The 72,089-nt window shown below is 44.1% G+C and overlaps 1 protein-coding gene across 1 annotated transcript; it reads left to right on the top strand.

Annotated features, from left to right (window-relative positions):
• The first annotated feature begins 25,032 nt into the window (after positions 1-25,032).
• On the top strand, positions 25,033-57,329 carry SEMA4C (semaphorin 4C). The gene is made up of 15 exons (XM_069766635.1): positions 25,033-25,328; positions 42,235-42,364; positions 42,643-42,794; positions 42,887-42,949; positions 43,415-43,513; positions 47,601-47,697; positions 47,849-47,965; positions 48,718-48,869; positions 49,280-49,455; positions 52,328-52,472; positions 52,937-53,159; positions 53,245-53,360; positions 54,324-54,481; positions 54,897-54,964; positions 55,051-57,329. Exons 2-15 carry the CDS (start codon positions 42,271-42,273, stop codon positions 55,893-55,895), a joined length of 2,505 nt encoding a protein of 834 aa, XP_069622736.1. The 5' UTR covers positions 25,033-25,328; positions 42,235-42,270; the 3' UTR covers positions 55,896-57,329.
• Positions 57,330-72,089: the final 14,760 nt, after the last annotated feature.

Below are 72,089 nucleotides of genomic sequence, written 5' to 3'. Positions count from 1 at the left end.
GTGTGGGGTGCTTTGCTGGTGACACTGTTGGGATTTATTCAAAATTGAAGGCATTCAGTGGTCGCGGCCTCTGTCTGTCATGTGATCCAAGTCGCTGATTGGTCGTGGCAAAACGCCCACGACCATTGCCACGACCAATCAGCGACGGGCGCAGTCCGGCGGCAACATGGCCGCTCCTTCCTCCCCGCAGTCAGGGCCCGCTCCATACTCCCCTCCAGGCCCTTCCTGCTTCTTTTGCCATCCATAATGTGTTCCATAGGCTGTTCTTCAACTATATCAATAGTAAAAGAATAAAAACTGAAAATGTAGGCCCCTTAAAAAATAGTGAGGAAAGAATGGTTGTAGATGACGAGGAAAAAGCTAACATATTAAACACCTTCTTCTCCACGGTATTCACGGTGGAAAATGAAATGCTAGGTGAAATCCCAAGAAACAATGAAAACCCTATATTAAGGGTCACCAATCTAACCCAAGAAGAGGTGCGAAACCGGCTAAATAAGATTAAAATAGATAAATCTCCGGGTCCGGATGGCATACACCCACGAGTACTAAGAGAACTAAGTAATGTAATAGATAAACCATTATTTCTTATTTTTAGTGACTCTATAGCGACAGGGTCTGTTCCGCAGGACTGGCGCATAGCAAATGTGGTGCCAATATTCAAAAAGGGCTCTAAAAGTGAACCTGGAAATTATAGGCCAGTAAGTCTAACCTCTATTGTTGGTAAAATATTTGAAGGGTTTCTGAGGGATGTTATTCTGGATTATCTCAATGAGAATAACTGTTTAACTCCATATCAGCATGGGTTTATGAGAAATCGCTCCTGTCAAACCAATCTAATCAGTTTTTATGAAGAGGTAAGCTATAGACTGGACCACGGTGAGTCATTGGACGTGGTATATCTCGATTTTTCCAAAGCGTTTGATACCGTGCCGCACAAGAGGTTGGTACACAAAATGAGAATGCTTGGTCTGGGGGAAAATGTGTGTAAATGGGTTAGTAACTGGCTTAGTGATAGAAAGCAGAGGGTGGTTATAAATGGTATAGTCTCTAACTGGGTCGCTGTGACCAGTGGGGTACCGCAGGGGTCAGTATTGGGACCTGTTCTCTTCAACATATTCATTAATGATCTGGTAGAAGGTTTACACAGTAAAATATCGATATTTGCAGATGATATAAAACTATGTAAAGCAGTTAATACAAGAGAAGATAGTATTCTGCTACAGATGGATCTGGATAAGTTGGAAACTTGGGCTGAAAGGTGGCAGATGAGGTTTAACAATGATAAATGTAAGGTTATACACATGGGAAGAGGGAATCAATATCACCATTACACACTGAACGGGAAACCACTGGGTAAATCTGACAGGGAGAAGGACTTGGGGATCCTAGTTAATGATAAACTTACCTGGAGCAGCCAGTGCCAGGCAGCAGCTGCCAAGGCAAACAGGATCATGGGGTGCATTAAAAGAGGTCTGGATACACATGATGAGAGCATTATACTGCCTCTGTACAAATCCCTAGTTAGACCGCACATGGAGTACTGTGTCCAGTTTTGGGCACCGGTGCTCAGGAAGGATATAATGGAACTAGAGAGAGTACAAAGGAGGGCAACAAAATTAATAAAGGGGATGGGAGAACTACAATACCCAGATAGATTAGCGAAATTAGGATTATTTAGTCTAGAAAAAAGACGACTGAGGGGCGATCTAATAACCATGTATAAGTATATAAGGGGACAATACAAATATCTCGCTGAGGATCTGTTTATGCCAAGGAAGGTGACGGGCACAAGGGGGCATTCTTTGCGTCTGGAGGAGAGAAGGTTTTTCCACCAACATAGAAGAGGATTCTTTACTGTTAGGGCAGTGAGAATCTGGAATTGCTTGCCTGAGGAGGTGGTGATGGCGAACTCAGTCGAGGGGTTCAAGAGAGGCCTGGATGTCTTCCTGGAGCAGAACAATATTGTATCATACAATTATTAGGTTCTGTAGAAGGACGTAGATCTGGGTATTTATTATGATGGAATATAGGCTGAACTGGATGGACAAATGTCTTTTTTCGGCCTTACTAACTATGTTACTATGTTACTATGTTACTATAACTGTCTGGAAACTGCGGTTCAGTCAGGGGTCTACCAGTCGTCCAACACTCTACCTGAGAGTAGCCAGTCAAGCTACAAAAGGTCTTACATAATATAGAGGCAACCGATATGGCTGCTATAAGGGGGAATGGGTGGGGGAAGTCAGGCCCATTTTAATTCTTACCTTTTGTACTACTTCCCTTAATGTACGACCAAACAAATACAGTTTGGAGACAGCGTCTTCCTTTAGAGCAGTGGTCCCCAACTCCAGGCCTCGAGGGCTGCCAACAGTGCAGGTTTTCAGGATTTCCTTAGTATTGCACAGGGGTTGGAATCATCACCTGTGCAGAGGATCACATTACCACCGATGCAATACTAAAGAAATCCTGAAAACCTGCACTGTTGGCGGCCCTCGAGGCCTGGAGTTGGGGACCCCTGCTTTAGAGAATAGAGAACAATAGTCTTCCTCTATGCTTCACAGTCGGAACCAGTCCATCCGTTCACCTTTTCTGTGTCGCACAAAGACACGGTGGTTGGAACCAAAGATCTCAAATTAGGACTCATCAGACCAAAGCACAGATTTCCACTGGTCTAATGTTCATTCCTTGTGTTCTTTAGCCTAAACAAGTCTCTTCTGCTTGTTGCCTGTCCTTAGCAGTGGTTTCCTAGCAGCTATTTTACCATGATGGCCTACTGCACAAAGTCTCCTCTTAATAGTTGTTGTAGAGATGTGTCTGCTGCTAGAACTCTGTGTGGCATTGACCTGGTCTCTAATCTGAGCTGCTGTTAACCTGCGATTTCTGAGGCTGGTGACTCGGATAAACTTATCCTCAGAAGCAGAAGTGACTCTTGGTCTTCCTTTCCTGGGGCGGTCCTCATGTGAGCCAGTTTCTTTGTAGTGCTTGATGGTTTTTGCTACTGCACTTGGGGACACTTTCAAAGTTTTCCCAATTTTTCGGAATGACTGACCTTCTTTTCCTAAAGTAATGATGGCCACTTGTTTTTCATTACTTAGCTGCTTTTTTCTTGCCATAATACCACCAGACTTCTGCACCACACAACTGATGGTCCCAACCCCATTTATAACACAGATGGGTCTCTGGTTTGGCGGGTGAGAACTACTTTGCATATTATTTTTCTTATGGAGCATTGCCTTAAAATTAAGACTCCATACTGAGTTGAGTCTCTTCTATAAGAGGCAAGGCCACTCGGTTATTACATATTGATATAGATTAAAATAAGAGAATTTGTAGATCATTGATTCATTTTTTCAAGTATAAACTTTTGAGAAACATTTGTTTATTTCTTTAGGATAGAAAACAGGAAGAGCAAGTAAGCGGGATGATAAGGGACAGGATACTGTAAAATGGTCAGATCGGGCCTCCAAGCCATAGTAATGATTGGCAGCAGATGGAGCGCAGTCTGGGAAAATCACTCCCATCAAGTTCTGCATTTTATTTTCAAACAAAAAATGTAAATGTGAGAAAAAAAAAGTACACTGACTATTTCTGTCGTCTCTGGCTGTAGATTCCAGTAACCACAGTGGGATATTTCTGTAAATATTCTAGATGCAACGGCAATAGCCACAAGATCAAGCCGCGTCTTATGTGCTATCTCCTGAGAAATTGCTGTCATCCGAACTATTCTACTTATTGTTTACCTAAGGGATCGAGGACAAGCAACTGAGCATCCAAAACTGGTTCTAAGTGACAAGAACAGTGATCTGGGGAGTGCAAAACGTATTGGCTCGTTTCTCGGCAAATATATAAATGAGTGCACCCCCTTTGAAAAGTAAGATTTTAATCAATATCTAACTGAACACAAGAACACATTCCAAAATTTTTATAAGACTGAGTTTATAGAACATTTTTTTAACCCATAATATAATAATATAACTTTCATTACAAAATCTGAAGTATTTTGTATGACCTCCATGATTTTTAAGGACAGCACCAAGTCTTCTAGGAATGGCATGGACACATTGGCGACATATTGCAACATCTATCGATTTCCATTCTTCTTTCAGAGCCTGGATGATGGATGGAGAGTGATGATGGAGAGTGATGACAATTTTTCTCACCATAGGTGTTCAGGTGGGTTCTTATTAGGAGACATGCTTGGCCATGGAATCATTTTCACAATGTTCTTCTTCAGGAATGCAACAATGGTTTTAGATGTGTGGTTTGTATCATTGTCATGTTGGAAAAGTGCACGTCTACCAAGAGCATGGAATTATGGGAGCATCTTCTCTTTCTACATAGGGCAGTACATCTGTGAATTCATGATACCATCAAAGAAATGTAGCTGCCTGACACCAGCAGCACTTGTACTGCCCCACATAAGGCTACTGACACCACCATGTTTTACTGTAGGCCGTAATATCCCTCATATTGATAGACCAATGTGAGGTGGAAAGGTGATCATATAAATTAGATAAAAGATAATTGAAAGAGCTGATTTTGGGAGGACCAAAGAACAATCTAATGTGTTTGGGGTAGACTTAAGTCAAACAATTTTCATTGGTCACATCGTTACTCCATGGCAGACTAACCAGAGCACTGCAAACTTCCTACTACCTACCAACATCATGAGCTTTTCTTCCGATTAGTAGGCCACCCGAAGTCATGATTACATCGGGAGCAGGAAATTCACAGTGCACTGTGCGCAATGGTCCAGCAAATCACTTCGCTCAACTCTAGCATGGGGGTGCCCTGATGTCCCCCAAATGCCAGATGTCAATGGAGTGAATGATTTGGACTAGATTTCAACATGTTTGATCCTTTCTTCCCACAAAAGATAGGCTGCTGCCAAACGTGCTTGTAACCGCTCATTTCCCTCCTTCATTCGAAAGATATGGACACTTGGCCATGTACATGTGTATGGGGGAGTCAAAGGAATAGCTGTCAGCCACCAGCTATTGGAAGTGTATGAATTTCTTATGGCCTCATCAGCTCAGCAAAGCTTTCAGACCCATCTAGTCTAAGTGGCTTTGCTCTCCAGACCCCTAGACATATCTTTGCCACCATTTCTTGCCATGCTAAGAGGGAGTTTTTTGAAGTTGGAGAAATTCCACCAATTTGTCTGACGTCACCAGAGAACTTGTAAGGTGGCCTAAAATAAAGGGGAATGGCCTAGCGGTGCGTTTCTACTCATGTTCTGGTTCATCTGTCTTTATACTTTCCAGATCTGTCGATGGAGACATTTAATGGTTTTACTTCTTAGCTGCTGGTCTTGTTGTCCCTGGATATTCAGTTTTTGTTGAGACAGAGCAAGAATGACATACGAGGCACCTGAGTTATGCCGTTGTGTGAGGTTATTAAGTGAGGCGGGTCATCTCTCTGATGTGGTCATTTGTCACTTAATGAGCTGGTTTAAAAGATTTCCCTGGGATTACATACCACTGGATCTGTTAAAATCTTCGAGCCTTTGCCACTCCCTGGAGTTGACGGCATGCACATTATCTGGCTGGGGAATATGGACTTCACTGGCAGCTATACTCCAAGCCCCTCCATTATGGACCTAAATATAGAAAAGTACAATGCGACAGGAGATAAGAGGCACTTGACTCTGGCAGACTCTTTTCCTTTTACTTTACAGAAGATGTTCGGTCCTCAATTTTTTTTTTCCTAATTCTAGGTGTTATATTCATGAGCGCTCTATTCCAGTACAATGTTCTTTTAATGACTTATCTTTACTATTTTAGGAGACCTGGGATGGTTCCAGTGCATATAACTTCTGATCATTATGGATTTTCCCTACATTTCTTTCCACAAGTCCTTTTGTAAGTATAAAGGGCACCAAAAGTCCCCAGTACTGGTTCCAGGGACAAGTTAGACTACAGTAAACAGAATCTGCAGGAACTAGTTTTATAGACCATAATTATCCATAATCTAGGAGGCAGCATCAAAAGTCAATGACAGAGTTTTCCAAGACTTAGGGCCTATAGAGAAAGGCCGATAATACGAAAACGAACATTCATAAGAATGTTAAGCCTTCAGGAATACGTAGGAAAGGGGGCATACGGGATCATGTCACGCCCCATCCTCTATCCTGATTATAGGAAAGAATCACAAAAGAGAAAAACTAGAACTGCAAAACACTTCATGTAACGTTTTGGTCTAACACTCAGACCTTCATCAGACAGATCTCTATATAGGAAGTAGTATAGATGGTGGGACGTGATGCAGTGCAATGAAGAACAGGGATGGTTCCCCAATGGATGTGCGCTCCTCTAACCTGATCTACTACTCTTGCTTTAGTGTTTTTGTGTTACGCTTTATTCATTACTCCTTTATTGTTATTAATTATTATTTTGGTCACCCCTAAATAAGCGCCACCTCCTTTTAGGTTAGGTTCTGGTATCTGGCTTTTATTTTATTGTATGCAGTTTTCTTTAGTTGGGCGGCTGTTATCCAATGGACGTCCTCAATTAAAGTGCCATCTAAACAGTCCAACAAACACCGGACAAATGATCAAAACGCTCATTCAGCCTGTGCGAATTGGCAAAAAACATTGATCATGGCATGGAATAGGAGTTTGACCTTCAGGACCTGTGGCGATCTGCAAAATAAAAGCGGCCTTGCCGAGATTGTTTACACAGGCACAAGTGTGACTGTGCCCAGTACTGCAGCTCAGCTTCATTCACTTGTATGGGAGAGCGTATGCAGTACCATTCTCTGCCACTAAACAATGTATGGCGCTCTGCCACTTGTGGCCCCTTCAATCAGTTGATTGGTTAGAGTACTGGAAGTCAGACCCCTACTAATCTGATATTAATGATCAGATGATCTCTGACTGGTGTCAAGGTCAATATGATCTGGAGTTAACAGAAAATCTAAAATGCAAAAAAAAGTATAATCTCCATTGGCTGAAAGTTATGACCAAGTAATATAATACTTAAAGAGAAAAAATGATTTGCAACAACGTAGATCGATCAATGGATTACAAACTGTACATTAAAGAGTTAAGTTACCTTCACACATAACGATATCGTTAACGATATCGTTGCTTTTGGTGACGTCGCAACGATATCGTTAAAGAAATCGCTATGTGTGACAGCGACCAACGATCAGGCCCCTGCTGGGAGATCGTTGGTCGCTGAGGAAAGTCCAGAACTTTATTTCGTCGCTGGATCTCCCTGCTGACATTGCTGGATCGGCGTGTGTGACACCGATCCAGCGATGTCTTCACTGGTAACCAGGGTAAACATCAGGTAACTAAGCGCAGGGCCGCGCTTAGTAACCCGATGTTTACCCTGGTTACCAGCGTAAAAGTAAAAAAAACAAACACTACATACTTACCTACCGCTGTCTGTCCCCGACGCTCAGCTTCTCTGCACTCCTCCTGTACTGGCTGTGAGCGTCGGTCAGCCGGAAAGCAGAGCGGTGACGTCACCGCTCTGCTTTCCGGCCGCTGTGCTCACAGCCAGTGCAGGAGGAGTGCAGAGAAGCTGAGCGCCGGGGACAGACAGCGGTAGGTAAGTATGTAGTGTTTGTTTTTTTTACTTTTAGGATGGTAACCAGGGTAAACATCGGGTTACTAAGCGCGGCCCTGCGCTTAGTTACCCGATGTTTACCCTGGTTACCGGCATCGTTGGTCGCTGGAGAGCTGTCTGTGTGACAGCTCTCCAGCGACCAAACAGCGACGCTGCAGCGATCCGGATCGTTGTCGGTATCGCTGCAGCGTCGCTTAATGTGAAGGGGCCTTTATTCTCCATCCACTAGGACCTATCTCCGGCAGTCCCATAGAAAATGAATGGAGCTGTGAGGAACATGTGCGACACTTGACCATTTAAGGTTTTCATTCTTGGGATAAGTGGTTGAACCACCTTGTATCACCTATCCTCTCGCCTCTTAAGACATTTGGTGAATCTTTGAACAGAAAATAAAATCTATTCCTGCTGTGGTAAAGATTTGCACAAAAAATGTCTAAAATTTTGCCTTTCCACTCTGTAAATATGTGAACTACACTCACGTTTTTTTTACATTTTGCAGATCAATTTAGCGTTTTGTCACAAACAATGATTTGTGCCAATTCTAGGTACTACAAATTGATTGATAACTTCCCCTATGGCTCCTTTATTTTACTGATCCATCATAGTTTCATCTCTCAAATTCCCACCGATACCATCATTCAGTTATGTTGTATGGGTGCGACATGTGTCCGTTGTATGACATTGTAAAGGAAATATATAATTGTAAGGTAAACTATAATATCAGTAAATTAAGAAGTTAAGGCTGCATGCAAGTGACTGTCTCCACACATAACATCTGCCTACTCTTATGGCAGGAACTCAGAACCACAAGAGGGGTCTCCTTGGAGAATACTGAGAGGTGTCAAACATGGCAGCTCGGCTCCTGGACCCTAAGCTTCAAAGGGGTTAGCACATAGTCTGTACTAGGCAGAATTTTTTCTATTGACTGTATAGTTAGGAGAGGTGGGAGACACAGGATATTTGAAATGCAAAACCATAAATTAACGCTTCATCCAAGTCACGAACAGTAACTTTCAAATGGGCCATCTTGGGTCATCACAGAAATATGAGCCTGTGGTCAAGACTATAAAAAGCTAGATGACACAAAAAAGTTGTTCACCTGCAGGGGCTGTGTATGATGGTATGGTGCATAATTAATTTCTCCTTCCCTCAAGGAAGCAGAAGATAATTGTAGATGGAAATTTTTACGTATTATTGTTATTTTTCCCTTTTTATTTTATAATTATTTTGCATATTTGTGTGTCATTTTATTTTTATCTTTTATTGTAGGCACTGCATATTTTTATATTAAAGCTTTAATAAGTTTGATCCTTGTATGCTCTAAAGAATCAATAGCCTTTGGGAGAGTGTGGGACCTTTTGATCGTCAGACAGTAATATATTTGGGGGAATCATCACCCGTGTGTTTGAGTGGTGGCAGCAGCGTTACGAAATTGGGGTTGTGCTAAAAATGTCGGTGTGTGATTTATTTTCACTTTACAGCCTAAAACTGAGGTTGTGAGTTCGAATGGATGATGGGGGATAAATTAACCCTTGCAGGCGCACCCTACATCATGTGCTTAGAAGTGTGTAAGTGACAGACATATTTATTAATATTTTACCAAATATGTTGCATGCATTGCTCAAATTTGTGACAATCTTTAGATTGAACCAGGTCTCACGCATACGTGCAGCCTACCTAGCAGCATCTGGCTGAGGGTCTCATCACAGAAGATATTCTAAGTCTTCTAATTTTAGTATTCACAATAGGGCTTGTGATTTTCCTTCTGGTATTTCTTCTTTAGATTTATCTATGCGGTGTGACTGCTTTGTTAGGTTGGTGAAAATCTGTATATTTTCCTTACGCTGGTCCCAGGGCAAAGCAGGTTTTACTGGTGGGACATCCTGCAATCACTCGATTGCCTTATTACCACTTTGTAGCTGCTCATTTTTTTTCATAGGAATGACACAGTGACAACACAAAAAGTGATTATTGGTATATTGGTACTGATATATATAGTAGTTATGACTTCTGGACCACAGCAATGTAAAGGTCTATGATGCTGCAAACAATTAAAATGTGGGATATTTTTAGACTTTTAAAGGAGTTGTCCGGGCTTGGGGCTCAAGCCTGTCATCATTCTATGTGACTGTAGACTTGTGAATCTTCACAGCGCGCACAGTGAGAGCTGTCAAGATTCATCGATGCCATTGCATACTTTCGGCAACATGCCGACTAGACATGTCCTGCCTCACTTAATTCACTTGTATTGAGCGCGGCCATGAACGACTAGTTGGCATGTGACCACATGTATGTATCGCATACTCACAGTCACACGCCCACTGCTCCCGACACCGGGGAATCCTGACAGTGCGCAGTGTGAGCGCTGTGAGGATTCTCAAGTCTGTAGTCACAACCTAGACAACCCCTTTATCGTCCTGATAGTTCAGCTCTGTTTTGTTGTATTGCAGTTTTTAACACTTCTTGCAATGAATATTTATTTTCACAGCAGCCTTTATTTTCTATGTCCATTTATTGTCCCAATTAATCAGAAAAGCCCATCAGCCGGGTATCGGACAGCACATTGTTATTTGTGTCGCCATATTTTCCGAATGTCTGTTTACAACCCTATATTAATCTCAGTGTGAAGGATGGAAACGCCTTGTTTCCGTTGGAAAGAAAATGACATTTTCCGCTGCTGATTTTTATTGCAGTGATAGAGGCGTACGTATATGTCACGTCAGTGTCTGATTCTACAGCGTAAAATTAACATGACATTATACAGTATATCTGCATTACAAGGCAATTTATCTGGGATAAGCTTGAATTTCATATTGACATTCTGCTGGTCAGTGCCGCCACAACATGACATTAATGCCGCCATATGACTACGTTCACTGAGATGGAATCCGCGCCCATAACAAACGGCCATTAATGCACCCAGCAAAACTAAAGTGAAATACTGCCCTGCTCATTGATGCTTTATGCCTTTTTATACCGCAGCCTATAGAAGTGACAATATGCATTTTATGTATGGAATCAGGGAGTCGTTAGTAATAAACAAACATGTCTGCCTTCTTCCAAAAACAGCAGTGTCCTTGTCCCTAGCTGAAAAAGACGCAGCCCATGGACAAGAGATCCATTGTTTCTTAAAGACGACCCGTCACTTGCCATAAATATGTAATTTGTTTGTATCTGGTGTAAATGTCACCGTTCTCCTGAATCTGACGTTGTTTCCTTTTTGTCTCTGCGCCTCTCTGTTCCCGAGATATGGGATTCTCTTCCCTTCAGGGAAATTTCGGGGGTGTGGTATACAAGATGACTCCTATAGAAAAGAGTTGAGGGTCCGCCCACTTGGCTAAAAAAAAGACCAGATTTATATGCAAGAAATAGATGGTCATATTTCAGGAGTGGAGAGGCGCAGGAATAAATGAAAGACCATGTCGGATTCAGGAGAAAAGTGGCATTTACACCAGATACAAAAATTCTATGCTTAAGGCAAGCGATAGGTCCTCTAGAAAGCGACCTTTTTTAAAATCTCATAACATTTAAAAGGTTTTTTGGGGCTGATGTGAGTGGAATAAGCATTACATATACCCACTGCTCCAGAAAAAAGGTTGTCTGACACTTTACAAGGGATCTACTTCCAGATCGTTTATGGACACCTGTTAAATAGAAGAAAATGCCTGCCCAGACGATCGCTGGCCACAGCAGTTACCCGTCTCAATGTTCTAAGGGAACCAGGAATCAGAGATGTATGGGGACCGGGAAGCGTCGTAAAGGCAGGGAATCGGTGGAAGCTTCGCCTACCTTTAAGTATTTAAAAAAAAAAATTAAAAAAGAGTTGGTATGGTATCATGTGGAGAATCACTACCAGATATTTTGTTGTATAATCCTCGCGACTTTTGACAAATTCAGGACGCGCCGACGTGTTTTGTTCTCAAGCGTCTTTTTTGTTTTGCTTATTTTCAGTCACTTCTCAACCGTTTTTTTGCGACATCTTTATGTTTTTTATTATGTTGTATTAACTGAAGAAGGTCTTCTAAGCGGAAGCCCCAGAAGAACGGTCAGGTCACTTCTTTTCACCGCTCAAAAGCCTGAACATAGGAACATCAAGTTGTTTGGACGTTGCAGTGCATACGTTCATTCTTTTCCGTGTTTGGTTCGTGCCTTTTTAGCCAAATTACAGAGAATATCCCCTTGAATGAGACCTCTCCAAAGCCTAGGTGATGACCTGTGGATCGATGGCGGTCCAATGACGGGGACCCTCAAGAATTTGGAGAATCTGGTGCGGCTCCATTCATTCTCTGTGGTGTTACTGGACATGGACGAGTACACCTTTTTCCATAGAGAATGGATCTGGCGATGAGTACATGTGGTGTCACCGATATGTTCCCACGTGACATTCAGCAGCCCTATTCTCAGTATCGGGGGAGGTCCTATCCATCACACCTTCACTGATCTACAAACCTATTCTTTGGATAGGTGATAACTTTTGATGGGAATAACCCTTTAAACTGTAAATGTCACACAACAGTATAAATCTGAGCCATCATGCTAGAACACGTTGCATGTAGTCTAAACAATCTGCTCTCTTTGGCATTTTCTAAGCACATGGAGTAGTGAGAGTTATTTATTATGCTTTGCCTATATAGCACCACCATATTCTGCAGCGCTTTACATACATTATCATCACTGTCCCCATCGGGGCTCACAATCTAAATTCCCTATCAGTATGTCTTTGGAATGTTGGAGAAAACCGGAGAACCTGGAGGAAACACGGGGAGAACATACAAACTCCTTGCAGATGTTGTCCTTGGTGGGTATGAACCCAGTACCCCAGCGCTGCAAAGCAACAGTGCTAACCACTGAGCCACCCTGCTGCCCAGGTCCTCCCGTGTAGTTCTGGGATGATTCTTGACCTTTCTCAGAGTCATCCTTACCCAACAAGGCGAGATCCGCCCCAGATCGAGGAAGATTGACCGTCATCTTCCATTTTCTAATAATTGTGCCAACAGTTGTTGCCTTCTCACCAAGCTGCTTGCCTATTGTCCTGTAGCCCATCCTAGCCTTGTGCAGGTCTACAGTTTTGTCCCTGGTGTCCTTAGACAACTCTTTGGTCTTGGCCATGGTGGAGAGGTTGGAGTGTGATTGATTGAGTGTGTGGGCCGCTGTCTTTTATACAGGTAGTGAGTTCAAGCAGGTGCAATTAATACAGATAATGAGTGCGGAGTAGGAGGGCTCCTTATAGAAAAACTAACGGGTCTGGGATGGGAGAGACAGCATTTTTGCAGGTTAGTAGGTGAACAAATAGTTATTTTGTGTAATACTATACAATTTAATTATTTAAAAATCATACAATGTGATTTTCTGGTTTTTTTATTTTTAGATTCTGTCTCTCACAGGTGAAGTGTACCTATAAAAATTACAGACCTCTCCATTCTTTGTAGGTGGGAAAACTTGCAAAATCGTCAGTGTATCAAATACTTATTTTCCTCAATGTATAGGAGGGCCGGGAGAACTTTCATCTGACAGCTATCTAAGGGCCGGACTGGGGCTAGAATTCAGCCCTGGCATTGGAAAGCACACAGGCCCACAACGCCTCCTCATTTCCAGATGGAGGGCTCTACTGCACATATTACCCCGACAGGAGGAAATCAGGATTCTCATGATCAATAATACAAGATTAAATAATACCACTATACCATGACTACATTATACCACTACCTAGCGACAGAACAATGCCATTACAACTATTAAAGGGGTTGTACACCCATGAGTACATTTTCAGCAAGTAGTTGACCGCCAGCAGAATCCTAACCATCTACTATATAATTGTCTAAGGGTCACTTCCGTCTTTCTGTCTGTCTGTCTTTCTGTCTGTCACGGATATTCAGTGGTCGCGGCCTCTGTCTGTCATGTGATCCAAGTCGCTGATTGGTCGTGGCAAAACGCCCACGACCATTGCCACGACCAATCAGCGACGGGCGCAGTCCGGCGGCAACATGGCCGCTCCTTCCTCCCCGCAGTCAGGGCCCGCTCCATACTCCCCTCCAGTCAGCGCTCACACAGGGTTAATGGCAGCGCTATTGGACCGCGTTATGCCACGGTGTAACGCACTCCATTAACGCTGCTATTAACCCTGTGTGACCAGCTTTTTTACTATTGATGCTGCCTATGCAGCCTCAATAGTAAAAAGATCTAATGTTAAAAATAATAAAAAAATATAAAAAATCATCATATACTCACCCTCCGGCGCCTTTCCCACTCCTCGCGACGCTCCGGTGACCGGTCCATGCATTGCGATCTCGCGAGATGATGACGTAGCGGTCTCGCGAGACCACATCATCTCGTGAGACCACATCATCTCGTGAGACCACAATGCACTCTTGAGACCGGAGCGCGCAAGGAGCGTCGGTAAACGCTTCCTGGATCCAGGGGCCAACGGACGGTGAGTATATAACTATATTTTATTTTAATTCTTTTTTTTTTTTTAACAGGGATATGATGCCCACATTGCTATATACTACGTGGGCTGTGCAATATACTACGCGGGCTGTGCAATATACTACGTGGCTGGGCAATATACTATGTGGCTGGGCAATATACTATGTGGCTGGGCAATATACAACGTGACTGGGCAATATACTACGCGGGCTGGGCAATATACTACGTGGCTGGGCAATATACTACGTGGCTGGGCAATATACTACGTGGGCTGGGCAATATACTACGTGGGCTGTGCAATATACTACGTGGCTGGGCAATATACTATGTGGCTGGGCAATATACTACGTCGCTGGGCAATATACTACGTGGGCTGGGCAATATACTATGCGGGCTGTGCAATATACTACGTGGCTGGGCAATATACTATGTGGCTGGGCAATATACTATGTAGCTGGGCAATATACAACGTGACTGGGCAATATACTACGCGGGCTGGGCAATATACTACGTGACTGGGCAATATACTACGTGGCTGGGCAATATACTACGTGGCTGGGCAATATACTATGTAGCTGGGCAATATACAACGTGACTGGGCAATATACTACGCGGGCTGGGCAATATACTACGTGGCTGGGCAATATACTATGTGGCTGGGCAATATACTACGTGGCTGGGCAATATACTATGTGGCTGGGCAATATACTATGTGGCTGGGCAATATACTACGTGGCTGGGCAATATACTATGTGGCTGGGCAATATACTATGTGGCTGGGCAATATACTACGTGGCTGGGCAATATACTATGTGGCTGGGCAATATACTATGTGGCTGGGCAATATACAACGTGACTGGGCAATATACTACGTGGCTGGGCAATATACTATGTGGCTGGGCAAAATACTACGGGACATGCATATTCTAGAATACCTGATGCGTTAGAATCGGGCCAACATCTAGTGTGTAATATACACATAACTAGGATTTGGCTCTTCTTCTCGGTTCCAGCAGTTGTCATGTGATCTTAAGTATACTCGTGGATTAGACTCTCATCCTCTTTACACAATGTATTATTCTAGTCAGCACCATAACTCTGCAAATCATATACTGGTGATGATGTGACATTTGCGAGGACCGGCAAGCAGAGACGTATCCTAACGGTGTGTACACTGAACACCATAAAGATTCGGCAGGCTGCATTGCTTGCTGACTATTTACTCACGTGACTGTACCAAAAACAATAATAGCACCAATACTGCAATACAACAGACAAATAATACCGCCAATCCATAGCTACATATTACCAGCATATACAGTAGTGATAACACTGCCATACTGATCATTAATCACCACAATACAGTGACCATATAATGGTAATACTAGTTCTACCCCACAGTATGATTACCTATAGCCCTCCCTATAAACAGTATGATGCCCCCTAGCCATCTGCACACAGTATGTTGGCCCATAGGGTACTATACCCAGTATATTCCATAGTCTTCTACACACAGCGTGATGCCGCATAGTCCCTCCTACACACAGTATGAATCACCACAGCTCCTCATAAACAGTATGATTCCCTATAGCCGCTATACACAGCATCATGCCCCATAGCACCCCCTATACACAGTATGATGGCACATAGCACCACTATATACAGTATGATGGAACATAGCTTCTTTAGGCACATTATGATGCCCTGTACACATTATTATCCCCCATAGTCCCTTCTACACAATATGATGCTTCATTATCCACCTTTATTAAAGTATGATGCCCCCATAGCTCCCTATACACAGTATGATGCTACTTAGCACCCCTATACACAGTATGATGCCATATAGCACCACTATACACAGTATGATCACCCATAGCCTCTCTCTGCACACTATGATGCCCTATAACCCCCTATATACATTATTATCCCCCATAGTCCCCTCTACATCATATGATGCTTCATTATCCACCTATACAAAGCATGATGCACCCATAGCTCCCTATTTGCAGTATGATGGAACCACAGCCCTTCTATAAATAGTATGATATCCCTATGTCCACATAGTCACTTGATCATGTCACCCGCACCTCAAAAACAATCTTCAGAATCCACCTTATTTCTCTCCTTTGACTTTTCAAAAACTCTTACTGTTCTCATTCATTCACAGCTGAACTACTGCAACTCTCTACTAATCGATCGCTCTCCCTCTTACTAAACTTTCTAATCCATCCTGAATGCCGCAGCCAGGATCATATTTCTACCCAGCCGCTAGACCAATGCTTCCATTCTGTGTAAGAGGGGGGTGCTGTTATGGACAATAAGAAACACGCTGTCACTTTAAGAGGCTGCATCCCCTTGTCTGGTGTGATGGTATGTTCTGCTTTTCTCCCTTGCTCTTATGTTTGTTATGTACTGGTCGGTGCTGTGTGCAGGGGTGGAGCTGAAGCAGCGTGTGGAGGGAAAGTTTCAGAGAGAACTTTGTGCTGTTCTGGCTGCAAGGAAGAGTTGTTGGCTGCAAGAAAGATTACACAGCTTGAGACGAACTGCGTTTGTTAAATAGACTTTCCCGGTTACAGCAAAGGGTGGCTGTTCTGTGCTAATTTGTGAAGCCACGAAGATACTAAGAAGGGGACTTACAGTTTCCAGGAGCATCCCTAGGATCCAGAAGCAAGGAGAAGACCACGCTTTGCAGAGCTGACAGGAATCTGTGCGCACCACCGTTTTGGACTTCGGGGGCCCCCCTGGGACTGGACCTGTGTCCCCAACATCACCGTGAGTTTGTTCCTGTTTGGTGCACCTATTAGGGCCTAGTGCAGGCTTCAGTAGTTAGAGCACGGTAGCCATGTGGCCTGCGTAGTAAAGGCCAGGGATGTTACATGCAGAGTAGCATCTATATATGTTTTATTGTGTAAAATTGCTTGTGAGACAGATTCTGAGTTTGTAATTGTTGAAGCACTGTGCTATTTTACAGACAAGCTAACTCATGTGCATTATCTTTTGCTATTGTAAACCCCTGTTTGCACCTTCCTTGTCCCTTCCATTCCCTGTCTCCCAATAAATCTATCCTTTGTTGTTTGCACCTCATCTTGTGTACAGTAGTCTTCCTGCACCGTGGTGGTCCCCCGGCTATCGCTTCATCTGTGCCAGTCATTGCACTGGTTACCCATCAGCTACAGAGCACAATATAAACCTATCACTCTCACCCACAGAGCTCTCCACACATCTGCACTACCTTGCATATCCTCCCTCATCCCTGCCTACCACCCAGCACCCAATCCATGCACTCCATTCTGCTAGCGATTTGAGATTGACTGCCTCCATAATCCCACTTCTGTCTATATCAGTGTTCCCCAACTCCGGTCAAGAGCCACCAACAGGTCATATTTTCAGGATTTCCTTAGTATTGCACAGGTGATAATTGCATCACCTGCACAGGCAATAATTCCATCACCTGTGCAATACTAAGGAAATCCTGAAAACATGATGGTGGCTCTTGAGGACCGGAGTTGGGGAACACTGGTCTATATAATCCAACTAACTTCCAGTGGTCAGTAGCACTTAGAACCTATACACATACAGACAGGCTGATGCAGCCTTTTTTGATTACCCTTATTTACTATAATGTTGGCTGGAACATACATCACACACACTTTTAACCTTTTGTGCCACCCTCACTACTCACACAGTGTAATGCCCTATAGCCCCATATACACAGTAGCCTGATATATACAGTATGATGGCCCCTTTGCACCCTATACACCAGTGTTCCCCAACTCCAGTCCTCAAGAGCCACCAACAGGTCGTGTTTTCAGGATTTCCTTAGTATGGCCGAAGTGATGGAATTGTTGCCTGTCTAGATGATGGAATTCTCACCTGGGCAATACTAAGGAAATTCTGAAAACAGGACCTGTTGGTGGCTCTTGAGGGCCGAACTTGGGGAACACCGCTATACACAGTAAGATGTCCCATAAAAAAGAAAGCTTTTACCCACTGAATCCTGTTTCTCCATTCACCACAGCCTCCATGTCCTCTTCCAGCTTGTCAAACATTTGGCCAACGCAGGCAGCTCAATGCAATGATTCCACTGACCACCTCACATTTCCGGCAAGGCAACAGCCATCAGCAGGGCGCAAGCAGCCTGCAGCCAGCCGGAGTAACTGATGGAGCAGGGAGCTGATGGCTGACGGACCACCGACGGACCGGCCCATCCGCCATTTGCCAGGATTGTTTAATGACCAGACTGACCATGATGTATCGGATCTTTTAGGGTATTCTGACATAACACCCAACTCATAATAACTTTTATACCTTTTTTGCTTATTTTTTGCTGTTTTTCAATGTTTTTCATTTGCGCCTTATTTTTTTAAATGGCACCTTTTTTAAAGTCTATTGTATATGTGTTCGCCTGTTTTTTTTTTTTTGTTTGCCATTATGGGTCGCTGTGACCAGTGGGGTACCGCAGGGGTCAGTATTGGGACCTGTTCTCTTCAACATATTCATTAATGATCTGGTAGAAGGTTTACACAGTAAAATATCGATATTTGCAGATGATACAAAACTATGTAAAGCAGTTAATACAAGAGAAGATAGTATTCTGCTACAGATGGATCTGGATAAGTTGGAAACTTGGGCTGAAAGGTGGCAGATGAGGTTTAACAATGATAAATGTAAGGTTATACACATGGGAAGAAGGAATCAATGTCACCATTACACACTGAATGGGAAACCACTGGGTAAATCTGACAGGGAGAAGGACTTGGGGATCCTAGTTAATGATAAACTTACCTGGAGCAGCCAGTGCCAGGCAGCAGCTGCCAAGGCAAACAGGATCATGGGGTGCATTAAAAGAGGTCTGGATACACATGATGAGAGCATTATACTGCCTCTGTACAAATCCCTAGTTAGACCGCACATGGAGTACTGTGTCCAGTTTTGGGCACCGGTGCTCAGGAAGGATATAATGGAACTAGAGAGAGTACAAAGGAGGGCAACAAAATTAATAAAGGGGATGGGAGAACTACAATACCCAGATAGATTAGCGAAATTAGGATTATTTAGTCTAGAAAAAAGACGACTGAGGGGCGATCTAATAACCATGTATAAGTATATAAGGGGACAATACAAATATCTCGCTGAGGATCTGTTTATACCAAGGAAGGTGACGGGCACAAGGGGGCATTCTTTGCGTCTGGAGGAGAGAAGGTTTTTCCACCAACATAGAAGAGGATTCTTTACTGTTAGGGCAGTGAGAATCTGGAATTGCTTGCCTGAGGAGGTGGTGATGGCGAACTCAGTCGAGGGGTTCAAGAGAGGCCTGGATGTCTTCCTGGAGCAGAACAATATTGTATCATACAATTGGGTTCTGTAGAAGGACGTAGATCTGGGGATTTGTTGTGATGGAATGTGGGCTGGACTGGATGGACAAATGTCTTTTTTCGGCCTTACTATGTTAATATGTTACTATTATGGGAGGGGTTTTGCGTTTCCATTGTTTTTACTGAATTCATCATTTAGGACTTGCAAAAACTTGTTACAAATGTACTCGAGTCTCTCAATGAAGACATTCTATGTATGCCCCAGATATTTTTGAACAATTTTTGCAACATTTCGGGAAGCACCTGGCTTTTTGCACTGCTAAAAAGTCACAAACAATGTTTAAAGGCAAAAATAAAGACCATTTTAGACTGTGGTCAAATGTATGACCCTGTATGTCTGTACATTTTTACATTAAAAGAATACATGTGTGCGCACAAATGGCCCGCCCAGATCCGCTGAGCTCACTGGCCAGACACCGGTGGACCTTGGACAGGTGAGTACAGCGTGGTTTGTTTTTTCTTTAAAGTAAATTATAGCCAAGGGAGAAATTTAATTGAAAGGAAACAACCCTTTTAGACTATGTGCACACGTTGCGGATTTTGCTGCGGATCCGCAGTGGATTTGCAGCAGTTTTCCATGCGTTGTACAGTACCATGTAAACCTATGGAAAACCAAATCCACATGCTGCGGAAAATACCGCGCGGAAACGCTGCATTGTATTTTCCGCAGCATGTCAAATTCTTTGTGTGGATTCCGCAGCGGTTTACACCTGCTCTTCAATAGGAAGCCGCACAAAATCTGCAGGAATTCCACGGTAAATCCACAGGTAAAACTGTGTGCAGATTTTTCTAAAAAGCTGCGGAAAAATCCGCACCAGAATCCGCAACGTGTGCACATAGCCTTAAAGGTCTTCTGCTGTGAAAAAATCTGCCAAAAATTGTATAGATTCTTCTTTTGGATCTTGTTACTTGCTTAATGAAATTATGCGGATTTGCAACATCTTTTACCATTTGCTTTGTAAAAGGTGAAATGTGCAGAGTAAATCCACAAAATAAATGGAAATTATTTCAAACAGTTATTTTATGCCTTGGATTCTCTGCAAAACGTGTCAAAATCTCCTCTACAATGCGGGTACTTTTTTATTTATAGTGGATTTTCCGTTCAGAGAATAAGGCCATGTTCACAAATTGCGGGTTTTTTTGCAGGCAAAATTTGCTCTCTTGGCAGTAAAGAAGCAGCTTCAAAAAAGCAGTTTTTGCTGAATTCTTGCTGTTTTTATTGTCTGTTGTGCATGTTGTTTAGTGCCCCCGTCCCCCCCAAAAAAAACATGATGCAACTTCGGTAAGATTTTGGTACCAAAAACAAAGCAAAACGGATACCTGTGTTTTTTTGCACTTACTCATTGCTTTCTATGGGTCAAAAAACACTGCAAAGTTGCTGAAAGAAGTGACATGCTGCAAATTGAAAAAATGCAGCAGTTTTTCAAATCAGTCATGAAAAAACCCCCCAAGATATGTGCATGAGATTTCTGAAATCTCATAGACTTTGCTGGTACTGTTAAAATTTGCATTAAAAAAACGCAGCAAATTTTGTGAATTCGCTTGCTGGAAATTTATAGAAAATAATCTTTCCACAGCAGTGGCTTTATTCTGCGAATATTAGTGCGTCTTTCATGTTTTGTAATTTATAAGGTGAAAGGTGCGTAAAATCTGCACTTTTTCTGCTGCAGAAATGATTCGGAGGATACACCAGGAGAGAACATACCTTCTTCTCCTGTGGGTTCGCTGAGTTTTATGTGCAGATTTCTCTTCTCACATAGACTCGCATGGAAAATGTACAGGAAAAAACGCATGCGCATTTTTTGTGCATTTCTGCAGTTGAAACGCATCAAAACTGCATGTAATCCTCACCGGACTGTATCAATATATCAATATAGTTTTGTCAAAACCAAATACCATAAAATATTAAAAATTAAGTAGCTTTCATTAAAACATAAAAAAAAACAAGAAGACAAAAAAAGCAGCGTCAAAAACATGATAAAAACTCATGAAAAAAATGCAATAAAAAACTCACTAAAAGCTTATTGCTTATTGAAAAAAAACTACAAAAAAAGCTGAAAGAAGTGACACGATCCAGATTTAAAAAAACGCCGAAGTTTTCCAATTCAGCCAGAAAAGAAAAGCGTGTGCATGAGATTTCTGAAATCTCATAGATTTTTGCTGGTACTGTAAAAAGCTGTCATCTTTAATCTGATACAAAACGCAGCGTGTGAACATAGCCGTAGCTTGGCTGCGTTTGGTATGTAGATTTTTCTCAGATTTGCACGCACGAGAAAAAAAAAAAACGGCAGCATCACACAGGACCAGCTAAGTAAGTGGAGTATGAAAAAATCTCATCTGAAGGTTACAGAAACTTGACCTGTGAGAAATCAGTAGCGGGTACGTTCACATAGGGTTAAATCCCGGACTAAATCTGATATCGGTGCAAATTTGCTGCCGAAATTCACAGTGAAATCAGATATCATTGTGGAAATGGTTTGGGGGTTCGGCCTGCGTGTAACGTGGCCACTGACCAGTCACCGCCTTATAGGCTGCCATCACACTAGCAGTATTTGGTCAGTATTTTACCTCAGTATTTCAAGAAGTATGGTTTCTCCTTGTGGATAGTGACATGATAAGCATGTCGAGATGAGGAGACTTAAAGGGAACCTGTCACCCCCGTTTTTTGAGATTGAGCTATAAATACTGTTAAATAGGGCCTGCGCTGTGTGTTACTATAGTGTATGTAGTGTACCCCGATTCCCCATGTATGCTGAGAAATACATTACCAAAGTCGCCGTTTTCGCCTGTCAATCAGGCTGGTCTGGTCAGGTGGGCGTGTTCACAGCGCTCTTTTCTTCCCCAGCTTTCCGTTGGTGGCGTAGTGGTGTGCGCATGTCCAGAGTTCCGACTTCCCTGCGCCCACGTGAAGACACAGCGCGTGATCTGCGCTGTAATCCCTTGCATCGGTGGGGGCGGCCATCTTCCTGTGGCCGCGCGTGCGCAGATGGAGTGCTCTGCTGCACGGGGCTTCAGGAAAATGGCCGCGGTCAGCCGCGCGTGCGCATTAGAGATCGCGGCGGCCATTTTCCCAAAGCCGAGTTTGCATCTCGGCTTTGGGAAAATGGCCGCCGCGATCTCTAATGCGCACGCGCGGCTGCCCGCGGCCATTTTCCTGAAGCCCCGTGCAGCAGAGCACTCCATCTGCGCACGCGCGGCCCCAGGAAGATGGCCGCCCCCACCGATGCAAGGGATTACAGCGCAGATCGCGCGCTGTGTCTTCACGTGGGCGCAGGGAACTCGGAACTCTGGACATGCGCACACCACTACGCCACCAACGGAAAGCTGGGGAAGAAAAGAGCGCTGTGAACACGCCCACCTGACCAGACCAGCCTGATTGACAGGCGAAAACGGCGACTTTGGTAATGTATTTCTCAGCATACATGGGGAATCGGGGTACACTACATACACTATAGTAACGCACAGCGCAGGCCCTATTTAACAGTATTTATAGCTCAATCTCAAAAAACGGGGTGACAGGTTCCCTTTAAGGCCCCTTCACATTAAGCGACGCTGCAGCGATACCGACAACGATCCGGATCGCTGCAGCGTCGCTGTTTGGTCGCTGGAGAGCTGTCACACAGACCGCTCTCCAGCGACCAACGGTGCCGGTAACCAGGGTAAACATCGGGTAACTAAGCGCAGGGCCGCGCTTAGTAACCCGATGTTTACCCTGGTTACCATCCTAAAAGTAAAAAAAACAAACAGTACATACTTACCTACCGCTGTCTGTCCTCCAGCGCTGTGCTCTGCACTCCTCCTGTACTGTCTGTGTGAGCACAGCGGCCGGAAAGCAGAGCGGTGACGTCACCGCTCTGCTTTCCGGCTGACCGACGCTCACAGCCAGAGCAGGAGGAGTGCAGAGCACAGCGCCGGGGACAGACAGCGGTAGGTAAGTATGTAGTGGTTGTTTTTTTTACTTTTAGGATGGTAACCAGGGTAAACATCGGGTTACTAAGCGCGGCCCTGCGCTTAGTTACCCGATGTTTACCCTGGTTACCAGTGAAGACATCGCTGAATCGGTGTCACACACGCCGATCCAGCGATGTCCACGGGAGATCCAGCGACGAAATAAAGTTCTGGACTTTCTTCAGCGACCAACGATCTCCCAGCAGGGGCCTGATCGTTGGTCGCTGTCACACAGAACGATTTTATTAACGATATTGTTGCTACGTCACAAAAAGCAACGATATCGTTAACAATATCGTTATGTGTGAAGGTACCTTTAAAGCTGCAATGCTCCTCTGGGAAATATGCAAATTGTCTCTTCAGAGAGGAAGAGAACTAGAACTCTAGTGCCACCTATTGGAAGTAGCAATCCTAACAGTCAATGTGGACCCTTTACGGAGCCTTGTCACTACACCTCAGTACTTGTAAGCCAAAACCAGGAGTGGAACAATTAGAGGAAAAGTATAATATAAACATCTGCACCACTTCTGTATTTATCACCCACTCCTGGTTCTGGCTTACAAATACTGAGGTAAAATACTGACCAAATACTGATAGTGTGACGGCAGACTAAGTCGGACAGCACAGATAAGGCCTCATTCAGATATCCGTGTAAGGCTACTTTCACACTAGCGTCGGTGTCGGCCCGTTTCATCCTGTGTCAATGCAGCACAACGGGGGCAGCGGATGCATTATTACAACGCATCCGCTGCCCCATTGCGAGCTCCGGGGAGGAGGGGGCGGAGTTCCGGCTGCGCATGCGCGGGCGGAAATGGCGGACACATCGCACCAAAAAATGTTACAAGCAACTTTTTTGGTGCCGACGGTCCGCCACAACACGACGCAACCGTCGCACGACGGTTGCGACGTGTGGCGATGCGTCGCTAATACAAGCCTATGGAGAAAAAAACGCATCTTGCAAACAACTTTGCAGGATGCGTTTTTTCTGCAAGATGACGCATTGCGACGTGCGTCGTACGACGCTAGTGTGAAGGTAGCCTTACATGGGTTACGGTTAACCCTAACCCATTATAGTCTACGGGGCTATTCACATGTCCGAGCATTTTGCGGCCTGCAAAAAAAAGAGACACGTCCGATGATGGTGTCCTAGTGCTGTCCGGTTTTTCATGATTATTTGTTAGAAGCTTTTGAACAGATTTTTGCTATATGTAAAAAAAAATTGTTTTTTTTTTTGCGCATGAGAAAAATCACTGACGTCTGAATGAGGCCTAAAGTGAGACGCTGCGGATTCAACATTTCCAACAAGTCTACATTTACACTGCAAATATTTGTTTCATCATTTTTTTTAAATTAAATTTCATGCACAACCCAAGATCCGGACAGAAAACCTGCTGCATTTCGCTATGTGGGAACAGAACCCTAACACGCTCATGCCGTGCCGCCTTACAGATGAGCAGAATGGAAAAAAATAAAGCAAATGAGGAATACTTAGGATCAAAAAGTGTCCCTGTCCTTGCTGGGAGCTGGGCACACATGAGGGGCAGCCCCAGGCAGATCAGTGATGTGCCCCCTGACCCTGTGCCTGCCCTGCATCCTGCAGCACAATACAACCATTATACATATAGAAAGTCTAGTAAGGCACAGCTCACCCCATCCCCCTCCCTGACGTCAGAAAACAGGGCAGGGATTAAGGAGAAGGATGAGAAGAGCTGAGGAGGAGGAGGAGGAGGCTGTAGTGCATCCAGTGCAGGAGAGCAGGACTGGGCAGTGACATGCAGCAGCACAGGAGGCGCTGAGCACCCAGTGCACTGTACACCTAATAATACAGCCTTATATCTGGGGACACTGTGGGGACACTCCGCACTGGAATCTGCACATCTGGGACTTTGCAAATTGTGTGTCCGGAGGAGGAGAACCGGCACCAGGAGTGCAGCCTGCACAGGATATTACTGGGATCTCACAGGGGATCAGTAGATCGGAGAGGGGTCTCTGGGAGCAGGTGAGCCTGGCAGTGTGTGCATGGAGGTGTGGGGCTATGGCATCCTGCCCAGCGTCTCTGTATGCTGCTGCACTGTGCATGTATCATACTGTATGGGTCTGTATAGCGCTGTTCACATGCGCAGGATTGGATCTGTGAGTTGCTCACTACTTATACAATAGTGATACAATAGTGATACAGCAGTTGTGGGTCTGCCCCCGATGGGCGCTGTGGATCTTCCTCCGATGGATGCTGTGGATCTGCTTCCGTTGGGTGCTGTGGGTCTGCCACCTGATGGGCACTGTGGGTCTCCCCCCATTGGGCGCTGTGGGTCTTCCTCCATTGGGTGCTGTGGATCTGCTTCCATTGGGTGCTGTGGATCTGCTTCCTCCATTGGGTGTTGTGGATCTGCTTCCTCCACTGGGTGCTGTGGGTCTGCCCCTGTTGGGCGCTGTGGGTCTGCTTCCTCCATTGGGTGCTGTGGGTCTGCTTCCTCCATTGGGCGCTGTGGGTCTGCCCCCGTTGGGCGCTGTGGGTCTGCCCCCGTTGGGCGCTGTGGGTCTGCCCCCGTTGGGCGCTGTGGGTCTGCCCCCGTTGGGCGCTGTGGGTCTGCCCCCGTTGGGCGCTGTGGGTCTGCCCCCGTTGGGCGCTGTGGGTCTGCCCCCGTTGGGCGCTGTGGGTCTGCCCCCGTTGGGCGCTGTGGGTCTGCCGCCTTGTAAATAGTCCTATAAGTCTGTATAGGGCTCGTGTGCTACACAATAATCAACTGTGTCTATGGTGATAACTGCACCCAAGTAATTGTGCCACATCCACAGCAGTGTGTCTATTGCCTTGCACACTAAAGCCCTGTATACACACACACACACACACACACACACACACACGATCCTCTCCCCAAGTTATAATACTACAAATTATGATTTGTGCCATATCCACAATGGTGTCTGTATTACACACTATAGGCACGATTGTGTGAATAAGTCTCAAGTGTGCAACACAATAGTGCTATCATTAGACACAACTGTGTATAGATGTGTCTTGTGCTATATTCAATACCGTGTGTTGTGTTACACACTAAAGACAGTTGTGCGTCTTTGATCATAAATGCGGCACTTTACACACAGTTGTGTGTTTGCCTTAGGTATAATGCTATCATCACACACCATTGTGTATAGTGTTGGAGTTGTGTAATTGTGGTGTGTATTGTGCACACTGTTGCGCGTCTTGCGGTGGATGCACAGCGCCGCACACTTGTGTGGAGTTGTGCCCCATGTTGGGGGCTGGGAGGATTTCTTGCTGACTAGCAGAAGTCTGGACAGTATAAAGAGGAGGGGAGAGATTTGTATATAGTGTAATGGGGGAGGGGATTGGTGTATGGAGGGGGGAGGTTTGCACGTGTATGTGTAAGGGGGGTTGTGTGTATCTGTAAGATCTGACCCAGAACTGAGGCTGGCTCACATACATATTGTGGCCTGGCAGGGTGGCAATGTGTGAACGTGCCAGTTGCGGGAAGACTTTTTACCTCAGGGGCTCTAATAATTCCTCCCGACAAGCTCCGACCTGAGCTGCTGGCTCTTAATCTGCCCCTTTATATCTATAGGGCTGCGGCGGAGGAGAGGCAGACTGGCATTGTGCAGCACTCCGGCGATTCCGTCTCTGCCAGGCTGGAGTTGGCGTAGAGCAGATGTGGGGTGGATACAGGGCACTCACTACCGCCAGCTTCGGGCCTCTGATCACTGCGCCGGCAGCTGGGGGCATTGGCGCTGCAGCTAATCTGATTTCAATGACGGATCATGTAACTAATTTTCCAGATGGGATGACTGCATTGGTGAATTATCATCAAATTACACCGGCCGGCCATCGCTCTGGCTTGTGTTACTGGTCAATAGAACGGGTTTTGTCAGAAAGATTGCTCCATTCCCATTAGATGACCTCATGCCTGGGTGTAGGGCGCGTATGGGGCCACCTGGTGCGAGATTCTGACGTTTTCAGGGGAAATCCATGGAGCCGGTTTAGTCGTCAGTCCACTGTCTCTTCCTTATGTCGTATTCTCCGCTCCCATCAGTAATGGTCACAGTACGGATGGAGATGTCGAGTGACCCACTCCTGCCCGCACAGGCCGGGTGCTCCTCATAATGCAGACATGGCCATGTGGGACTTCTATCTTATCTGAATTATTAATAATATAAAATCTCTGCCGGCTGCAGATAAACCCCAATTTCCTGCTTCCCTCATCCTTTTCGGCACAGCTGCCAAGAAAACTTGTCCCGCTAACTTGTCCACTTGCTCCGGTCATACACCCGACGGGGTTCAGGGATGTATCTGAAATTTCTCCTGACGTTTCAAGACTTCAGGTGGCATCAGGCCTTATATTAATTTGTTCAATTTAGTCTACTGAGGAATAATTTAAAATAATTTTTAGTGAGTGCCATTGTGACTGGAGTTGTTAGCGGCCCACACTTTTCTGCTAGTCCGTTTCAAATCGTTAAGACCAGGCAGATATTGCCGCAACGTATTTGTTGCGTGTGAAATTCAGCGTGATGGATACAGTTTAAAAAGACCCCTTACATATTAAATAAGTGTTGAACCCACTGATTGTGTCGGGCTCCAACATATGGAGGGTTTCTGATTGCCCCTGAACACACAATGTTGGGGGACGGAAGGATCCAGTTGAATTTCAATGGCCGATCCTTATAGTCGCTCCAGGAGTCTGGCAGTGGTTCTCCATCGTCATGTTCTCAAACTCCACCTAAACTCTCCAAATCCTCCTCAAAAGATGGACTTTTTTGCTCAGAAAACTCAGTAAAAAGACTGCATATATCCTTAGGGTGTGTGCACAATGAGTCTTTGGTCTTTTGAGGAGGCTTTGGAGGGTGTCTGCATCAAAAACTCCTCAACAACTCGTAAACGTTTTCTTCCTTAGAGAACAAGATATCTTGTCCCGGTGTATGGGACAAATATGTCTGTCAGCTGGACGATCGATCTAATGTGTATGGCCAGGTTGGTGGGATTTAGTGTCGATGGTGACACTGTGCATAATTAAATTAATTCAGAAAACTTTTCCGGCATGCACAAGAGACAATAAAAAAACACAGCAAAACCTGCTTTTTGTAAGCAGCTTCTTTACTTCCAAGAGAGCAAGTCTTGCCTCCAGACAAAACACAACATGTGAACATAGCCTAAGAGTTTGCGCTGTTGTTATGGCCGCCTTCACTCCTGGTCGGTCGGTGTCCCTGTTCTCAGTTACAGTCCATTGAAATGAATGGAAGCTATAGGAAAATCGTTCCAACCCCAGGATCATGAGGCCCAAATGGTCAGAACCCTAATCACACTTGGATTAATAGCATTTTGTTATAATTCTGCTTTCAGGTACTGTTTTAACAAGCTAGCTGAAGTTTGTCTTCACTCCCTCTGCTGTGCAGTCTGTTATTACTCCTTATCAACCATCTCAGCCTGAAAAGATTCTTAAAGGAGTTGACCACCCGTGAGGACATTTTCATCCTATTACTGAGTAATATGCACACTGTTAGGATTTGACTCCGCTTACTGGTTCCTGCGGTCGTCACATGACCCCAATGCTCAATAGAACATTGAGAGAAGCGGGGGAAACTCTATTTGGAATGTGACTACGCAAATCGTACTTGCGGTCATGTGACAGCCGCTGGAATTGGCACATGGAGCCGAATCTTAACAGTGTGCACGTTACATGCTGCTAGTTAAAAAAAAAAATTTAGGGGCGGACAGCCATTTTGAGGGCCTTTTTACATAGGGTCGCCTAAATGTTCGTTTCCGATCATTGCCAGGTAATTTAAAACATCGCTTCATGTGGGTGAAAAATGTCACTGCTTGTCTCCTGTAAACGGGAGATGTGCCACCAACAGTTATGTAATGTGTGACAGGAAGACGCCTGACCCATCGTAGGAGCCCCTGCTCCCACCATTGTTACTCAGAAGCGAGTTCCCTTGGACTTTCGAGAACGTTGCTCGCTCTGGACAACCTGTGTTATGAGATTTCTGACTGAATGGGAAAAGATTGAAACAAAATGTCTCCTCCTTTCCAGTTCATTCATAGAAGCTCCCAGTGATGTCTCGCTCTACATAAGTAACTAGAATAGATTATTCTCCAAATCGATGGATGGAAGACTCCCATATTGATCTTGAGCCATAACTCTGCCGTCCTGCCGGAAGTATGGATCTGTACGGTATATGGAAACTAGTCATCTAAGATTGCATTTATAAGTGTACGGCGTGGATATAGTATATACCCCCACACTCCCAGATATAGGGAGCTGCTTGTCAAGGTCTCCATCTTATACAGTAACCTTGGCTGTCGCCATCACTATTGGTTATTTTTAATTTACCAATATAAACCGCTTTAAGGTGTCACTTTTGAAGATTTAGTAACCGGAACGCAGGACTAGGCAATATACAGAATGGAGGAGGTAATAGCGTGCTGCAGGATATGACGCTGACCATCTGCGTCATTTCATGGCTGTGGTGCCATATCTATAAAAACGTGCAAAGAAAACAACAATTACGAGTCGGCACTACCAAAGTATATTCGCAAACTGTGTCTTAGTTGATTCTATAGGTGTCATGTGGATTTATTGCTACGAGTGTACTTCACCTCATGTGCTCCCTGTGCTGGATTTTGGATCTGCTCCATGGTTGACCATGTACACGAGAACCTCGCCTCCCTTCCGTCTGGTTTCTTGCCTGATCTCTGGTTGATAAAAGAAGTGTGATATATTATTTCCTTCAAAATTGGGGAAAAATTACAGAAATGAATTGTATGTAAGTCAAATTTAAAGGAAGTGTTCTGAAGATATGTTGTCAGGAGTGCTCCCCTCCTAGTCCCTGGGTGTGTGTTTCTCTTTTTTTTTTTTTTTTTTTTCTTGTGGTTTGACTCCCTGATGATTGACCGTATGTACCAGTGGCATTGTCACACTGCTGGTCCAAAATGGGCTGTGTGCCATGTTGCAAGCAGACAAGGCTGTGGAGTCAGTAAGCCAAACCTCTGACTCCTCAATTTCCATGACACCAACTCCACCAAAATGGACTCCGACTCCATGATTCCGACTCCCACAGCCCTGCAAGCAGAGGCAGCTTTAGTTCTTCTGCATAGGAGAAGTGTTTCTGTGTTAAAAAAAAAGTGTATATATTTTTTGGGTTTTTTTGCCTTTCATATACCTCGGATTGGTACGATCATTTAAAAAAAAAAATAAAAATCTGGCCCAAAAAAGGTGCAAAACCCAAAAGATTAAAAGGATAGTCTAACTCCTCATTTTCCTTGTCGAGGTGAGCTGTATGCGATCTGTTCATCTCTGGGTACAGAAAGGATTTATAGTAAAGGTTAAATTTCAAAGGGGTGTGTGTGTGTTTTTTTTTTTTTCCTTTTTCCCTTCCCCCTATTCCTGAGCAAGGGACAATCTCCACTTAAAAGCTACAGGATAATTGTATAACCTTAGCCATTGATTGTATTACTACGCTGCGGCCCACTACTTTAGAAAAAAAAAAAAAACACACAGGGAGGTTGAAGCAAATATTCATTCGGAAGCCTGAAATCTACAGTGATGAGTAATTAAAACAGGAAACTCAAATTTCCTTTTAGCGCTAACAGATTTACAAGGTGGATTTTTCATATAAAGTGACTTTCCCACCCCAGGATGCATCATCACTTCCTTATCAGTGGGGGTCTGCCTGCTGGGACCCCTCCAGTTCTTGCTCCCAGTCATCAAGGACTTATTATTTTGTAGGTGAAATCTGGATAGCTACTTCGGAACTGTTTTGGGTCCCAAAGCTTGGACCCCCACCAATTAGGTGGTGGCGTATCCTAGAAATATGTCATAACATTAGTTGAGAATACCCCTCTTGGCTTCTCATCGTTGGGTCACTGTGTACTTTAGAAGATGATTTTGGAAGCCAATCTGCCTTTTGGTAGCCAGACTAGTAGGACTTATTAATTGAAAATTTGTACGCGGAGGCCTGAGAGTCTTCAGAGATGTCGGTAGAGTGTTAATATACATCAATGATCAGATTTGGGCTCGGATGCTGGATACGGGGTGGCGTGTGTGTCCGTCACCTGCCGCCTGTATTGTCCCTCTCCCATCTGCAGGGCTGACGTCAGTCTTGCTGCCCTTGTGTCAGATTCCTTACTGTTATGAGATGTTCCCTTATTGAGGATGTCGGTTGTCATCTGTCTGAAGTTGAGGGGTCACAGCTGGCGATTACCTGGCACTTGGGGCTGACCAGCTTCCTCATCAGCTGGCATTGCCTTTTAGGTTCAGGTTGGTCTGCTATTTGGAGCTATTGAGATGGGGGAGGGGTGCATTGTTAATGGATTGTTAATGGGTAAGGGGTGGAGGAGACTACAGCCATTGATGAGGTGGAAATCCTGTAATATTGGACCTGGGTGTCTGCTAAACCTGTTCCTGATGTGTATTGTAGCCTATTTAGGACATCTACATGAGCGTTTTGCTGGTGTCCACCACCTCATAGTGAAGAAGTGCAGAACTTCACCCCTTATTCTATCGCACTTAGACTTTTCACACTTTTTTGTGAATTTTCACTTTGAACAATCTGACAAAATACTTTTAAAATCCATTATCCAAGAAGCTACTGTCAAAATGGTTGTCCTTCTTGTTGCCAATTTATTTTTATTTTTATTATTTTTTTTATACATGGCCGCCACAAAAGCACAGAGCATCGCATATCTCTGTAAATGAATAGTTGGGTGATAACAACATTAGTTTTCTTAACATAATGCTTACGGTACATGTGGCAGATTTCCTTGAAGAAGGCGATCTCTCCTTACTCCCCCATAAACATGTACAATCGGCTCCACCAAATGTTCAAGTGTTTTTCAGGAGAAGAGCGGAGTAGACTGCTGCCAAATACCTCTGGCGATGGCTTCCTCCTGCGAAAACAAGAACGATTGGGTGTTGTAATTCTTCGTGCCCGATCCTTGTTCCATATCTCCTTCATCATCTCTTGCGGAGTCGTGTGTGTAATATATATTGTAAAGATCCACCATGGCGTCGGTGTAAACAGACCCTAAATGTGACCATACTCCTCACATAAATGTTGACTCAACCCTCTGATTTTGGTGGGACTCGCTGACCATCTCTAGAGCCCGATATACACTCAATATGTCAGCCAACCATCCAATGTGTATGGGGTTTTGAGACAAGGCACTGTTGGCGTTCCTTTGTATAGGGAAGTTGGGAAAGATTGCTGTTGGCCAAATTACCAATATAAAGTGTATAAGAGACTATCCCTATGTAGATGTCGATTGGGGGGGTTAAGGGTTGTGGGAAGGAAGAAAGGTTAGGCATATTGGGTTCCTACATGCCTAACCAATTTATCCTCTGGGCAAGTACCGTAAGTGCTTTTAGAGATGTCTTGCTATGGGTAAAGGCCGAAAGTTGGCCAAACCTGCCTATATTGATGGCATCAGCCAATGGTTTAAGGTGTATGGGAACCTCCCCGGTCTCCTCAATAGATATCAGGGGAGATAAGGATCTGATCTGTTGCTTGCTCTGGAAATAAGCCACATTGGCTCTTGCACAACACAGGAGCTTTTGACCAAGCATTCCTTTATATGGGCCAGTTGGGAGAGAGGTCGGCCCTATGTGAGAGAGGTCGGCCCTACGTATATGGGGGCTTGTACTTTAGTCCCTTCATCCGCACTGCCTGGCTGAGCGGAGGTGTTCGGTAGGACGTCAGGTAAGTGCACGTTTATACCACCATGTGTTACTGTCCAGAAGATACGGTTATGCTTACGTAAGCACATGCAGTGCTATGAAAGCCTTTTATTTCAGGTCTTCACAGTCAGCAGGTATAATGGTGAGCCACACCTTAGGAGATGATTGCTGTGGTGGAATAATGGCAGCTATTGTCTGTATGGGGTTTTGGTACAATGTTTATTGTAAATGGTGATAATGTGTAAGAATAGTCCTCTCCATACACAGATCCTTTCAAACCTCTTGTTTACCCGTATGACACCGTGCAGAGTCCTCTCCCGTCTTTCCTTGAGCCGGTCTCGTGTTTACTCTGCAGGGTGAAATCCTCTATTAATTATATGGGAGCGTCGGTTACAAATAATCTCAATCAACGGGTGATAATCGTTGTGCCGAGTGAAAGCGTCGCTCTGGGTGCTGCCCCGTCTTCCTGGTTGGTTGTTTTGGAGAGGATAGACTTGGTGTATCATATATACCGTAGGTATATTCTGAGTTTGCAGTACTGGAAGAGCCAGACCGGTTGTCTCTAAACTTAGTCATAGATGTAGCAGAGATGAATTTGTCTTTGGACTCTGGTTATTTATGATGAGTTGAACCCGGTGTCAGTCGGCTCTACTGGAATCGATAACTTGTGTTTGTCAAAATGGTGACTCATGTCTGGGATAGTAGTTGGTGTGTGGGTTCTCTTCTGGTGAGGTGGTTTTGTTTTTAGTTCTTTTCTCAAAGCGTATATACATATGAGACCTGAATAATTGGGGTCCTCAGAAGTTAATGCTTACAGATACGGTTAGGGTGGGTTTATACCACTCGACTTGCGGCACCTAATCAGCTACTTGTTTTCTGATCAGTGGTCGCTTAAAAACCTATTTAGACAGACAAGACCGCCTTTAATATGTGCACAGAACAATCGGTAATAGTTCTGTGCGCATAGGCCGCCATTGCTCTCAGCAGCACAGGTGCTGTTTACACAGGATGTGCTGCTGAGAAAGATTGTCTTTTCAGCAAACCAAAAGATTTATTTTACCTGACAAATTAAATGAATAGTATGATTTTGAAGCGTTGATCCACTTCTAAGACTCTAAGACTAAGCCTAAGGGTTCATTGAAATGTTCATTTTTCTCATGAGTTCTATTCATGTTTTTCACGTGTTGTGCCGTTAATTTTTCTAGTCAATGGCGCTGTGGACATGTCCTTGTATTCTTGCAGACTGCGTTTTTGGATCAAACTCACCAATGGCAGTCTATAGGTCCTTGGAAAAAATTGGACAGCGCTCTGATGCCATCCATTGTTTATGGACTGTTTGGAGAAGCTTGAGAAACCTTCATCTTAGTGGGTTCCCCCTCCCTTCATCAGTGGAAAAACCAATGAAAATCAGTTTTACCGGTACTTTTTTTTTTTTTTTTTTTTTTTTAATCAAAGCACTGATGAAACTGAGCCCTTTACGTGGATTATCACTGTTTGCGGGCTCATTTCCCGATGAGTGTGGTGTAAACAGGCTGTCGATATACATGAAAAGCAATCTTGTTCCCAGTAATCGGCCATTTTGGGCTTAAGGTGCATTTACATTACACTATCGGGAGTGCCTGATGAACAGTTCAAACAGGCTGACAAAGAACAAGCAAAACACTCGTTCGTCTGGTGAAATATTATATACATACGTACATACATACATACATACATACATACATACATACATACATTTATTTTTATTTTTTAATTTGCCTAAAGGATCGTCGTGCTTGGCAACACAACCTGTGGTGTAAACGGGACATGTGCTACTGAGAACAGTGGCAGCCTATGTGCGCTGAATGGTGTATTACCAAGCATATCTGAAGTGTGGTCCACCTGTCTAAACAGCCTAGTAATAGACCGCTTCCAGCAAACATGCTGCCAATTGGAGGTAATTTAATGCTTCGCATCGGCTGGTGTAAATGCACCATTATCAGGCTGTTATGTTGGATTACTGACTCGAATTTTGGTACAATGCCTCCCCATGATGACTGTGTTAGGGTCACACACACATCCTAGCGTGATAGTTCCCTAAGATCAGTCCTGGGTTTTCACCATTGATGGCAGTCATTAGGGTAGGTGCTTGGAGGAGAATTGCAGCCATGTCGCTGCAGTATAAATCGTAGGCCCCGATTCATCAAGATTGGAGTTTTGTACACCAGCCTTAAAGTGATCCTGTCATCGTGAAATTGTAGTCCAGTCTGCAGGCACCATGTTATAGAGCAGGGGGAGCTGAGCAGATTTATATATAGTTTTGGAAGAAAAAAAATCTGTATAACCTGTGATTTTCCCATTTTAAATCTGTGGTTTTCAGTCCAGTGGGCGGTCCGATGACTGACAGCTTTCTTTATATGTGTGTGCGTACAGAGGTAGCTGTCAGTCACTGATGGGACCGCCCACTGGACTGAAACCCACAGAGCAGAAAATTAAATGATTAAAACACAGGTTATACCGACCAAAACGATATATATATATATATATATATATATATATATATCTCTCTCAATCAATCTGCTCCACTCCTCCTCCTCCACACGAGTGATACCTGTGGATTGGACTACAGCTTCCTGGTTCCAGATTCCCTTTGATGTAGGGAGCTCTGGAGTAAGATATATTAAAGCAGCTCTCCCATCAAAGTCTTCCTCTTAATATATTGCAGTCCTCGTATTATATAACACTGTGCGCTCACAATTTCTCCTTTTGCCGTTCTACCTAGTTAATCCTACTTTTTTTTTTCTCTGCTCTATGTAGAATCAGGAAGTCTTTTTTTTTTTCTTTTTTTCCCCCCCCTGCAGAAATCATTCCACTTTTCAACTCCTGACCCAGCTGCTCCCTCCTCCCATCCATCATAGACTTTTGTAGTCTGTGATGACTTGTGCAGAGAAAATTGACCTCCCTGTTTCTACAAAGAACTTTAAAAGGATTCAGCTGGTCAGTTATTAATCACATGATGTCATAGACCTAATAGAAAAGAGAAGAATTAACTGGGTAGAAGTGAAAAATGAGCAATTGTAAGTACACAATGCTATGTAATGCCTGCAATATATAAAGAGGATAAAGCTTTTGATGGGAGGAGGGCTTTTTTAAGATGCGGTCTCCTCTTAGTGGATTTGGCGCATCTTCCAACTGCCGTGGGTCTCCTCCTGAACTGATACACTGTAAATGTACGCCATTTCATGGTTGGAGTTATGCCACCTTTGTGGTTTCAATTGTGATAAATTTGGGTGGCCTTTGTCAGTTTGGCAAAGTTGGCTGGGACTGATGTAAAAATGCCAAAAGCCACAATTCTTTTTTGATTTGCGACATTTAGAAGAGATTTATTCTAGAATCCTGGTGTAACACTTTTTGAATCGAGGCCATAGTGGGTATGATCGGTACTGGGTCAAGTACCGCGGTGAGTCGGGTAACTATACAGCAACAGGGACAGTCCATTAATGTGAAAAGGGGAAAAGCCCCTCTACTATCCATATGCTGGCTGCTCTTCTAGTAACTATTATTTTGATCACCTTTTTCAAGAACTATTAATTCGATACTAAAAATGTGTTCGTGTTCTAGATGATTCTTTACTTCCGCCCACATTTACAAACCAGAGACTAAAATTCTCTGTGAGAGGTTATAATATTGGAGGACCGGATCCGGAGTGCCGCGCTCCTTTCCTTCTAGGGAGGTTTCTGTTGCAGTAATCTGCCTCCTGGCCATTACTGTCTGCAGTGAAGCCAGTGCTGTCCCCTTACCTACGCTCACACCTTAGATCCAGGGTTACAACCAAAAACTGAATGACCATGTCTTGTTTTTTTTGTTTTTGTTTTTTTTTAGCAAATCTGTGCTAGGATCAGCAGGTTTTGGTGTCTCGGTGGGCTTCGGCGTGCTCCGCGATGTACCCGCTGCCCTCCGATTTTTGCTCAGAATATACAATGTGCTGGATCTGAGGAGCCGGTTGATGTTGGCTCCCTGTATGTAGTAACATTTTTGTTTAACCCAGCTCAGTGTCTATGAATATTTTATACGAGCGGATAATTTGTACGGAAACCATTATGGCAACAGACACTTAAAGGGATATCATACTGCCTTTTATGACTAATGTTATTATTTCCACTGAAACAGGCAGTAAAAAAAATATTGGCTTTTCTTCTGGTTTTAAAGCGAATGAGTCCATGGCAGCAAAATCCGACTGAGCTGGTCAGAGATGATGTGGATGTTCCTGTGCTGTTGCATGGTGTGGATGGATGTTTCTGCGCTGTTGCGTGGTGTGGGTGGATGTTCCGGTGCTGTTGCGTGGTGTGGGTGGATGTTCCGGTGCTGTTGCGTGGTGTGGGAGGATGTTCCGCTGCTGTTGTGTGCTGTGGGTGGATGTTCTGCTGCTGTTACGTGGTGTGGATGGATGTTCTTGCGCTGTTACGTGGTGTGGATGGATGTTCCAGTGCTGTTACGTGGTGTGGGAGGATGTTCCGCTGCTGTTGCGTGGTGTGGATGGATGTTCTTGCGCTGTTACGTGGTGTGGATGGATGTTCCAGTGCTGTTACGTGGTGTGGGAGGGTGTTCCGCTGCTGTTGCATGGTGTGGGAGGATGTTCCGCTGCTGTTGTGTGCTGTGGTGTGGGTGGATGTTCCGCTGCTGTTACGTGGTGTGGATGGATGTTCTTGCACTGTTACGTGGTGTGGATGGATGTTCCATTGCTGTTACGTGGTGTGGGAGGATGTTCCGCTGCTGTTGCGTGGTGTGGGTGGATGTTCCGGTGCTATGGTGTGGATGGATGTTCCTGCGCTGTTACGTGGTGTGGATGGATGTTCCAGTGCTGTTACGTGGTGTGGATGGATGTTCCTGCGCTGTTACGTGGTGTGGATGGATGTTCCAGTGCTGTTACGTGGTGTGGGTGGATGTTCTGCTGCTGTTACGTGGTGTGGGTGGATGTTCCTGTGCTGTTACGTGGTGTGGGTGGATGTTCCTGCGCTGTTACGTGGTGTGGGTGGATGTTCCTGTGCTGTTACGTGGTGTGGATGGATGTTCCTGCGCTGTTACGTGGTGTGGATGGATGTTCCAGTGCTGTTACGTGGTGTGGGTGGATGTTCTGCTGCTGTTACGTGGTGTGGATGGATGTTCTTGCGCTGTTACGTGGTGTGGGTGGATGTTCTGCTGCTGTTACGTGGTGTGGGTGGATGTTCCTGTGCTGTTACGTGGTGTGGGTGGATGTTCCTGCGCTGTTACGTGGTGTGGATGGATGTTCCGGTGCTGTGGTGTGGGTAGATGTTCCGGTGCTGTTGCGTGGTGTGGGTGGATGTTCCGGTGCTGTGGTGTGGGTAGATGTTCCGGTGCTGTTGCGTGGTGTGGGTGGATGTTCCGGTGCTGTTGCGTGGTGTGGGTGGATGTTCCGGTGCTGTTGCGTGGTGTGGATGGATGTTCCGGTGCTGTGGTGTGGGTGGATGTTTCTGTGCTTTTACACAGCAGATTTCTGCCATATCAAGCACCGACTGACGTTCTAACAAGTTATGCAGCGCTCGATTAAAGGCCCTGATAATCCAGTCTGGCCCTCGTACAACACATCCCCTGTGTACATGGAGAAAGCTGCTACTGAAAACAATAATTTCTGATGCCACATATAATCCCTGTTGCTATACTGAAGATTAATTAATTGCAGAAATTGGCCACTTTTGACTTGGTGGCAAATCGGCTTCAACTTTTTTTTTTTTTTTAATTGTTGTTACAGGCCCATAATGTAGTGGTCAGATTTTCAAGATCTCTGCTTGCTGTCAGTGAACATAAACCTTTCTTGTTCAGCATCTGGATGGTCGTCGTCATCCGGTGTGAATCAGGATGGTGTTTGGCAGAGGATCGCCAAAAGATTAAGGCTATGTGTACACGTTGCGGATTAGGCTTAGGAATTTCTGGTGCGGATTCTGCCTCTCCTGGCAGAAAACGCACCTGCGGATTTGTTGCGTTTTTTGTGCGTTTTTGCTGCGGTTTTCTTGCGGATTTGCTGCGTTTTTTTACCCCTGCGCTTTTCTATAATGGAATGGGTACAAAAACGCTGCAGATTGACAAAAATGTGACATGCTACTTCTTTTAAACCGCAGCGGATTTTCCGCAAAGTGTGCACAACATTTTTTTTTTCTCATTGATTTACATTGTACTGTAAATCAATTGCGGATCTGCAGCGTTTCTGCACCTCAAAAAACACTGCGGATCCGCAGAGAATCCGCAACGTGTGCACAGATGAGTTTTCATGCTAGAAAATCTGCACTCAACCTTAACTTGCTGCAGAATTTTTTTTCAGCAAATGCTTTGTGTGAACATCACCTTTTGTATGTTGGAATCAAATGGTGCTCTGATCTCCCATGGCTAATATTTGCAGATAAAGATGCCAGAGCTCGTGTCGGCCAAATTTAAAACAGCGCCTCTCTTCCTCAGTGGCCGTGTCTGGTATTGCATCACAAATTATTGGGTAAAAAATACTGACTCTCTAAACTTGGCAGAATCCGTCTTTGTCCTGATTAATGCAAGTATCCGTTTTACTCTTGGGACTACAAAGCCAAGCATTTCCTACAGAAATCCACAATTCGCGTTCCTGTGAGCGTCGCCCCCTTCATTGTATATTTGGGCCACACCGGAGGGAGCTGTGCTTCTTACAGGAGGAAGTGTCTTTCTGCGGCCTCTTTGCTCCGATCCCAGGAAGTATATCCTGTCTACACTCCCACCTCATCCCTTTCTGCCGCTCCATCCTCCTCCATGATTTTGGCACAGCACAATTTTTTTTTTTTCCCCTTGATTTTCTACAGTATATTGAGTCACTCTGTTAACGCTTTAACTGCCGCTGCGGAGATTCGCATTAGTGACTTCGTAGTCGTAACCTTGTCAAAACGGGTCAATGTCTCAGATCTGTAATTTAATACAGAAATGTGCAGGATTAATCCATATTATGCATCTGCCGAGCAGCGGAAATGCTCCATTATACAACGTAATGGTGGTATTCAGTGTATCGTTCTGTACGGTGGGCACGCGTGGCATCGTAATCCACTTATCTCAGAGGGTAAGCGCCTTTTCTTCTCCTCCCCGCAGAATCTATGCTAGTGATGACCTGCATGTTAATGTCATGTATACAGAAGTGTGTTGGGGGAAAATGTGGACGTGTGCAGATCCTCCGGAGTGGATTAAGCTGCTTTCCAGTGACTAATTCACTTTCGCGACTCGTGCCAAGCTTGCGGTCTTGCACTCGCTCCCACCAAGTTCAGAGCCCGGCTACTCTGGAGCGTTTAGAAATCTCTCGTAAGACCCTCAAAATAATTTCTGCGCTGGCATCCATATCTTTATATGAACATGGCCTCCATACCAGCATTGGTGTGTTGAGTAGGTCCATCCAAAATTGTCCCTCTAAGTTCCCGTCCCATGGTTCCCTAATGGAAACCAAGTTTGGGGCATAGACAATTATCAGAACCAGCACCCCAATAAGATTTCTTCACCACTCGCCATACGTGGTTGCTATCGGTGGGCAATAGGTTTGAGCAATAAAAAATCCAAACTACCTGAACTTCCAGATGTTTCCATTGTTGAGTAGTCGCCATTGACTTTATACCGTACGTTAATATTGTATTGGAGGTGACCTGACCCTCACCTGACAAAAGGGGGAAGGTGAATCGGGATCACTTCCCTCTCCCGAATGATAACACGTGTAGGATTGGCTGAGCCGAGCAGCCATCTGTATAATGAGGTCGGAAGGAAGAGCTTTCTGCCAAATCCTGTATATTCGATCGTTGCTTCTTAAAAGGCTGAGGTGAACCCTTAGTGTCGAGGCATCCAAATGTTGGCACGCCGGTCATTGATTCTGTACCTCATTTACTTTACATTTTGAAGGGTAATATTCACTAGAACCAGGAGTGGCGGCGCTACTAGAAGATATAGGCCCTTGTGGTGTAACCCTGGGCGACCATTTTGTACTGGTTTGGGAATAGTGATTTTGGATTATGCAATGGACTTAACGGGAGCCTGTCACATGAAGAGAAAAAAAAAGCCCTATTTTGCGGATATGGGGTTAATCTGCAGGTTAAGTGTTCTGAACCTGCCCAGCACTGAGAGCCCCTCTGCCAGGAGGAAATTACGGTAACTATTCCTCCTGGTAGTGTTCCGGTTTCTGTCATTGGAGTTCAGTCACCGCTCGGTGTATAGAGAGTGCGGCTGTAATCTCTCCCCGGCTCTGAGAGCAGCTCATCTTTAGGGACTGATAAGTCAGTGTCTGTCACCCCCGTGACTGAAACCCAAATGCTATCAGGAGGCATAAAAGTTGATTTTTCCACCCGGCATCAGGGGTCTAAGTGCCAGCACCAAGCAGGTTTAGAACGCTATTAACTTGCAAATTAACCCAATGGAACAGTCTTTCAATAGATTTATTCTATTTTTTTAAAGTGAGTGCTTCCTTCAATTGTCACCACTCCACTGATTCTGAAACTGGCTTTCTTTTTCTTCTGTGCCCCTCTGTTCCGATGTTATGCCCCTTGGAAATATAGATCTAAAAAGTTCCCTTTAACCAACTGGGCGTATACTACAATGTATGTGGGCATGGCCAATGTTCTGATTGGCCAGCATCAGAGGAGAAAATACAATTGCCCGCAGGCGTTCTGTGGTATACGTCCAGTTGGCTATATTTCTAGTTCTATATTTCTGGGAGGCATAATTTTGGAACAGAGGGGCACAGAAGAAAAATGAAAAATATTCCAGAATCAGTGGAACAGAGACAATTGAAGGAGGCACTCGGTGAGGGTTATTAGTGGTGAGGGGCTATTGCCGACGGGTAATGGAGACTAGCGGGAATTTTTAGTCAATTACCTAATCGGAATTTGGACTTCCTGTCTTCTCTTGCTGTTGCTCGTGACAAAGCGGGGTCCCACAGCCATTTTAATATGGGACCCTACAGTGATGTGTTGTGTCCATCAGTAAAGTATTCACCCAGTGCAAGAGTATGAGAATCTGAGGGGCTTTCTTTCTGTAATGATACAGCGGTCTGGAAAATAGATTGAGGTGGATTTTCTAGAATTACGGAGGGGGTGGAAGAAGGATTTAGACAAATGTATAGATCGTATGGAGCTGTACCTCCTAATATGGCTGAACCTTGGCTGAACTCTATACACATTGTTATGAAAAGTGAATAATGTCACCCATGTGTCCTTTTAACGCCCGCTCCCTCTTTTGTAGACTCCCAGACTGTAAGTCGGAGGACCGGACGAGGTGATGATTCCACGGTGGTTGTGTATTTTGGCCCTTTTAATAAGCATCGAAGTCAAAGCATGGAATCAGATGCCACGCAAAACGGTGCGGTATTCAGGTGAGACTGTGTTACTACTGCGTGCCGCCCCCTCCGTCAAATTTTCCTAAAGAGTGCCAGCAGACAAAGGAAAGCCGATGACACGGTGCGATCCTCCTGGCTCGGGATGATGTCACCTGTTTTTGTGCAGATCATGTTCCTTAGGGAGGTGATGTCATGGTGTAATTATACCTCTTCTACCCCCGTGTGACCGGTAGACGCCATGGTTGGGAGAAGCTTGGATGGAAGATCTGATCATCTAGTAGTGTCATTAACCGCCCTTATCTACATGTCTTTAGGTTTCTCTGAAAACCGCCAGTCCTGGCGTGGTGGCATCTCCCACTATCTAACTCTGACGCTGGATGAAAGTCGGGGGGCGCTCTTTGTAGGTGCGCGGGAAATCGTATTTTCCTTGGACATTGACAACATTGGAAAGGAGCTGAGACCACCGGTAGGTTAACTATTTGTACAAATTTTACTATTGCAATCTATATATTCATATGTGAAGTGTAAGTTACATAATGTGCGTCTGTCCCCTGTTAGATTATATGGGAAGCCCCTGGGGAAAGGAAGCTGGAGTGTGTCAACAAGGGAAAGAGCAATCAGGTAAAGCAAAAATAGGAGATTACTTTTATTTATTTTTTCTTATAGTGAACACTTTCTCTCTCTTAAAGAAGTTGTCCACTACTTTTAACATTGTTGGCTTATCCTTAGAATAGGTCTTCAATGTCTGATTGTTTGGGGGTTGCACCCCTACCACCTACGCCGATCATCTGTTCTAGGTGCCATTGGCTGCCAAAAGTGCTCAGTTATGGAGCTGCTCCGTCCACTTATAGTGGCACAGCCGGGTACTGCACATCTGCCCCTCATTCAAATCAATAGGGGGTGGATGAGCAGTACCGCCGCAACCATTATTGGCAAATGGCCCAGCTCAATAACTGGGCACTTCCGGCACCTAGAACAGGTGATCGGCGGGGATTCCGGGTGTCGCACCCCTACCGATCAGTCATTGATGACCTATCCTAAAAAGTAATGGACAACATCTTTATCGTTTAACATTATTCCTTGCAGACGGAGTGTTTCAATTACATCCGTATCCTTCAGAAGTATAATGAAACCCATCTTCTTACCTGTGGGACCTATGCCTTCCAGCCCAAGTGTGCTTATATAGTAAGTGTTATGTCTGTAGAAAGCAATGTCCTGGATTATCATGATCTCTAAGAAGTGATGCTGTATTCTCTCCCCTAGGCACATACACATTGTGTATGTTAGCCAAAACTCATTTTTTGGGGAGATCGGCTGACCATCTCGAGTGTGTAAAGGAGACCCCAACTCTACTTAGTGACAGATGTTTAAGGAAAAAAAAAAGAGTTGGGCAGGTTGGATTTCAGCATGCCTGATCCCTTTGTATCACTGGGAAATAAGCCAACAGAAGATTTTGGCAGCGGCTTGCTCCCCTCTCCCCATTGAACCTGCTGTCATTGACTATCTAAGTTGTAAGACCACTCTGTAATATTCTTCCTTATTTAAACCTTAGCTGTGTAATACTTATTTCACTAAACCTATCCTCTGCTGATTCTGTCCCAGTCTACACAGCAAAGTTAGCAATTGTGATTTAGAAAAAAAAACAGGAAATTGCAGCAAATTTTGCATCCTTGGATTATTTCAAGGTGCATAATCACATTAATTTGTTTTTATTATAAACTTAAGGTGATTTTGGATCCACTATGGAATATATATATATATATATATATATATATATATATATATATATATATATTTCGGACAACTGAGCAGGTGGAGGCGTTGGTCTGCTCCTTTCACCCAAATGTACTTTCCAAGTTATCCCCCAAGTACCCTCACTTGTCTTCCCTTCCTTTGAGGTCCATGTGGTCAGACTCTACGTCCCCTTCTCCATGTGAGTGGCGGTGGTGTATCGTCCTCCCGGCCCCTCTCATCAGTTCCTGGATCACTTTGCCACCTGGCTTCCACACTTTCTCTCCTGTGACACCCCCAACCTTATCATGGGTGATTTCAACATCCCCATTGCCTCTCCCCTCTCCCCATCTGCTTCTCACCTTTTATCTCTATCCTCCTCTTTCCGCCTCTCGCAGCATACTAACTCTCCAACACATGAAGATGGAAACTCCCTTGACTTGGTCTTCTCCCGGCTTTGCTCAGTGGATGATTTCACAAACTCCCCACTCTTTGACCACAGCCTTCTTTCATTCTCTATCAAGAACTGCCATCCCGCTCAGGTCACCCCCACTTTCCACACTTATAGAAACATACAGGCCATTAACACCCAGAAACTTATGAAGAACTTGCAGTCCTCATTGGCCCCAATCTTCTCCATCTCATGTCCTGATTCTGCTCTGAAGCATTACAATGAAACCCTGCAAAGTGCTCTGGATGAAGCTGCTCCTCCTATACATAAAACAACTCGGCACAGATGGCAACAACCGTGGCACACGCTGCAAACACGTTTCCTGCAGCGGTGCTCCAGGTGCGCAGAACGTCTGTGGAGAAAATCTAATCTACCCGAAGATTTCATCCATTATAAGTTCATGCTAAAGACATACAATTCTGCCCTTCACCTCTCCAAACAAACCTATTTCAACACCCTCATCACCTCCCTGTCCAATAACCCTAAACGTCTCTTTGACACGTTCCAGTCCCTACTCAACCCAAGAGAGCAGGCCCCAACCACGGATCTCCGTGCTGACGATCTGGCCAATTACTTCAAAGAAAAAATTGACCACATTCGACAGGAAATCATCTCCCAATCTCTTCATACCATGCACTGTCCTCCCTCCCCCACTGCATCTAGTTCACTCTCTGACTTTGAAGCAGTTACAGAAGAAGAAGTAAGCAGGCTCCTTGCATCTTCTCGCCCGACCACTTGCACCAGTGACCCCATTCCGTCACATCTCCTCCAGTCCCTTTCCCCAGCTGTCACCTCTCACCTAACAAAAATATTCAACCTTTCCCTCACTTCCGGTATTTTTCCCTCCTCATTTAAGCATGCCATCATACATCCATTACTTAAAAAACCATCCCTCGATCAAAACTGTGCCGCTAATTATAGACCTGTCTCTAATCTTCCCTTCATCTCTAAACTCCTCGAACGCCTGGTCCACTCCCGTCTTACCCGCTATCTCTCAGATAACTCTCTTCTCGACCTTCTTCAATCTGGCTTCCGCTCTTTACACTCTACTGAAACTGCCCTCACTAAAGTCTCTAATGACCTACTAACAGCTAAATCTAATGGTCACTACTCCATGCTAATTCTCTTGGATCTCTCTGCAGCATTCGATACTGTGGACCATCAGCTCCTCCTCACTATGCTCCGCTCCATTGGCCTCAAGGACACCGTTCTCTCCTGGTTCTCCTCCTATCTCTCTGACCGATCCTTCACTGTATGTTTTGCTGGTTCCTCCTCCTCTCACCTTCCCCTTACTGTTGGGGTTCCTCAAGGATCAGTCCTAGGCCCCCTCCTCTTCTCGTTGTATACTGCCCCTATTGGACAAACAATCAGTAGATTTGGTTTCCAGTACCATCTCTATGCTGACGACACCCAATTATACACCTCTTCTCCTGTTGTCACGCCGACCTTTTTAGAAAACACCAGGGATTGTCTTACCGCTGTCTCTAACATCATGTCCTCCCTCTATCTGAAATTAAACCTGTCAAAAACTGAACTCCTCGTGTTCTCTCCCTCTACTAACCTACCTTTGCCTGACATTGTCATCTCTGTGTGCGGTTCCACCATTACTCCAAAGCAACATGCCCGCTGCCTTGGGGTCATCCTTGATTCCGAGCTTTCATTCACCCCCCACATCCGATCACTGGCTCGCTCTTCTTACCTGCATCTCAAAAACATTTCTAGAATTCGCCCTTTTCTTACTTTCGACTCTGCAAAAACTCTTACTGTTTCACTTATTCATTCTCGTCTGGACTATTGTAACTCTCTACTAATCGGCCTCCCTCTTACCAAACTTTCCCCGCTCCAATCTGTCCTGAATGCTGCTGCCAGGATCATATTCCTCACCAACCGTTACACCGATGCCTCTACCCTGTGCCAGTCATTACACTGGCTACCCATCCACTCCAGAATCCAGTACAAAACTACTACTACCCTCATCCACAAAGCACTCCATGGCTCAGCACCACCCTACATCTCCTCTCTGGTCTCAGTCTACCACCCTACCCGTGACCTCCGCTCCGCTAATGACCTCAGGTTAGCATCCTCAATAATCAGAACCTCCCACTCCCGTCTCCAAGACTTTACACGTGCTGCGCCGATTCTTTGGAATGCACTACCTAGGTTAATACGATTAATCCCCAATCCCCACAGTTTTAAGCGTGCCCTAAAAACTCATTTGTTCAGACTGGCCTACCGCCTCAATGCATTAACCTAACGATCCCTGTGTGGCCTATTTATATAAAAAAAAAAAATCAGGTTCCTCGCATTATGTTCTCATTCACTTTATGCAGTTAATAGCCCTCTGTGTCTGTACTGCTACATACTTAGGCAGTTAACTGGTTCATGCAGCTTTACATGAACACCTGAGCCTTACACTATGGCTGGTCCGAATAACTAAAGCAATTGTTACCATCCACCTCTCGTGTCTCCCCTTTTCCCCATAGTTTGTAAGCTTGCGAGCAGCAGGGCCCTCATTCCTCCTGGTATCTGTTTTGAACTGTATTTCTGTTATGCTGTAATGTCTATTGTCTGTACAAGTCCCCTCTATAATTTGTAAAGCGCTGCGGAATATGTTGGCGCTATATAAATAAAAATTATTATTATTATTATATATGTACTAAGGAAAAAAAAAAAAAGTGCGCCGTGGTTATCGGACAATATCCACATTCAGGTCTTTTGCTTGATGTATCTACATGGATAGAAATATTGGTAATGGGGATGATCATGATGGGTATGAATACTGAAGTGGGATGTACATCGGAGAGGGGCTGCGATACGGTGCAGTCTTCTTCAGATCTGTTACCTCCTTAGCTGAAAAACCAATTGTTTGGATTCTAACACTGACTGAGGAGAGTTCACTGTGTAGTGGTATAACTTTCCTGGAAAAACCCCTACTTGAATACAGTCATGAAACCAGCGCACAGGGCCGGCAGCCAATATCCTTGCAGTATTGTTTAATAAGTGTCGCTGCCAGAGATGCGTTCCATCTAGAGAATAAGTGTGCTCAATGCCAGGCTGCCTCCTGACAAGCCGTGCTTTCCTCCTGCCCAGGAGCTGTCAACGTTCACCCTGGATAGTGTCAACTTGGAGGATGGAAGGGGAAAATGTCCGTATGATCCATCCACAGGCCACACGGGGCTTGTCGTCGGTGAGTAAAGAGATCCTAAATTTCTTTCCAGATGTGGGGGGATGACTAGTAAGGCAGGATTATATGTATATGTGTAATATATATATATATATATATATATATATATATATATATTATCTATCTATCTATATCCATTATTTCTATATTTTAGATGGGATTTTGTACTCTGCTACATTATTCAACTTCCTGGGTACAGAGCCGGTGATTCAGCGGAGCATGGGGCAGCATAACAGTATAAAGACAGAATACCTGGCCACGTGGCTGAACGGTGAGTAAGACTCCGGGGCCACGTTATCATCATTGGATTTGCTCTTATTTTTTTTATTTTTTCTTTTCTTATTTTTTATAGAAATGGTTCTAGTAGCCAATTTTAATGCAACTGCTTCATTACGCTTTTACCTTTTCTAAGTTATCATTTTTTTTTATGGTGGCTGATTTATACTTTGCAGCTTTTCGAAACCTCAACATTTTTGCGCAATTGCTCTTCAGCAGAGTACAAAATCCAAGAGGTGTGTTTTTGTGTTTTTTTTTTTTTTTTTTTTTTCCTTTTTCTTTGCGATATTTAATTAAAAGACCATTGAAAGGCTTGCTAATACTTTTTTTTTTTAATTTTTTTTAATTCTAAAAAAATTAAGCATCTTCGAATTTGCACAAAATGCATCAAAATGTGTTTGATAAATTGGTGCTGTCAGCGGATGCTGAAAGAAAGACGCAACAGAAAATTGACTTTAACCCCCACCCCTGAAAAAAAAAAAAAAACAAAAACCTGCAAATGATTAATTTGGATTTATACCCCTTTCCAGTTCATTTTACAAGCAATATTTTCTGCACAACACCTGTGGGAGCCGGAGGAGGTGATCACATAGGGCGCCATGGGCGTTTCTGGCATGTCCACGTAACTTATGACAAGTGGCAGATATGCTACATAAGGAGCAGCCTATTAATGGCGGCATGGACATTAGTTACCTTTCTATTACTTTTACTCCCTAATCTGACAGTATATCGCTGTTCGCCTTCTAGAGGCCAAGTTTGTGGGCTCCGCTCACATGCCGGAGAGCGTGGATAATAAGATGGGCGACGATGACAAGATCTACTTCTTCTTCACTGAACGAGCCCTGGAATATGACTGCTATAGTGAGCAGGTGGTGTCCCGGGTGGCCCGCGTCTGTAAGGTTGGTGACATTTGCTGCCCGATCATTTTGTTTGATTGTCTCGGTCACTTCTTTATTACATTCCGTTCATTACTTTTTATCCTTCTGTGATATTTATGTCCTTTGTGTCTATAACCAGCTCCGTCCATCCCCCATTACGTCATTACAAACCACCTAGAATGAAAATTATATTATTGACTCCTTCCATTCAATTTCCTAATGCAGCGGCTGTCGCGTCCCTTCCCCCATAATGGGGGTGAATGGAAATGGAGATCCATTAGCATTGACCTGAAGTGCTCCTCCTGCTGTGTAATACAGAAGCTGATGTACTATTTCTCCGCCATATGGATCATTCATTTTAAAGACTTCTTCCCATTGTGGTCTCTTGTTTATTAAGATGTTTCTTACGCCATATTGTAATTCGCTTCCAGGGAGACTTGGGAGGGGCTCGAACGCTACAAAGGAAGTGGACCAGTTTCTTGAAGGCCCGGCTAGTGTGCTCCATTCCAGAGCTTCAGCTTCACTTTAACCTTTTACAGTCTGTGTTTACCCTGCGGACGGATCATTGGCGATCTACGCAGTTCTATGCCGTCTTTCAGGCACGCTGGTGAGCTATTAGTATTATGTGATAAGAAAAAAAAAAAAAAAAAAAAGCTCCCGGTGCACCGTAAAACAAACAAACGGTGGAATATGCGGGCACCGCAAAACTTTTGCATCAAGAGAAGGCAGATGGGGATGTAAAGATCATTTCACTATTTTTGTGCTAGGTAATTCATCACAACCCAAGAATCCATATTAGATTACCCTTTACCTGGTTGCTGTTTTTGTGCAGCATAGAAAATGTTAATTAAGATTATTTCCTCACACCCATTGTCTGGTCCACGTGCAATTCGAGACTATTACAACACAAATCATTATACCTGTATTCTAATAGTTGGTGACCTACATCTAGATGTCTATTTTTGTCCCTCCAGGTCATTATGGAGAACTTGTACCATCTCGGTCTTTTTACATTACCATTGCTGAGTTAGGCTAAGTTCACATTAGCATCTCTGTGCGCAGCGTATCATCTGCATGCGCAAACTCATGCCAAAACGCATTCAAACGCATGGTTACGCTGCATTTTTTTTTTATCCGCATCAGCTTACCCATGATGCCAAAAAAGCTGCGTTTGCATGCGTTTTTGCCTGCGTTTGCGTTGATTATGCGCATGCGTTCGTTATTTCCAGGAGGGCGTGTCTCAATGGGCGTGTCCTGGACGTGCGCAGTCTGAAATACGCATATGCATGTCCTTGCGTTCCCATAGACAGTAATGCGTGGTTTTGACGCACTCATCCACATGCGTTTGTCTGCGCTAAATTGACACCTCAAACAATGCAACATGTTGGGTTCGCCGCACACCGTGAAATGACGCATGCGTACGCATCCACATGCTAATGCTTGTCCCTGCATACACAATGTTAAATATATGTACGCAAGACTCATGCGGATCGGTACGCAGGTATACGCTGCACACACATATGCCGGCCTTAGAGAGAACCTGTCTGTGGCATACTGCAAAGACAGGTGTCACGCACCCATACGTACACACACACGTACTTAGTGTAAGGCATATTGTGAAGTCTGGTGGGTAGCAGCCCCTGCAAGAGTACTACTAAGCCCAGTGGAAGCAACCCTCGGCCCCTGAGATTGGGTGGTGCTGGAGATCGAGGAGGCAAGCCAGTGCCATTGCTGTGGTCGCTGGTGGGACTACAGTGAAATCTGTGCAGCTGCTTAGGACAAATGCCAGACGATGGATGTTTAGTTCTCAGTGGTGGGGAGGGATCTGAGGTACTTTCCTGTAAGCCTGAGGTGCCATAGATGCCAAGGTCCAGGCTGAGAGAAGTTTTAGTGCATGTTTAGTGCTAGATGCAGCGGGAGTGAGGAGAGCTGATACATATTGCTGGAGAAGAGCCGGGGTCCTCACTCCATGAGGGGCTGTTGGTTCAGTGTACTGAATAACTTTGGAGAGCTGTAATCCTCATTGAGTTTTTCTTCCTGTTGCACCTGAGGTCTGGACATTGCTTATTGAGGCAGGCTGACCCTGCATCCCTTCCACGATGTTCCCTTTTTTTATGGCATTACACAGCCATTACCTGTAAAAGACCCTTAGCTTCACAAACATGCAATAATCAATCAAAACACAAGACGCGTTGACTTGGTTGGAAATTATATGGCCACGGCCTTGATAAAAGATTCACATACAAACTTTTAAACTTATAACAAACCGCAGCTTAGCCCAATCTCAAGCCCGTTTACCATTTCCAAAAACCTGATGTCCATTCAGTTCCCTGAACGACTTGCCCCAGGCCCGTGACAAAGCAAACATTGAGGGAGTGGCAGCACTTCCTTCTGGCAGCGATGGGGAATGACAAATCTCCCTCATCGCTGCCTCTTCTTATCCCCCTCAGCCCACCTGTATTTACTAAATAGATTGCCCTATCAACGGACGTCGCTGAGGGAAAAGCTGTACTTCACCCAGCAACGTGCTGTTGACAGGATAAAAACCTCCACCAATCCCTGTACATCAAAAATACTGGGAAAGCTTGGCGGAAGAACTTTTCCCACCAGGCTTAACCCTTTAATAGGTGGGTTATATTATGGCCTGGTAAAGCCATGTGTAACCCTCCTGATGGCCCAGGTTATATCGTTCTTCTGAGGATGGCCCACCAGTGGCGAGACTACTGTGACCTTTGGCAGCCATTACGCCCCAGTTCAGTGTAGGCCAACCCAGACTTGTCGGCACATTTTTACATATGGAAGTAGTTGGTATTGGCTGTATAGTTATTGTCCATCAATAAAAGTTAGTTGTCCGGCCTCAGAGTGATTGCAAACTTGTGAATCCTCACATCGCATGCACTGTGAAGATTTTCTGGAGCATGCGACCGGTGCGTGACTGCAAGTATCCAATTTGCATGCATGCGGTCATGTGCCGACTAGACATGCCACCTCCACCTTCAATGCAAGTGTGTTGAGCATATCCGGACAAGTCTAGTCAGAATGTGGCCGCAAGTATGCAGGATGTGAGCGCTCCTGGTGCCAGAGAGTCTTGACTGGTCTGCAGTCTTCCCCCAAGGCAAGACAACCCCTTTTTAAACTTAATACATATTGATGCTGGGCAAGTTTAAAGTGTGTAGAGGGGAATTGTTGGTTGAAAGACCTGCGGCAGCTGAACTGCCTTTGGAACAAAGGATTGAGCATGTTTCAAACCAATGTGCCTGACCAATATGATCTGCTATCGGGAGTACTGGACACCCCTGTATACATCAGTTAGCTGATCGGTCAGATGTGGCCACCTGATGGGCGAGTTACTTGTGTAGGAAGACAAGATGCAGGTTCTTCATGTGCCTGGTAGGGCTGTATGAATAGTCTATAGCTGAAGCAGCTAGCTGTTTATTACATACATATAAGCATCTAACACTTTGCCTTTTTTTCTTCAGGGGTGATGTTTCGGTTTCTGCGGTTTGCCAGTACGCCATCCAGGACATTCAGAAGGTTTTTGATGGCCCTTACAAGGAATACCGCGAGCAAGCCCAGAAATGGGGTCGCTACTCTGACACGGTGCCCAGTCCGCGACCCGGATCTGTAAGTTTAGAGCAGTTAAAGCAAAACTAAGTGTGTAATGCAATCCGCTAACCTCACATGAACTGCACTCCGAGGCTGCGCGGGCCGATCCCTGGAGACCAAGCCAGGAGAGGGATTGCTGAAGCACAAAGGACGATTTCTGGTGAAATCAAAATTCAGCACGAAACAGTCCGGGAACGCCATAGTACAATCTATTCCTCCCCCTGATTATTAACGGCACTACCTTATCCCTCCAGGCACCTTGTACCTGGGTGTTGTAGTTAATAATTAGGGCATCCATGATGCCATTTACAAAAAAGTCACGGAGGTGGAAAGAGAAATAATTTCTACCGTAGTGGTGAGATCAGCAGACAAGGAAATGTCGCTAGTTGTAAAACGTGGCATGCAAATCAATATTTGGTATAGTGTGTTTTATTATTACTTTTTCAGTTTTTCTCTTCTAAAAGAAACTTCTTTGGTTCCAGTGTATCACAAATTTCCACCGGCATCACGGAATGAACAGCTCGATGGACCTCCCCGATAACACGCTCAACTTTGCCAAGAAGCACCCCCTGATGGACGAGCCCGTTCAATCTGTCCAAGGCCGCCCTCTGCTGGTCAGGAAGGGAGTGAATTTCACAACTCTTGCAGTGCACAGGACCACAGGGCTGAGTGGGGAGTTGTACGACGTGCTCTTCATCGGAACAGGTCAGCGTTTTAGTGATGTCGTCTCAATCGGTGGAACTTCTGCGATCGTTCTCGGAGATGCTCATTATCCTTTATTTTGCTGCAGGAAATGGATGGCTGAACAAAGCTGTACGTTTGGGATCTAGTGTCCATTTAATTGAGGAAATCCAAATGTTTGACAAGCCATATCCAGTCCACAGCTTGGTCCTGTCTACTCGGAAAGTAAGGATTACAGTTATTAATGTCACTGAAGCGTTCATTAGGCTTTTTGTTTAGAATTTTTACTCCCTGTCAATATGGCGTCTCCATCTAAATGTACGGTTAATACAGGGATCTCAAACTCCTTTTCACAGAGAGCTACTAGAGCATTATGGTTACCTTCAAAAGGCCACTTATAATGTGGTAAGGGCTCATGCAGATGTCCGTGCAACATGGTACAAGCATGTACTGCAATTCTCAGACTAGCCGGCGCGGTAAAACGGTGAGCAAGAGCGCTCTGAGAGCTGTCCCAGATCTCAGATTCCAAGATGGTTGCTCCCTACGCCAAGTACTGGTTGTTTCAGCTCCTTTTTAAGTGCTGGCTAACTGCATCCATTCGGTTTCAAAGATGGCGCTCACTCCCTGTGTTGGCGCCGTCACCAGTATTTTAATAGAGGGGCTGGGTGCCATCTTGGATTTTTGAGCTCTGGTTTAAACCACCACACTGCTCTTTTTAAAAGAAACTCACAGGCGGTGGACTCAGAAGGCCCAGCTCTGCACTTTCCTCATACGGAGAGCTGGTTCTTTTCACCTCACGGACCATGATGTGGTGGTCTGGAGTCATCCCACGGGCCATGAGTTTGACACCCCTGGGCTAATATGAAGTTGCCAGGGTTTCACTTGATACGGCTGCACAGCTCAAAGCTGACCTGGCGCTAAGGGCCTGTACCAACGGGGCGTGTTTGGAGTGGAACATCTGCTGCGTATCATAGCATGTTGTGGATGAGAGCGAAAATTCAGAGTAAATTGACCGAGGTTGTTGGTTTTTGAATCCGCACCGTGTCACTTTATGCCTCACGTTTCATCCTTGTATAGGGAATATCCAACAAAATCGACTTCTTTTTGAAACCACAAATAGTCCCCATGTGCTTGTATCCTGGGGGTAAAATGGTCCTCCTATCTCTATAGATTCCTTTTCTATTACAGACTTTTCTCTTCGCTGGCTCTCCCTCTGGGCTGATCCGGCTTCCCATGGCGGACTGCAGTAAATATCGCTCCTGTGCTGATTGCATCCTTGCCCGGGATCCCTTCTGTGCCTGGAATCTGAGCTCCAGCCGATGCGTTGAGTCTGATATACAAAATGGGTGAGTAGCGGTCATATGCAGGGTCAGACGGTTGGGTTGGTATATCCATAACATGCACTGAGGATATGCAATATTCGCCAAGTGCTACAAGGCGATTTCTGTGTCGTGCCCTTGAGATCATAGCATTGCGACATCATGTTCAATGATTACCTGTGGTGACATATGATACATTTCTGACACTATAAGTTGGATGTTCTGTCACTGATTGCAGGTCGTACACAGCTCTCTTGATATTGACTTCTGCTCCGGTTACACACTACTCCTCCCCCACCTCATTTCCCCATAAAATCACATCCTTAAAGTAGTTGTACGATATCAAGATGTTTTGGTTGCATTACGTGTCACACGCCGCTGTCCAGCCAAGTTTGTACCTATGTCAGTAAACTTTGCACTAACATTTTTGTCTTCTTTGCAGGGATGCTCTGCTCCAGGACATTGAGAGCTTTGATACATCCATGTGTGAAGTTCAGTACATGAAATTATGTAAGTTTCTTTCTTCCATCAGATTTAGTAATACTTGGGGGAAGCAGAACTATTTTCTCATATTTGTTTCAATTTTTCTATTTCAGCCAAACCTTCGTCAAGAAATCTCACTGTGGCCATTGGGACAAATGTGGTTCTCCCTTGTGAGCTGACCTCCAACCTGGCCCAACCCATATGGAAGTTCAATGGTCAGGATTTAAGGCAGGACGACAATGACTCTGTGCTTTACGACATCACACTCCAGGCTCTGGTTATCCTCGGAGTTAATGTTCACCATTCTGGGACTTACAGTTGCATTTCGGTTGAACAGGGGGCACAATTTGCTTCTAAACATTACCAGTTAAATGTGGTGGCCTCCCCATCTCTGACTCTGGAGTCTTCTGCTCCTATGGATGGTTTGGGTTTGGTCTGGATGATGGTCATCGCTCTTGGGGCTGTTTGCTTGGCCCTTTTTCTGGCGGTAGTCTACCTGCGGAGAAGGTTACAAGATGAGATGGAGAAAGGTTCCAAAACTCTGGAGAACACGCTTGTGTATCCCATCCAGTTACCATCACAACCAAAAATTGCAAAGTGCCTGCCCAGTGCAGACTCTGATGAGAAACTCTGGGATCCTTCCTCCTATTACTATTCTGATGGATCACTAAAGATCGTCCCAGGCCACGCGTTGTGCCAGAACAGCACGGGTTCCTCCTCTCCATCTGGCAATGGCATCCCTGGTCAACCACTTCCTTCACCACCTCTTCATTCACCTAACCATATGCTGCTGTCCAGTGTCCGGGGCTCCAGCAGTAATGGCTACATACGACTAACACTAGGTGGGGGAATAAACGAAGAGCGCCCACCACTTGGGGACCTAAATGAAGAACTAAGGTGGAAACTGAAGCAGAGGCAGACCTTGCCGGACTCCAATCCAGAGGAATCGTCTGTCTGACGACCCAAGTTGCCACCTGCACAGTTTGCACTGGTTTTTGTTTTTTAGTTTTTTTGTTTTTTTTACCTACTTTTTTATGTTGTACTACCTCAGGGACTGGAGATTGGGGGAAGGATGTGGCCAAAACTTAATTTCTCTTTCCACCCGTTGTCTCCACTGCAGATGTATGGAAACAATGAGAAGACCTTCATGGTTCTCTTTTCATCCTGTTGTACTTTTCTCACATTTTTCTCACAGTTCTATGACTTGTAAAACTTCAGTATTTTGTGAATCTTTCTTGTAAGATTTGATGCGCTCTTGGGTGATGTTGGATCCGGACCGCCACGGAGGATCCAGTCTCCTCCTATTCCTGAAAACTTTGGCCAGAAGCGCAATATTCGACAGAAGACTTGGCAACCTGTTTACTCTTTCTGTCCATTGCTGTGCAGGGATCAATGGTTTAACCACTTAGTTGCCGGTCTTGATTTACAGCAGGTTTCCCGATGTAATGCAATAAGATCACTACTGTTTTCTATAGCATTTTCACACTAAACGTTTACAGCGCTTTCTCATACCACCAAACCTTTGTGGAAGGAACAGCTATAGCTTAGCCGGAAAGGAGTGCGTGCGTATGACATCCGAAGAAAGTAAGACTCCAACATATCCAATTTTTACTTGGAGGCAGCGTTTGGCTTTATTTTTAGGTCCCCCCCCCCGCTCAAACCTTGCCTATTTAACCCCCTCTTCCCCACGCGGCTCACATGTAAAATGACTGATCGGATCACGTAATCGTGATGCAGCCCCAGCCTGGTTGCTGAGTGTTCGTGTAAATGACTCGTTTTTAGACGCATGATAATGAATGTGAGGATCTGTCAATAGTTCTACGCTCCTTATTTTATATCGTTCTTCTGGAAGCAGAAACAATCAATCCTTCTAGAATTTTTTTTTTTATTTTTTTTAGTGTCCATGCAGTTCCGTAACCTCAGCCCATTCAATCATTCCACAATGAGACATAAATGAGAACATTTCAGAAATCCATAGGCAAGACCAGGGCTTGCATGGATTTATTTTTTTCCCCGCTGCCAAATGCCATTAATTTTTTTTATATATTTTTTTTGTTTGTTTTGTATTTTAATTTTCACATGGTCTGCGAGTGGCGGCAGGGAGGGATGAGAGAGTTGTGTTGTGTATATACGTATTCTATTCACTGTTTTTTAAAATCCAAACCTCCTTGGGGGTCTGCACGCTAAAAATATCATTTTTTTTTTTCATTCTCTTCTGTAAATAGGATCCTGTTCCCACGCTCTCTTTCCCTTGTCCCCATGCTCATTCTGTAGTTCACTGTGTAATTTATTTGTCTGTTTGAAATATATTTATTTCCTGTAAATAAGTATTTTTATATTGAGAAAATAAAAATGGAATTTAAACAATGTTAATTTTTTTTTTCCCCCCCCCAATGTTCTGTACCCGTTTCATGATTTGTGCCTTTTCCTATCCAAAATTTTTACTGTATAGAAATCCAGGTAATTTGATTGGTTTCCCAGTATTAATCTAGATCAAAACATGTTTTCACAGGATAGATGATTTCTTGCTGATCGATGGCGATCAGACGCAGGAACCCGCATCGATTGGAAAAACAGAGCACATTTATTACCGTTGGGGCACAGACGGCCGTATAAATCAGAACGCAGTGCAATTGCTGGCCGGTGGCTCTCATGACTTGAGATTCATACAGTGGCTTGCGAAAGTATTCATACACCCACACCCCCCTCCTTGGTGCTTTGCTACCTCACAACCTGGAATTTCACTTTTTTTTAATTTTTTTTAGCTAGTTTACATCAGTTCATGTAAAGAACATGCCTACAACTGTGAACATTTTGGTGTTCTTTTTGTTTGATTCACAAACAAAAAATACTACAAAATAACTGAAAACTCCAGGGCGCATAACTATTCACTCACCTAAAGTCAGTACTTTGTGGAGCCTCCTTTTGCGGCAATTACAGCTGCATGTTGCTTTGGATAAATCTCTATGAGCTTTCCACATCTTGCCACTTGTATTTTTGCCCATTCCTCAAGGGAAAATTGCTCCAGCTACTTCAAGCTTGCTATTTGCCGGAGGAAACCATCCATCTTCAAGTGTCGCCAGATTCCCAGTTGGGCTTTTAATAGGCCACTCCAAAACATTACACATATCCCTTAAAACACTCGAGTGTCGCTTTAGCAGTATATTTGGATCATTGTCTTGGTGGAAGGTGAGCCTCACTCCCAGTCTTGAATCACTGGCAGACTGAAGCTGGTTTTGCTCAAGAAAATCCCTGTATTTCGCACCATCCTTCTTCCACTCGACCGTTTTTCACTGTCCCTGCTGCCGAAAAAACATTCCCACAGCCTGATGCTGCCACCACGTTTCAATGTGGGGAAGTTGTTCTTTGGGTGATGAGCTGTGTTGGTTTGGCACCAGTCATAGCGTTTGTCTTGGTGGCCAAAAACATCAATTTTGGTCTCATCTGACCTCTGTACCTTCCTCCATACATTTTGGGAGTCTCCCACATGTTTTTTGGCAAACTCAAAATGAGCTTCTCAATTTTTGTGTGTAAGTAAAGGCTTTTTTTTTTTCTGCCCACTCTTCCATGAAGGCCACCTCCCATGGAGTATGCGGCTTATTGTGGCTGTATGGACAGATACTCCAGTCTCTGCTTGAGAACTCTGCTGCTCTTTCAGGATTACCTTTTGGTCTCTGTGCTGCCTCTCTGATTAATGCCCTCTTTGCCCGGGCTGGGACTTCTCGTGGGCAGCCCTCTCTTGGCAGGTTTGTTGTGATACAATGTTCTTTCCATTTGATTATGATTTTATTTGATGGTAATCCGTGGGGATCATCAGAGATTGGATTTTTTTTTTTTTTTATAACCCAACCCTAACTTGTACTTCAAGTCAGGGACAAAGTTGTTGAGGAGATCTCCTTGGTCTTCATTGTGTTTGGTTAGTGGTGCCTCTTGCTTTATGGTGCCATGGCCTTTCAGAAAAGGTGTGTGTATATACTGACATACCGTGTGACACTTGGATTGCACACAGGTGGACTTCCTTTCACTAAGCACGTGATGTATGAAAGTAACTGCTTTAACCAGAATTTTTTTAGGGGCTTTATAGCAAACAGGGTAAACACATATGCACATGCCAATTTTTAGTTATTTGATTCCAGAAATTTAAATTTGTGCCTATATTTTTCTCACTTCAGGAACTTAGACTATTTAGTACTGAGCGAGTATACTCCGTTTATCGGGGTTCCCCCAGCACGCTCGGGTGATCTCCGAGTATTTTGGCGTGCTCGGAGATTTAGTTTTCGTCGCCACAGCTGCATGATTTGCGACTGCTAGACAGCCTGAATACATGTGGGGGTTGCCTGTTTGTTCGGGAATTCCCACTTGTATACAGCTTGTCTAGCAGCCGCAAATCATGCAGCTGCAGCGACGAAAACTAAATCTCCGAGCACTCGCAATTACTTGGAGACCACCTAAGCATGCTCGGGGGAAACCCGAGTAACGAGTATACTCGCTCATCACTAGTGCTGATGCATCACACACAAATCAGATTACAAAAATGTTTAAACACAAGTTGTAATGTAACAAAATAGGTAAAAAGACAAGTGGGTGAGTACTTTAGCAAGCCACTGTAGCTGCATAGAAATACATGAAGCTGTAACGCTTCGGTTAGAGCCACCGGCCAACCCGCGCTCGGTCCGATTGTATATCCGTCTGACTGTGCCCTTAGAATGGAGAAGCAGAACGCCTTTCCAACTTCTATTTGTTCACTATGTGGCTGCCAATCTTTTTCCGGCAGCCCCATACAGAAGGAATGGAGCTTCTCTTGGACGTTCCATCTGCTGCGGCATTTTGTGATGGGGTTAAAAATTCTCCAATCTGTGCAGATCTTAGCGTTTGGACCCTCATTGATCAATAAGTTATTATTTATCCTGTTGATACGTGATAACTTGACTTCCCCTTGTAAAGACTATTTATTGTATAACCGAACATTCAGCCAAGTTAAACTTTTCGACATTTTCAAGATCTGTCTGTTGTCAGTGATGATTCCATCCTGACACTTGTTCTGTATATTGTGCACACAGGTTTGTGGCTTGTTAGAGAAGAGGGCTCGTACAAGGCAATTTTGACTATGCAGCATCGGAGGAGCATCATGGCAGAGAAGGTTAGCAGATCAGGAGCTAACTACACTCCAGCGATACCGGCCAGCTTCAGAGTAGCGCTTACAAGCGCTATTGGAAAGAGTAATTTACATTGTAAATTTACAAAAGTGTGTACTTACAAGCACCATCAAAAATACCCAACAACAAGGATGGGAATAACCCTGTAAATTATTGCTTATGATGGAAAAAGTGCAGTGTGGAAATGGCCTACAGGAAGGTGGACACATCATAGATTCTGAGCGGTATGGACTCTGTGTGCATGAAGCCTTGTTTGCATGAAATCCGAGAACCATGTCCGTGAGGATTAACCTTAATCGGTCAAGTTCTGATTAAATCATGATTTCTTTCTTTTTGGGCAGTAAATGTAAAAAAATTTAAAAAAAAAAAGCACAGAAAAGATGAGTGGCGTATAGGTACAGCACTTTGTCAGGAGCGTTGTTCCTCTCCACTTGATGCCCCAAATGAACGCAACTGAAGTATTAAATCTTCCACATGTTGCAGGTCAGGCTGAGCATTTTTGAGACATTCAAAGTGGTAAGTGGAGCTAATTTGACCCTGCTGCCCCCCATCAGAAAGCCTCTGCAGCTGCAGGACCCTATTCTTAGAACAGATTTTTACATCTCTTGTGTCTCCTTACCATCTGTCACCACTTTAAAGGTAATTTTAGGGTGGGCCCCTGTAGGTTTGGACATCTCTCAGAAATCCTTCTTTAATGTTCACTAGGCAGTGGTAAAAGGGGGAAGCATATGCCAGTGTGTTTGGGGGGCTAATGTCAATTTTTACTTGTTATACACGAAGTAATTTCCTATAGCTTAAAGGGATTGCATGCTTTGAAAAATCCGTTTGTTGGAAAGTATCCCCTGAAGATTTGATCACATCAGATCAGACGTAATTTGTAATGTGGAGGGGAATCCAGCAAATGTCCATAGTATTACACCATAGCAAGTGACGCCAACAGGCTGGCAAGGTAATGCAGAGTGTGCCAGGTCCTGTGACGATGGACCTGAATGTTGGACTGCCCTCTATTAGTAAAGTAGGTCCTCTAACACAGACAACCTCCATGTTGATGAGTGCACTGGAATGGCACCACAATCTTATGTATTCAGTAATAAAGAAAACAAAAGTCACCTCCAAAAACGAAGCAAAATACATTGAGACGCTACAGGGAATAACACATTTTCCTGAAACAACTTCTGTTTCAAAAACTAGGCTGGTGCTCTGGGGTCTAAAAGATGTGCGCACAAACCCTAAATGGACCTTAAATCTTCCCCTCTAAAACAAAACTGATCCTAATGGGATCTGATCTGTTTGTCTCAAAATAGTTACACCACAAATGGCCGCCGTACAGAATCTGACAAACAAAACCCTGCAGTTCCAGTAAAACCTCATGCTCCTCTGTACAACGCAGAGCTGCCATATTATCGAGACTTTATATATACTGATCTATTGTTTCAGTAAAAGATTTTACCATAATGTAAAGATCGTTTCCATGGTAACATGCGCCACAAGATGAGACGTGATGTTGTCACCTGGCTTCATGCCATCCACTCACTGCTGCATTATGATGCATGTGTTACTATGGAGGGATGCAATGTCGGGCCTAGGATAGGACAGCCTGAAGTCAGCATGTTATATTAGTAATATATCCATGTTTGCTTGAAGAGGAATTGTGTGTGTGTGTATAATATATAATTTTCCCGAATAGCAGACGTTTTGTTACTGGGTTAGAGAACTGGCTAGTGTGATGTCCATAGAAATATGTCCCCATAATACAATGCATTGGGATTATGGACAGAATGTACCCCGGACCCTCAGGAGGGGAACACATGGCATTACCATTGTGTCTGGTGTTCCTCTCCTGAAGGGGTTAAATGGCCGGAAAAGGTCTTATCCCGCTGTTTTGCTCCTGCACATCCACCAAATGTTTTAGGATCTTTATTGGTGGATAGTGCTAGCCAGTCAGGTGGCCATCACATGGGAAGGCAAAATTCACTGCACCAGTGACGGCCTTTGATTAGTGGCAGTGTTAGTAAATATGTAGTCAGTGAGGGATAAAAGGGTGGTGCTGCTGAGGGGGTCTGTGTTTGACCTCCGACGTCTCCTACCTGGAAGAGCTGCAGCACGTCACCAGGATAGATGCCCTGCTGGAGCAATTGCGGGTGAAGAAGGGAGAAGATGGTGCCATATCTTGTCTTAAGCGGTGTCTGGAAGCACCACTAGGAGATGTTGCCCCTCTGGAGGCTGAAGTGCGATGGAGTGGTGACCAGGAAGCGAGGACATCAGCGGGGCTGCGCCGAAGGTTGTGATGATGTCATTGGAAGCTGTGTGCATGCACAGTTAGGCCAGGTCAAAGAAGAGAAGCGTTTATTCACCTTCCGAGGTTCTAGGATACTGGGAGGACGGAGAATCGTAGCGGGCACGGTTCCAGCACAGCATGCCAGTCGGGGCTCGGTTGCCCATCGGTGCGATGAGGCTGTCTATGGTTCGGGGCTTGATGGCATGCAAGCCAAGAGGTGGCTGACGTTTGAGGAACCTTGATGAGGGCTCGGATGGGATTGAAGGAGATCAGGAATCAGTGATATAACATAGGGGTGAAAGGGGCGGGAGAGGCTTGTTATAAGAAGGCTATTACATGTTCAGTGTCTCGGTTAGGGTATCACCTATCAATGTCAATTAAAGGGACACTGTCACCTGAATTTGGAGGGAACAATCTTCAGCCATGGAGGCGGGGTTTTTGGGTGTTTGATTCACCCTTTCCTTACCCGCTGGCTGCATGCCGGCTGCAATATTGGATTGAAGTTCATTCTCTGTCCTCTGTAGTACATGCCTGCACAAAGCAATCTTGCCTTGCGCAGGCGTGTACTATGGAGGGCAGAGAATGAACTTCAATCCAATATTGCAGCCAGCATGCAGCCAGCGGGTAAGGAAAGGGTGAATCAAAAACCCCAAAAACCCCGCCTCCATGGCTGAAGATTGTTCCCTCCAAATTCAGGTGACAGTGTCCCTTTAAAGAAGAATAGGGCGCAATGAAGTTGTGGATTTATCATTGCTGCCAGCATCAAAAGAATTCTTAGCAAAAATAGAGAAAAAAGATGAGAATGACGGGTGCAGGCCTATACATAGGTCAATTATTAACTGGCTACAAGCCTTTTCCATCTATGCTAGTGTAATGGGTGAAAGGTTTCCCCAAGAAATGTTCAGGTTTGTTCCAACATGTAGATATAATTTTAGAAACGTATAACAATTTTAGTGGCCTTAGCTGGTATTTTTATTATGAAAATTTCAGACAGAAATTAGCAGTTTTCCCTTCTCTTAAATGGGGGTAAAAAAAATGTAGGATTGTGTCTCAATTTAAAGTTGCCGGCAAGGTCAGGTGGGATGCAAAGGCTGCGACGCAGTCGGTTTTTAATAAAGGAACCTGTTTTGCCTTTAATGAGGCGCAATGTAAATGGCCGAACTCATGTAAATACAGACAGTTTTCCTTTTGTGGAGGGGCACACCCAATGGCGAGATGTTTTAAAAATGGGAACATGCCGGATCAGCCCTCCACAAAAGAATATTTTAACGTAAGCACCGAAACCAGTAAAATTGAAGAACATGCTAATGTGACTAGAACAGTGCCCAAACCGCACGATGACCAAATTATTAACTGAAGGTTTTGCAGAAAGTTTTGTTGTTCCATCATTTACGGATGTTGGTTATTTAGGGGCTAATAATTTGAAGTCAGCGGAACTATATCCAGAGGTGGTGTAAGCTAAGAGTGGCTGAGACGTTTTCGGATCAGCTGTTCCCTGATTTTCCTTTGTCACTTCTGGGGGTAGTCCCAAAGAAAGAGCCGAGCTCTTTTAGGTTAATTCATCACTTGTCCTACCCATACGGTGCACCGTTGAATGATAGTATAGATAAGTTGGTATCGGTGTGTTGCATGTTGATGTCGGTGGATATAATTAGAGGGTTTGTTCCTGGGGCACTGATGGCCAAGGCTGATATTGAAGCATTGTTTCGATTACTTCTTATTCGCCTCAATGGTTTTAACTAATTAGGTTTTCAGTTTAGAGGTTGCTTTTATGTAGATAAATGTCTGCCGATGGGGTGTTCAGTATCTTGTTTTCATTTTGAGGTTTTTTCTTCTTTCATTGAATGGGTGGTGGCGGTGCAATGTATGAAAGCTGGAATTGCACATTATGTGGATGATTTTTTTTATTCATAGGACCCAGTGAGTCGGATGTGTGTAACCAGTTATTGGGTTCTTTTCAGCAAATTTGCAGTGATTTTGGGAGCGTTGGCCGCATTGTGTTCCAAAAAGAAATCAACATTAAAGGAAGTGGAGTCTTTGTTAGGCTTGTTGGCTTTTGCTTCCAGGGTATTGCCTATGGGTAGAGTGTTTTGTAGGCAGTTGTCTGTTTATGGCAGGGATATGAAACCCATCTTTTTATGTGCCTATTTCAAAGGAAATTAGGGAGGATCTTGAAGTATGGTTTGAATTTTTAAAAGGCAAAGCTGTTTGGAGAGGGCCTTTTATGGCAGCTGAGAATGGGAATAGGTGTGTGGCTTGGTGACATGAGGCCTGGGTAGAGAACGGAGTGATGAAGAACTTAGTTTTGCTAGAGCTTTAGTCATTTTGGGTCCTCAGCTAACACATATTCTATTGTCAACAGATAAAGGTGTAGTTTTTGCCATAAATTACCTGTCGTCGTCGTGTAGTTTAGTGGTCAAGTTGCTGAGACATTTAGGTTTGATTTGTTTAGAATGGCATATCTGGCTGAAAGCAGTGTATATTGAAGGTAAATGTAACGTGAGAGCTGATGCACGTTCTCGATTCCAGTTCGCAAAGCTCTTAACGCTGGTTCTCGGGCCCAATAAGACAAGCAAAGATTGTCTGGAGTATTTACGGGGATTAATATGGTCCTAGTGGTGGAATTCTTGCAACGGCCTATAGCTTCATCAATAAGGAATGACTGTTTAGCGGAATGCGAGTAATTGTACGGTTTTTGTAGGAGCAGGAATTGGGATTCGTTGCTGAGTTCGGAGCACGCTACTTTGGCATTCTGTATGATGTTATTTGAAAAAGTACTTGCATACTCTACAGTAGTAAAAAAAAATGGCAAGTGTGTCCTTTCTAAAAAAATATTTGGAAGATGAACATTGAATAGTTATTTCCTAGTAAAACATATTTTCAAAGGTTACAAGAAGGATCATTGTGTCCGTGATGGCAGGGGTCCGTTACTCCGGCTATTCTAAAGGATTTGCGTATCATTTCTCGTTCTTGTTGTTTACATCCATTTGAATCATTACTTTTTTTTTTCAGCCGCTGCCTTGCTGCTATTTTTCAGCGCTCTGCAAATTGGGGAGCTGTTGCCCAGGAACAAGCAAGGAGGGGACGGCTTGGTTTTAAAATATGTATCAGAGAAAGCGGGTTATTTAGTGACTCGTATAGCTAGATCTAAAACCGATCCTTCCGGGAAAGGCAGTAGTCTGAAGTTCTTATATGTCCAGTTTGTTTAACAAGAGGATACTTAGGTTTGTGACCAGCAGGGGCAGGCAATTACTGCTGCACCAATCTGGCATGCCTTTAATGCGGTATCAATTTAGCAGTATTCTCAGGAATTGTTTGTCAAATTTGGGATTATGGGATCAATATTTCTCGACCCTCTCATTTCGTATTGCGGCAGCAACGGAGGCCGCTAGGTTGGGACAGAGTGAAAAGGTAATAAAAAGATTGGGGAGACGGGAGTCTAAATATTACCGGCTGTACATTAGGAAGTCATTTTATGCTAATCTTTTGCCTGTACCGTTTTTTCACGGTTATACGTTCTGGATTCTGGGCCAGTCCTTCATCCATTGGGTGAAGAACAGAGGGCAACATCGGTGCTATGGGCCCAATCTGTTGTCTCCTGATCGACTTAAAGTATGTTGGCGAGGGATCTCAGGGCAAAAATGAGATGGCCTGATCGACCAGGTGAAGATGATGAGTGACGGATTTTCAGTCCTGATGTCATTATTGTCCTCCTTGGAGGAAATTACATCAGAAAAATGGGGACAGTGGAGTTATTATTTCAAATAAAAAGCGGGATGTCAGAAATCAGAAGATGGTTTCCAAGGGTTAAGATCTTTTTTTTTTCTGAAATTATTCCTAGGTTAATCTGGATTAAGTCAGTGGATCTGAGATACTGTGAAAAGACAGAAACTTTTGAATAAATCAATTTGTACATTTTTGCCATTAATTGAAGGTTTTTTATTTTGTCATGTTGACTTGGAAGGTGGGTTACCCGGCCTTTATAGAGAGGACTTGGTACATTTATTGGAGATTGGTAACAATATTCTAAACCTAGGTTTGCAAGCAATGGTGGAGATAGCTCTTTGTGAGGTGGGGCCATACTTGCCTGGTTGGGCAAGATGGCCTGGTGGTGCTAGTCATTCAGGTATCTGAATGGACAGAAGGTTTTTTTTTTGGTTAACGGGTTTGAGCTTTTGCTGAGCTGCAATTATTGGTGGTAAACTGTTTGATATGAAAAGTTGTTGAGTATAAATATTGTGTTTGTATGATTAAAAATTATAGTTGAAGGCCGTGGCCAACTTTATCCACCCAAGTCAACGTGTCAGAACGTTTAGTTATGCGCTGTATAGGTAAGCTACAATTGTTATATTGTATAATGCTAATGGGAATCTGGGACTATAGGGCTGGATCCTGGACATTTGGTAGGCAAAAGACACATGAAAGGGTTCTTGGCCTGCATTTCTATGAATGAAGAATTTAAAGGGCATCTGTCAGGTCAGATAATGCTATTAATCTGTAGATATAGTTATGACCGGCTAATAGCGTTAGGAAGGTGCTCAACCGCCGTACTAAGGCTGTGTGCACACGTTGCGTTTTTTTCGCGTTTTTTTTTGCATTTTTTTTTCACGGTTTTTCCCAATAAAAATGCTGTAAAACCGCAAAAAAAACGCATACAATAAGCATCCCATCATTTAGAATGAATTCCGCATGTTTTGTGCACATGATGCGTTTTTTTCCGCGAAAAAAACGCATCGCGGCAAAAAACGCAGCATGTTCATTAATTTTCAGGTTTTTTTGCGGATTTCCCACTCCAAAATGCATTGGGAAGTGTCCGGAAAAAACCACGGCAAAAACGCGTCAAAACCGTGGCAAAAACGCATGCGGTTTTCTTGCGGATTTCTTGCAGAAAATGTCCGGAATTGTCAGGAATTTTCTGCGAGAAATCCTGAACGTGTGCACATAGCCTAAAAGTGCAACATCTGGGAGAAAATTATTATTTCTCCCGCAAGCCACCGGCTTTGTGTCATCCAGGGGTGCTGGAGCAGCATTAGTCACCGCTCTGTTAGCTGGACCTGGGACTTGGACTGACAGACGGCTCTGCACAGGTGTTCATATTCTCTAAAAGGCTGTAAGCTTTCTTGAAGAGATGGGTTTTCAGGTTCCAAAGGAAGGGGGATATTCGGGAGAAGTATTGGAGGTGACTGGGTGAGGAGCGAATAAGTGTGGAGGAGAGAAGGAGGTCTTTGGAGGACCAGAAGATATTGAGAGATTTGTTTCGGAAATATATGCAGGAGAAAGGTCATGGATGGCTTTGTAGATCAGTGTTAGTGGTCTGAACTGGATACTCTGGGAAATTGGGAGCCAGTGAATGGGGAAGAAGGAGAGTAGGAAGGCGAGAGATGAGCTAGTCAGGCAACAGAATTAAGGATGGACTGGAGAGGTGCGAGAGTGTGACGCCCGCCAGGGCTGTGGGGTACTGGGTCCGGGATGTGTCACGGCAGCGGTGACCCGGTCTGTGGCCCTGGGCGGCCATGTTAAAGGGACGGTCTTTAAAGGGGTTAGTTGAATAATAAAAGTTTGTGACGCCACATGTGGTATTCGGTCAGGGGTGACCGACACTGCTTTTGTTGAGGGAGGATCTAAAGTGATCCTTCACGGTTGACTCAGTGATTTCCAAATTAATCTAAAGGGCGTTGCCGGCAACTGAAAATGACCAGACGGAGACTCGTGCCTCTGTGTGGGGGATCGAGCAGATCTCTGGGCCCCCGTTTATTGTGTATGAGTTTTCATAGTCATAGAAATTATACTTCAACCAATCAGCATAAGAATACGCTCACAATTCTTAACCTATAAGAATGCAGGAAAAACTTAACCCATGAGGATACAGGAAAAATGGAAACTACAGATATGGTCGTGTCTTTTTGGCATAAAAAAACATATTAACAGATGCCTCAGTCTTGTATAGCGATACACCCACGAGTCTCTTATCTGGCTCACTCGAGTTAGAATACTCAAGGTCTTTATACTAATTATGAACCATAGACTAGCTGAATAACAAAATGTTATCTTTGTGAGAGACAGGGCAGTTACTTCATGGCAGCTGTAACCTTCTACCTAAGTAAATAACAGAATTTATCTTTAACCAACAACAAAATGGAGTCAAAGCACAAAATGGAGAATCTTTCATAATTTGTTCCTTCACATTCCCCCCTAGATAAATTTTGTTAATTAATGTCCAGCATCAGAGGTACTATCCCAAGCTATAAGCTCGAGGGGTACTGGTCTTCACATCACTGGTGCCATGTTACCAGCCATGGCTGTTGCGGTGTACCCGTCCCCCCTGTATACTAGAATTTATGAATAACAATTGTTGATAACGGTGGTGGGGATCTTTTGAAGATAGCCATGTGCTTGGCTTCAACATCTTCATCTGATAACTTTGTGAAATCAGTGTAGAGAGCAGGGGTGGCAACGCTTTTGGTTTCATCATTAGTTGTCTTAGTGCAGAATTTCCTAATACATACAGAAATACACCAAAGAACAAGTTTTAGTATTACATACACATCGCTGCCTTTATCCTTGTTATGTAACAAACTTTACAAGATTCAAGCTATCCAGCCACAAGTCCCTCAAACCAATTGGCTGGATTAAGAAAGGAGAATGTGTCTGCCCACCAACTGTCCTTATTACGGTCATTGTCTTTATCATATTGATCTCTAAATCTTTGAATATCCTCTAACTTTAACTTTATTGTACTATTGGGTTCTATATAATGACAGCATGCGGGTCCAATAACCTGACACATACCACCCTGTACTGCTGTTAAGTAATCCAGTACTACAGTGTGTTGATTAATAACTATGATAAGTTGGTTTTGGACAGCGACAGTAGTATTAAGTATATCCAATATATCTCAAATTTGATCATCTGGATAATCTGTGGCCCTAAGCAATTTATCCCACATTTGTGTAATCATAGGGTAAATGAAAATAGAACTGACAATTTTATTGGCTATACCCATCTGTACTACTAATAGTAACATAGTAACATAGTTAGTAAGGCCGAAAAAAGACATTTGTCCATCCAGTTCAGCCTATATTCCATTATAATAAATACCCAGATCTACGTCCTTCTACAGAACCTAATAATTGTATGATACAATATTGTTCTGCTCCAGGAAGACATCCAGGCCTCTCTTGAACCCCTCGACTGAGTTCGCCATCACCACCTCCTCAGGCAAGCAATTCCAGATTCTCACTGCCCTAACAGTAAAGAATCCTCTTCTATGTTGGTGGAAAAACCTTCTCTCCTCCAGACGCAAAGAATGCCCCCTTGTGCCCGTCACCTTCCTTGGTATAAACAGATCCTCAGCGAGATATTTGTATTGTCCCCTTATATACTTATACATGGTTATTAGATCGCCCCTCAGTCGTCTTTTTTCTAGACTAAATAATCCTAATTTCGCTAATCTATCTGGGTATTGTAGTTCTCCCATCCCCTTTATTAATTTTGTTGCCCTCCTTTGTACTCTCTCTAGTTCCATTATATCCTTCCTGAGCACCGGTGCCCAAAACTGGACACAGTACTCCATGTGCGGTCTAACTAGGGATTTGTACAGAGGCAGTATAATGCTCTCATCATGTGTATCCAGACCTCTTTTAATGCACCCCATGATCCTGTTTGCCTTGGCAGCTGCTGCCTGGCACTGGCTGCTCCAGGTAAGTTTATCATTAACTAGGATCCCCAAGTCCTTCTCCCTGTCAGATTTACCCAGTGGTTTCCCGTTCAGTGTGTAATGGTGATATTGATTCCTTCTTCCCATGTGTATAACCTTACATTTATCATTGTTAAACCTCATCTGCCACCTTTCAGCCCAAGTTTCCAACTTATCCAGATCCATCTGTAGCAGAATACTATCTTCTCTTGTATTAACTGCTTTACATAGTTTTGTATCATCTGCAAATATCGATATTTTACTGTGTAAACCTTCTACCAGATCATTAATGAATATGTTGAAGAGAACAGGTCCCAATACCGACCCCTGCGGTACCCCACTGGTCACAGCGACCCAGTTAGAGACTATACCATTTATAACCACCCTCTGCTTTCTATCACTAAGCCAGTTACTAACCCATTTACACACATTTTCCCCCAGACCAAGCATTCTCATTTTGTGTACCAACCTCTTGTGCGGCACGGTATCAAACGCTTTGGAAAAATCGAGATATACCACATCCAATGACTCACCGTGGTCCAGCCTATAGCTTACCTCTTCATAAAAACTGATTAGATTGGTTTGACAGGAGCGATTTCTCATAAACCCATGCTGATATGGAGTTAAACAGTTATTCTCATTGAGATAATCCAGAATAACATCCCTCAGAAACCCTTCAAATATTTTACCAACAATAGAGGTTAGACTTACTGGCCTATAATTTCCAGGTTCACTTTTAGAGCCCTTTTTGAATATTGGCACCACATTTGCTATGCGCCAGTCCTGCGGAACAGACCCTGTCGCTATAGAGTCCCTAAAAATAAGAAATAATGGTTTATCTATTACATTACTTAGTTCTCTTAGTACTCGTGGGTGTATGCCATCCGGACCCGGAGATTTATCTATTTTAATCTTATTTAGCCGGTTTCGCACCTCTTCTTGGGTTAGATTGGCGACCCTTAATATAGGGTTTTCATTGTTTCTTGGGATTTCACCTAGCATTTCATTTTCCACCGTGAATACCGTGGAGAAGAAGGTGTTTAATATGTTAGCTTTTTCCTCGTCATCTACAACCATTCTTTCCTCACTATTTTTTAAGGGGCCTACATTTTCAGTTTTTATTCTTTTACTATTGATATAGTTGAAGAACAGTTTGGGATTAGTTTTACTCTCCTTAGCAATGTGCTTCTCTGTTTCCTTTTTGGCAGCTTTAATTAGTTTTTTAGATAAAGTATTTTTCTCCCTATAGTTTTTTAGAGCTTCAATGGTGCCATCCTGCTTTAGTAGTGCAAATGCTTTCTTTTTACTGTTAATTGCCTGTCTTACTTCTTTGTTTAGCCACATTGGGTTTTTCCTATTTCTAGTCCTTTTATTCCCACAAGGTATAAACCGCTTACACTGCCTATTTAGGATGTTCTTAAACATTTCCCATTTATTATCTGTATTCTTATTTCTGAGGATATTGTCCCAGTCTACCAGATTAAGGGCATCTCTAAGCTGTTCAAACTTTGCCTTCCTAAAGTTCAATGTTTTTGTGACTCCCTGACAATTCCCCCTAGTGAAAGACAGGTGAAACTGTACAATATTGTGGTCGCTATTTCCTAGATGCCCGACCACCTGCAGATTTGTTATTCTGTCAGGTCTATTAGATAGTATTAGGTCTAAAAGTGCTGCTCCTCTGGTTGGATTCTGCACCAATTGTGAAAGATAATTTTTCTTGGTTATTAGCAGAAACCTGTTGCCTTTATGGGTTTCACAGGTTTCTGTTTCCCAGTTAATATCCGGGTAGTTAAAGTCCCCCATAACCAGGACCTCATTATGGGTTGCAGCTTCATCTATCTGCTTTAGAAGTAGACTTTCCATGGTTTCTGTTATATTTGGGGGTTTGTAACAGACCCCAATGAGAATTTTGTTACCATTTTTCCCTCCATGAATTTCAACCCATATGGACTCGACATCCTCATTCCCTTCGCTAATATCCTCCCTTAAAGTGGACTTTAGACAAGACTTTACATAGAGACA

The sequence above is a fragment of the Ranitomeya imitator genome, chromosome 4, assembly GCF_032444005.1.
Source record: "Ranitomeya imitator isolate aRanImi1 chromosome 4, aRanImi1.pri, whole genome shotgun sequence".
NCBI classification, from domain to species: Eukaryota; Metazoa; Chordata; class Amphibia; order Anura; family Dendrobatidae; genus Ranitomeya; species Ranitomeya imitator.
This window is presented reverse-complemented; position numbering and strand designations above follow the sequence as displayed.

Coding starts and splice junctions, on each gene's coding strand:
- SEMA4C (XM_069766635.1), top strand. CDS start 42,271: ATGATTCCACGGTGGTTGTGTATTTTGGCCCTTTTAATAAGCATCGAA. Junction 47,698..47,848: donor CCACACGGGGCTTGTCGTCG/GTGAGTAAAGAG, acceptor TCTATATTTTAG/ATGGGATTTTGTACTCTGCT. Junction 52,473..52,936: donor CCAGTCCGCGACCCGGATCT/GTAAGTTTAGAG, acceptor CTTTGGTTCCAG/TGTATCACAAATTTCCACCG.